Source organism: Procambarus clarkii, chromosome 65 (assembly GCF_040958095.1).
Source record: "Procambarus clarkii isolate CNS0578487 chromosome 65, FALCON_Pclarkii_2.0, whole genome shotgun sequence".
Lineage (NCBI taxonomy): Eukaryota > Metazoa > Arthropoda > Malacostraca > Decapoda > Cambaridae > Procambarus > Procambarus clarkii.
Genome location: NC_091214.1, coordinates 8,692,799 through 8,764,887, shown reverse-complemented (window position 1 = coordinate 8,764,887; position 72,089 = coordinate 8,692,799). Strand labels below are relative to the sequence as shown.

General features: G+C 44.8%; 1 protein-coding gene across 1 annotated transcript; it reads left to right on the top strand.

Annotated features, from left to right (window-relative positions):
• The first annotated feature begins 33,405 nt into the window (after positions 1-33,405).
• On the top strand, positions 33,406-40,575 carry LOC138354922 (uncharacterized). Its single transcript, XM_069309413.1, has 2 exons — positions 33,406-33,709; positions 39,881-40,575. Exons 1-2 carry the CDS (start codon positions 33,632-33,634, stop codon positions 40,115-40,117), a joined length of 315 nt encoding a protein of 104 aa, XP_069165514.1. The 5' UTR covers positions 33,406-33,631; the 3' UTR covers positions 40,118-40,575.
• The last annotated feature ends 31,514 nt before the right edge of the window (positions 40,576-72,089 follow it).

Below are 72,089 nucleotides of genomic sequence, written 5' to 3'. Positions count from 1 at the left end.
CATCTGATAAAGGGAGGAAAATAGCGGCAACTGGCCACCAGGGAAGACGTTAGTGGTAAGTAGAAGGCCAGCTGCAAGACAATTTAGGCTAAAGACTGGAATATAACTGTCATAGAAAATAACGGGAACAATTCATGAAGCTGGGAAAGCGAGAATTACAAAAACTGAAAAGAGTGATAAATTGATGGACGCAACGTCGGGTGGAACGCTTCAGCTGGAGCTTCATGACTGAAGCATCGGCTGCCGGGAAGCCTAACATGGAACTGGGGCGTTAGCAGCTGTAACATCGTCTGCTGAAACTAGCTGAGTCTGTGAGGGCGCCCGCTGCAACAGCTTCGGTCGAGCCACCAGCTGGCCCATCCTCTGCAGGAACAACACCGGCTGGGACAACGACGGCTGGGACGACGTCGTTGGAAAAAAGCCTAACAATGTAATAAATTATATTAATATGAATAATCGTAAATAAATGGTGTAAATAATAAAATTATAAACCAATTATAACTATATTTAATTATAACTAATTATAAATTGCAAAACAAAGTATGCTCAAAATAAAGCTGGACTATAACTCGTTAGAGAAACGGGATTAACACTTTGAGCTGAGGTAAATACAACCAAATACAATAACGAAAAGGAGTGAAAATAGGCACAACGTCAGCTGGAACGCTTCAGCTGGAACTTCGTGACCAGCGACCTAGGAGGCCGCTTAATTTTGACTCCCGGGCTACACCGGGCAGACAACACGTCTGGGTAAACCTGCGGCCTGTGAGGCCGCAGTGACATCCGGGCTACACCGGGCAGACAACACGTCTGGATAAACCATCGGTCTGGGAGGCCGCATATTTATATGACCAAATAAATATAAAACTGAAAACATCGCCGGCTTAACTCGTCACAGGAAGGACGTCGGCTGGGAAGCCGTGGTACCTTCCGGCTAAATTGAGGAATAAACTGAAAGTCTTTAATACACGTTGTGACTGAAAGACACCATAGTATAACCTAACTAGCACATCCTAGCTGACTTAACTTAAACTCAGTGACAAAAGCGACAGTTACACAAACATAATTGCGGCACAAAAAGTTAAATAAAACGTGGAGCAAACGCAATGCATAAATTGCAGTAACAAATTGCTGAGGGTAATTGACTCATAAAATCAAGTGCAGGAATAATCTAAAGCCAGAGGCTTGCTCAATGCTAAATTGAGGAATAACTTTAGTCTTAATACACGTCATGACTGAAAGACTGTACCAGTTATAACCAGCGCAATAACTTGAGGAATAAATGAGGCAAGTCTTAATAATACGCGTCATGACTGAAAGACTAAGAATATAACAAGGTATTTAAGTAAGGGTATAGTTAATGATGGAGGAACATAAATCACCAAAACAGGAGCGGGCTCCCGTTCACTAAATTGACATGAAAATACGAATTCTTTTACGAAAATATAATTTTTTTAAGGCAAGAGGTGTAAGCAATGCTATAAATTTCCTAAATTTGCCGCGTAATGAAACTAATCAAGCTGAAAGTCTAAATAAAGGAATGTATTAAAATTGAACAGAATTAAATAATAAATGACCGCAATAATTAGAATTAAATCCATCACTCTTTGAAAAATCTCTTGTATGTATGTACCTTACCTAAATAAACATTTGACTTGATTTGAAGTCGCTCAAGCGGCAGACCGCACGACCAGGCATTGGGTTGGACGCTGAAAACTTGTGATGGGGAAGGGATCGCATAACCGGGCACTCCAGGCAGACCAACATCTGGTACACGCAACCGAGGAAAACCACGGGAGTACTGTGGTACAGCGTTCGAACGAAACGTGGTGGAATTGACGTACCGGGCTACACCGGCCAGACGAAAACGTCTGGGTACGAACGTGCCGGCTATACCAGCCGGACGAAACGTCTGGGAACAAATGTACCGGGCTACACCGGATAGACGACAACGTCTGGGTACAAACGTGCCGGCTAAACCGGCCAGGCGAAAACATCTGGGTACGAACGTGCCGGGCTAAACCGGCCAGACGAGACGTCTGGAGACAAACATACCTGCAGGTATATTACCATTCCTACCATACAAACATACCTGCATACCTGAGGAACGCAAAACACGCCTGAGCGCGCCCTGGCTCACCAAGACACCCCCAAACAGAACAGGGGACCATAGAACGGTGGATAGCCTGGGCCAAAACAGCAGGGGACGGGGAGGCACGCGGCTAAGCCCAACCTGACGTCGAGGCAGCCCCTAGGCAAAGAAGCCTCAGGGCCTGCCGACCGGGACACCGCCGCCAGGCGTGGGCGTGAGGCAGGCCCCCCACAAGCGGACACGCCCGGGTACGACATGAATGCAGACAGACCCCCGCCCCGGGGAAGGCCACGCGCTAATCCGTGTGGCTTAGCACCCAAGAGGAACAGGAAGGAAGCGAGACACAACCAAGGGCAAGCGCTCCTCTGAGCGCCATGGCACGAGGGCGACACCGACTGGGCATGGGCCCCAAAGGTCGGGCCCAAGGGGCATAGGACCACTGCAACCTGGCCTCGTGGCGCCCCCGCCAAGGGCCTACCTTGAGGTGCATCCGGGGCTTAGCGTCCCCACGGCCCGGTCGTCGACCATGCCTCCTGGTAGCCGGACTGATCAACCAGGCTGTTGGACGCGGCTGCTCGCAGCCTGACGTATGAGTCACAGCCTGGTTGATCAGGTATCCTTTGGAGGTCGCCAGGCCGCTCACAGGGAGCCCGCCGTGCACGGCACGCACCATGGCCCTTGGCATAGGACCACAGCAACCTGTCACCGTGGGGGCGACTCTGTTATAATAAAATGGTGGGCTCGCTATGGGGAAACTAGTGCTATCAGGGGTAAGGTCAGTGTTACGACCCTGGGTTCTCCAGTGGAAACCAGAGGTCAAAATTGAGCTATTAGACTTCCTAGTAGTACAGTTGGCGCATTTGGAATGGCAATTGTTTGTATCTTCCCTGCCAGACGTAAGACTATTATTGTTTCTCAAAGAGCATTTAAAGACTGAGCTGGGGGTTGATTATTAAATAATAACATAGGCACCAACTTTGCTTACTAATACTTTCTAATCATTCATAAAGTAACAATACATTGCATAGGGGAAGATCTTTAATGTGCTTAGCTGCACGATCAATTAGGCTCCTTCCGGCACCACGACATGAGGGAGGCAGCTGGTGACTAGCTCGTTCTTCTCTGTGGCTGGTGTCGTGTGGTTAAGACCTACTCTGTGGCTGTATCCCTACTCTCCTTCCTTCTCCTCTTACTTATTTCCCTTACCTGAAGTTCCTGTATCCTTAAGCTAAGTACGGGACATTCGTAAGTGTGCCTACTCTGGTAGTAACTATTGGTGAGACCTGGGGTTAGTATTTGCCAGTGTTTTGTTTACCCTAAGTGTTGTGTTTTGTATTAGGGTACCACATGGTCTCACTACCCTAAGCTGCATCCAGCTTCAGTGCTTATCCAGTAGTACTTTACCCTAGCTTGTTATTAGTGTAAACCTTGTATCCTGTCTATGTGGACCAAGGCTTTTAACGTAAGATAGTGTGGTAAAGTTATTATTATTATTGTTATTGGTGTGAGTGTATATGGGGGGTTGTTAAGGGGTTAATAAATAAGTACATGAATTACAGAGTATCTCTTCTTCCAAGGTGGGAGCGCAGTGATCAACCCTTAGACTAACATATATGGTCTTGTAGCAAGTTATTACTACTGTGGATAGTTTATTTTGGGGGCCGGGCCTTTTAGCTCTCCCATATTTAATACTCTTGTCTTCTAACTACCTATACCCCTTAATAGTACCAGTACCCCATAGAAGCCCCACTCATATCAGTTGTAACAAGTGGTTGGCCAGTCCGGGATGAACATTATAAGTGTAAAAAATTAGATTCTTGAGTGCCAAAATTAAAATTTTTTATTTCCGCAGAACGGTTGTGTGCTAGCCTAGGGTCCAGCTCATCTAGCAAAGGACATTCTTGCACTGACTGGACACCCAGCTGGATCCCTTCACGATTAAGGTTAGTGTGGCCTTGTGTTAGGGGCCGTGCAAATTTTTGTTTTTTTCCAATTTTTATTTTTTAATTTTTTCTTTGGCTGGGAGCTAAAATTATTAGTGATGTCTTCTGAAATGCAGAACCTGGCAAGGGAGCCTTCAGTGGTAGAGATAAAGAAACTTAAAAAGTCTAATTTAGTATTGTTAGGCCAGGAATTTGGCCTAGAATTAAATGTTGCAGATAAAAAGTGGACTTTGGTGAATGAAATATTACAACATTGTATTGATGAACAACTATTGGCAAGTGATACACCTTTATGCCAGCCTAGCCAAGCAGAAAGTGCAACTCATAGGGAAAGTGAATTAGCTTTAGAGTTAGCAAAAATAAAATTAGAGGAGCAAAGACTCAAAACCGAGGAGGCTAAAATTAGAGCGAATGCCACTGGAACTCCACCTGCCGGGGATTCAAACCCCAGGCATTATGAGAAAAAGCATAATTTGCCTGAATTTTCCGAGTCTGACCCTGAAAGGTTTTTCAACCATTTTCAGAGAGTGGCCACGTCCATGAACTGGCCAAAGGAAGAGTGGGTGAAAATCCTACAGGGAAGACTTAGGGGTAAAGCACAAGATATTTTTATAAACATGCCTGACGACGAGTGTTTCGAATATGATAAAGTCAGGGAATGTATTTTGCGGGCATATGAAATTACTCCTGAAGCTCACCGCCAAGTTTATCGTAACCTTAGGCCTACTCACAACCAACCGCTCACTGAATTTGTGAATGATCAAATTCGATTATTTGATAGATGGATTCGCTCGGCGAAAGCCGAAACATACGAGGCTCTCAGGAACTTAATTTTAATGGAGCATTTCATAGATATTATGCCAGAGAACGTATCAAATTACATTAGAGGAAGGGTAGAGGTAAATTCTAAAATAGGGGATTTGGCCAAGTTGGCAGAAAACTACCAATTGGCGGGCAAAAGGCCCAATAAAAATAATTATACCCCACAGAGTAGCAAAACTTATACCCACAGCCAGTCCAGACCAGCTCATTCTAACCCTTTACCTAATGCACCTTCTGTTTCAGACATAACTAACCCTGTTAAAGTGTCTAGCCCAACGGCACCTAAAGGTAAACCGAAGGGTAATTCTGTTAGTAATGTCTCTTCTCCCCGACGTTTTTGTGGTCACTGTAATCGTCCAAACCACACTATTAGCCGTTGTTGGCAACTGCACCCTGAAAAAAGACCCAATGCTCTAGTTGTGACACAGGGCTTGAGGCTTTCAGAAGGGTTAGGGAGTAAGACCTCCAACCCACAGTGGTTGGACTTGCTTACCCCATTCTTATCGAAAGGGAGACTACTTTTGTCTGAGGGTTCTTCCTGGAAGGACGTGGTGATCTTCCGAGACACCGGTGCCATCCAGACTTTAATTTTAGAGAGTGCGTTGCAAGGTGCCAACACTCTCGACACTGGAGAGGTGGTACTGGTCGAGGGTGTCACTAGTGATACTCGGGCAGTACCCCTCCATAAGGTTACCCTGGAATCTGATTTCCACAAGGGTGTTTGTACAGTCGGAGTCACTCCATACCTACCTTTCCCTAATGTTGATGTAATAGTTGGTAATGATTTAGCAGGGGATAAGGTAGGGGACTCCAGACTGCCTATTATGTTGCCTACCCCTAAGGTTTGCCTGGATCCACCCGCCGCAGAGGATAATGTTGTGTACCCTGCGTGCGCGGTGACCAGGTCTATGGGACTTAAATGTAAGGGCAGCCCTGTGCTTGCCAAGGTGGTAAATCCCGAGGTCACGAGGAGCTTTCCGAGTGGTGAAAACCAAGTGGACCTCGCGGACACATTCATGGCCCGACTCGATGACGTGGCCGAGGACATTGTGGAGAGCCTGCCACCGCCATCTACCGAGAGTAGTGGGGAGGTGGAGAACACTGTTGAGCCTCGGCCAATGGCATCTGACCAAGGCCTAGATGCCTCCTTGAGTGAGTTACAGAAAGCTGACCCCACTCTTGCAGATTGTCATGAAACAGCCGTCTCTATGGAGGAAATTGTAGACGCAGCAACTGGGTACTACTACAATGATCGGATTTTGATGAGAAAATGGAGACCACAGAGTGCTCCCTTGTCAAATGAGTGGGAGGTAGTCCACCAGGTTATGTTGCCGACCTGCTATAGAGAAAGAGTTTTGGCAGCTGCTCATGATGATCCTATGGGGGGACATCAAGGTATTAATATTACGTATCACAAAATTTTAAAGTATTTTTTCTGGCCCAAGCTGAAAAGCGATGTGGCAAAATTTTGTAATGCGTGTATTGTTTGTCAACTGGTTGGGAAACCAAACCAGACTCCACCTAAAGCTCCTCTAAGGCCTATTGTCGTGCCAGAGGAACCATTTTCTCATGTGGTAATGGACTGTGTTGGACCATTACCTAGAACTAAGTCTGGTAATATTTACCTAATCACGATGATGTGTATCACTACTCGTTACCCAGAGGCTTTTGCTGTAAGGAACATCCGAGCAAAAACTGTTGTTGCTCGTATGTTGCAATTTTTTTCCACTTTTGGACTGCCTCGGGTCGTGCAAACTGACAATGGTACTAATTTTAAGTCTGATGTTTTCGAGCAATTTTGTAAGGAACATGGAATAACTCATAAGGTTTCCAGCCCATACCATCCACAGAGTCAGGGGGTAATTGAACGTTTCCATCTAACTCTGAAGCAGATGTTGAAGACATCGTGCGAGAGTTCCCACACCTTCTGGGATGAGAATTTACCGTATGTTTTGTTTGCGGCTAGAGAGGGATTACAAAGTTCACTGGGCTGTTCTCCTTGTGAGTTAGTCTTTGGCCATAAAGTTCGTGGACCCTTGCAAATGTTACAGGAGAATCTGTTAGGGAACGTAACGTTATCCGAAGGTTCGGCTTTCTTTGCGCAACACCACCAGAGACTCAAGGACTGCAAGGCGGCTGCATTAAAGTATCTTGGCAAGGCCCAAGAAAAGATGAAAGAACGTAACGATGCTAAATCTAAGTTACGGGTATTTCAGCCTGGCGACCCTGTCCTGGTATTAAAGCCTCGACTAGGGAACACTATGTCCCACAAGTACGAAGGCCCCTTCATAGTGACAGAAAAGACTGGGGACCTCACGTACAAAGTGAGGCACTCTGACAAACGTAACCAGGTAATGCTCATACATGTAAATTGACTGAAGAAGTTCCAGGGCCCCAGGCCCATTGCACTAACCAATGTTTCCATTTCCAGTGAGAGAGGGGATGATTGTTCTGGGGACCCAACTAATCTCATTTTCAATAATTCTAGTTCTGTGAATGCTGTGGAGGAACTGTCCCATTTGCAGATGGCCCAACGTGAAGAGGTGCAGTCGTTGGTTGATGAATTCTCCAGTCTGTTCGGGGAGGTCCCGACCCAGACTGATGCCATTTGCCATGATGTCGAGTTGACGGACTACACTCCCATTCGCCTTCAACCCTATCGGATGAGTCCAGAAAAGAAGGCCATCGTATGGAAGGAGGTCGACTTCTTGCTCCAGCACGGCCTCATCCGACCGAGCCAGGGCTCTTGGTGCTCGCCCTGCCTTTTGGTCCCCAAACCAGACGGCTCCTGGCGATTATGCACCGACTATCGGCAGCTCAACAAGGTGACCATTGTGGATGCCTATCCGCTGCCCCTCCTCGAGGACTGCATCGACGAGTTGGGAAATGCCAAGTACGTTTCGAAATTCGACCTCTCGAGGGGGTATTATCAAATCCCACTCACTGAACGTGCTAAACAGCTCACCGCGTTCGTGACACCCGAGGGTGTTTTTGAGTATCAAGTGTTACCGTTCGGCTTGCGTAATGCCCCTGCCACGTTCCAGAGACTCATGAACTCTCTACTCGCTAAGGTGCCAAATTGTCGGGCGTATTTAGATGATATCGTGCTGTTTGACAGTAATTGGGCTGACCACATAGCTAGGTTACGCCAGTTGTTTGCCATCTTGAAAAAGGCAAATCTTACCTTAAATGCTAAAAAGTGTCATTTTGGCCAAGGTACAGTGACGTACCTCGGTTATGAAGTGGGCCAAGGAAAAGTGTTACCTCGGCAAGATAAAATCAATGCCATTCTGGAGTATCCAGTACTAAAGTCTAAAAAGGACGTTCAAAGATTTATCGGTATGTGTGCGTACTATCGACGTTTTTGTCAGAACTTTTCCAGTGTTGCCACTCCTCTCACAGACTTGTTGCGGAAAGCCGTTAAATTTAAGTGGTCATCAGACTGTGCAGAGGCATTTAAAAATTTGAAATTGATCTTAGCTTCCGCCCCAGTGCTTGCTAGTCCAAGGTTCGACCGACCGTTTAAAATTCATGTTGACGCGTCTGACTCGGGTGCTGGTGCAGTGTTGTTGCAAACTGGGGATGATCAGGTGGAACACCCAGTATATTATTACTCTGTGAAATTCGACAAGGCGCAACGCAATTATTCAGTGGTAGAAAAAGAGGCGTTGGCGCTAGTGTTAACATGTAAAAAGTTTGAAGTTTATCTCACAGGTAATATAGTGGAAGTGTACACGGACCATAACCCACTAGTCTTCCTGACTCAGATGAAGGGTAAGAATAAACGCATCCTCAGGTGGGCGTTGTACCTACAGGACTTCAATCTTTCCATTACCCACCTACCGGGCAGACTCAACGTGATAGCCGACGCTCTGTCCCGGTTGCCTGAATAACATTCATCTGAGCCACAGAAAGCCATTTACCAACCTTCATGCTTTAGTTAATTTTTTTTAGGTTCTCCTGCGACATTAAATATTCCGTGTCCAATTTATTTACTTCCCTGTTCTTTTATTTTTGTTGTGTATGTTTTTTTTTTCTTTCAGAGAACTCCTTTGTATTTTTTTTTTTTTTTGCAGAGAAATTGCTTTTGATTGATTTTTTGTTTTTGTCATATGTTTTTCTTTTTGTTCTCTGTATACTCTTACAAAAAAATATGACTACTATTCTAGTAGTCACATTTTTTTTTTCTCTGAAGGGGGGAGGAGTGTTACGACCCTGGGTTCTCCAGTGGAAACCAGAGGTCAAAATTGAGCTATTAGACTTCCTAGTAGTACAGTTGGCGCATTTGGAATGGCAATTGTTTGTATCTTCCCTGCCAGACGTAAGACTATTATTGTTTCTCAAAGAGCATTTAAAGACTGAGCTGGGGGTTGATTATTAAATAATAACATAGGCACCAACTTTGCTTACTAATACTTTCTAATCATTCATAAAGTAACAATACATTGCATAGGGGAAGATCTTTAATGTGCTTAGCTGCACGATCAATTAGGCTCCTTCCGGCACCACGACATGAGGGAGGCAGCTGGTGACTAGCTCGTTCTTCTCTGTGGCTGGTGTCGTGTGGTTAAGACCTACTCTGTGGCTGTATCCCTACTCTCCTTCCTTCTCCTCTTACTTATTTCCCTTACCTGAAGTTCCTGTATCCTTAAGCTAAGTACGGGACATTCGTAAGTGTGCCTACTCTGGTAGTAACTATTGGTGAGACCTGGGGTTAGTATTTGCCAGTGTTTTGTTTACCCTAAGTGTTGTGTTTTGTATTAGGGTACCACATGGTCTCACTACCCTAAGCTGCATCCAGCTTCAGTGCTTATCCAGTAGTACTTTACCCTAGCTTGTTATTAGTGTAAACCTTGTATCCTGTCTATGTGGACCAAGGCTTTTAACGTAAGATAGTGTGGTAAAGTTATTATTATTATTGTTATTGGTGTGAGTGTATATGGGGGGTTGTTAAGGGGTTAATAAATAAGTACATGAATTACAGAGTATCTCTTCTTCCAAGGTGGGAGCGCAGTGATCAACCCTTAGACTAACATATATGGTCTTGTAGCAAGTTATTACTACTGTGGATAGTTTATTTTGGGGGCCGGGCCTTTTAGCTCTCCCATATTTGATACTCTTGTCTTCTAACTACCTATACCCCTTAATAGTACCAGTACCCCATAGAAGCCCCACTCATATCAGTTGTAACAGTCAGTCAGAATAAAGATGTATCTATTTGGGGAGATCAGTAAGGCCCGGCCCCCATGGAAACTAGAAGTAGTGCTGACTACTTGGCTACACAACAAGGTCAGTCTAGGGAATGATCAAGATCTCCTACACAGGAAGAACGATACTCTTATAATTCATGTACTTATTTATTAACCCCTTAACAGCCCCCCATATACATTCACACCAATAACAATAATAATAATAACTTTACCACACTACCTTACGTTAAAAGCCTTGGTCCACATGAGCAGGATACAAGGTTTTACACTGAACACAAGCTAGGGTAAAGCTCTACTATTGAATAACTTGAAGTTAGAGTCAGCTTACGGTAGGGGACCACGTGGTTTCAATAGAACCCCCTTTAGAATAACTAGTAATATAAACTCTAAAAACCCCTACTACACACAAAATATACTACTCTACACCTAGAACATGAGTATGCCAGAGATTGAATAATAACTCAGTTGGTACTTATCTTGAACAAGACACAGAAATAAGGAAACGAAGAGGAAGGGTAGGAGGATCCTGTCCACACCACGCCAGCTCAGAAAAAGATGGAGTCTCAGTCTCCTTCCCCCCAGCTGCCGGCAGACTGCTCAACTAATCGTACCGCAGCCCTATACCAAGTTTACTCAGGTTTACTTTACAAATGATTAGAAAGTATTAGTAAGCATAGCTGGTGCCTATGTTATTATTTAATAATCAACCCCCAGCTCAGTCTTTAAATGCTCTTAGCTCTAAATGCTTAAATGCTCTAAACGCTAAGCCCCGGAAGCACCTCAAGGTAACCTCAAGGTAACCTCTTTGAGAAACAAGAATAGTCTTACGTCTGGCAGGGAAGATACAAACAAAGACACATCGAGTTGCGATTTACTACTCTAACGTAGCTTATTTAGTTAAATTTTGACCTCTGGTTTCCACTGAAGAACCCAGGGTCGTAGCACTCTCCAAGGGCGACGCCGGGCCGCTCGCAGGGGGCTCGGCCAGGCACGCACGTCCGACGGGGCACGAACTGGGGCCCCTAGGCGCACGCCTAGGAAACACAGCTGACCAGTGCCCATAGTGCACGCCTGGGAGATAACACTACCAGGGCGGTTCACTCGGGACACGGCGTAAACACACGCTGACCCGGGGCATTGTGGCAGCAGCAAAAAGCAGTCGCTGCAGCACCTGGCACAGACTGAAAGGCGCGCCTGCATACGTCAAGACAGGCGAAGGTGAAGAAGGCACTAGGGAACTAAGGCAGCCCACACGGACCGCGGAGGGAAGGCGCCAACACACACCAGACACTGGACAGTCCTGACTAAACTTTAACAGAAAATTTTTACACTACCTTAGAGTAGGATGAGTAGGGCAGGGGGCCCCTGCCGTATTGACAGACTGATGAATGCAGGACTGAGTACTGGTCCACGTGTCGTTGAGGCGCGGCGCAGTTTCGAGTACTGCGACGGTCGGGTGGAGTGAGAGAGAGCCCCTCTCTGCCCCTGAATTTATATGGCCCCAGACTTCCCGCGCACCTGCGTGGGGCGCACTGCGCAACTGTTTGTTTGTCCCCCTCTTCAGAAACATCTCCGATTTGTATTTCAAATCAGAGGCCATTTCCTTCCCCATCAGAAACTCCACCGCCTTTCGTTTCCAATAGGCAGTGGTCATTTTCTGATCAGGAGAAGGAAGACACCAACAGTATGGGGGCGTAAATTTTTTTAGTACAGGATAAATAATTCTGCAGAGTAAAACAGGCTTCTAAGTAGGTCTTAACAAATGTATAACATAGCCGTGGCTAACTCAAAGTACACGAAACAACTTAAATTGTACACCCGTAGTAAAATAAAAGTAATCTTGTAGCCTAGTAACAAACTCTGCAGAAACCTAATGGCCTATTGTCTAGAATTAGCAGTGAGGCGAATGTAACAAATCTAACTCTAAGTATAACAGTCAGGACACCATAAGTGAACAACATAACATAATGGAAACCCTATCTGGAAATAATCAGGGAGCAGAAAATTACATAGAGACTGGGAAAGCCTGATATGAATTTGGAGAAGAAAATAACCCCAGGCCAGAGGCCGAGCCGCCAAGGAATAAGGAGAAAAATTTCCTGACTTGAGTTAGGGCTTACTAGTAGAATGGCTGTAAAGTCAAAGTAGTAGCTGCGGACAGCGGAACACTTGGGGACGGGCGCTGCACCCCCACCCCGCAGGCCAGCAGGCCGGACCAGCGCCCCCGAAGGGCGAGTGCCCGCTGGCCGCGAGGGAAAACCTCAAGGTGGCAGAGCAACTACGATACTGAACTGGGAAGGAAGGAGGACAGACTGGAGGAGCTCGCACGTCGCCTCGACTTATGCCCCCTGGCCTTGGCCCGTGGGCGACGGTCGGTGAAAGTGGGGGGCAGGGCGGCTGTAGCAGCCGCGGCAGGGTCGGCCTCGGTGGTCCCCATGCCCAGAAGGCTTGTGACATGAGAGGGCCCCCGAGCCTGCGTGATGGGAGCCTGCAGCGTCGTCCAGTCGTCAGCCGAAAGAGGTGGAGGCTGCGACGCTGTGCCACCCGCAACTTTGCCAGCAGGGGGCCTCTGGGAAGTGTGGTCGCTGTCCGTATCCGAGCCGCCTGAGAAGGCCCCCGAGGAGGGGGAGGCGAAACGGGCGGGTTTCGTCCTGGCCCAGGCCGGCTGCGTCCTCACACCACTGCGCTGTTGTCCTCGCACGACGCCGCACGAGCCCTCTTCCGTGTTGCAGTTGCTGCGTGATCCGGCTTCTCGCCACTGCGGAAAATGAAAAAGTAAGCATCAGTAGGACTAACGGGAAAAAAGCAGGCAGGGAGACCAAGCTGCTGCACCAGCGACCGTCACATACACAAGTAGACAAAAGCAAAGGTAAAGTTAAGTGTCCATAGTGATTGAGAATACCGGACATAGCCAATGCTATCGTAATAAAAACCAATGTAATAAAAGCTGAGCAGTTAAAATAGATTAAGAGAGTAATATTCATGTATAGATTGAACAATATTATTCATATGGTATAGTTTGTTTATATTAAGACCGTATTATTCATTGTATAGTTTGTTTATATTAAGACAGTATTATTCGTGGTATAGTTTGGAAGAATTCAAACAATATTAATCTCAAAAGTGAAAAGCAAAATTATTTGAGTATCCCACTAGAAATGGACACTGCTTTAACACTGCAACAGTGTTATTAAGTAAATACTGGGCATAACTGAAGCTGGACTATGTAACAAATTAATTAAAGAAAACTTAAATAAATAATATAAATAACATAGCGAGGCCAAAAACAGCAAGAAAGGCATGAGGCTTAAGCAGTGCTAGAAAACAGAGAATAAATAGCGGAGTAAATACAAGACAAACTGAAACTGAACAAGTAAATAGCTTAAGACCTTATTATAATATACTTGTATTTAAGCTGAACAAATAAAAGAGTAAACAGTGATAATCATGGATAATTTGGGTAGATTAAAGCAGGACTATACAAGGTAAAGGATGGATAGGTTAAACAGTAATATATGCATGGTATAGTTTGGATAGATTAAAACTGTAATGTTCATGGGATAGATTGGCTAATTAAACAGTACTTATTCATGGAATAGTTGGTCTAGATTAAAACAATAATAGTCTCAAAAGTGAAAACAAAATTATTTGCGTATCCCACAGCAATGGACACTGCTTTAACGCTACAACAGGATTAGTAAGTAAATACAAGGCATAAATGAAAGCTGAACAAAGTAATAAATTAATTTAGGAAAACTTAAATAAATGAAAACATGGCGTAGCCCACCCAAGCCAACAGACCGCTCTACGGCATGCGCCTACCCTGGAGGAGTAGAACAGAACAGTGAGAACGGGAGGGGAATATTATGTTCTAATAATAGAATAAGACCGTAATATAATGTACTTGTATATAAGCTGAACAAAAAAAAGAAACAGTGATAATCATGGGAAGATTTGGTAGCTTAAAGCGGGATTAATCAAGGGATAGGATGGTAGGTTAAACAGTTTTCCTAGACAAGAGACTCAACTTCAGCACCCACATTCAACACATAACTAAGAAAGTCTCTAAGACAGTTGGTATACTCTCCAAAATCAGATATTACGTTCCTAACTCTGCTCTCCTCTCACTATATTATGCACTAATCTACCCCCTATCTTAATTATGGTATCTGTGCATGGGGGTCTACCACTGCAAACCACCTTAAGCCCATCATCACACAGCAAAAATCTGCTATCAGAATAATAACTAACTCTGCTTTCAGACAACACTCAGCTCCCTTGTTTAAATCCCTAAACTTGCTAAATATTAACTCCCTCCACACATTCTCTTGTGTCAACTACATTTACAAAACCCTGTTCTTAAATGCAAACCATGCTCTGAAACTCTCCCTGGACAGATGTATTGTGCCTACCAATTTGTTGTCAACTACCATTTTAAGCTGTCATTGCAATCAATCATAGCTACCTATGTGCTTTAATATACTGTACCTATAATTTTCTCTCATCTTTTTTTTTTTTCATTCCATGTAATCTGTTATCATTTTTTTGTCTATAAATTTTGCAAGTATTTACTTCCTTAAAATTTTCTTAGATTAAGGACCTGCCCGAAACGCTGCGCGTGCTAGTGGCTTTACAAGACTGTAATTACCATAATTGTATCCTCACATTCCTTATGTACATTCTTGTATATGCATAAATAAATAAATAAATAAATGTAATAGGACCCATTATCACCACACCAGAAATAAATATCTCTTTGATATCCCCAGGGTCAAACTTAATCTGTGTAAACACTCTATGCAAATTAAGGGACCTAGTCTATGGAACTCACTCCCTAGTGAATTGAAAAACTGTAAAACTTTTGCCTTATTTAAAAGCAAAACCAAAAAGTACCTAACTTCATCTTCTTAGTTTCCTACACTGAGCTTTAAATTTGCTCTGTACCTAGTGTTACCCAATCTCCTTATTTTTATGTAATATCAAACAACCTTATCATTGTGTTCATTGCTGTCTTCTTTTATGTGCTACCCATATGCTGTATTGTGACTACCAATTTTTGTCAACTACCATTCAAGCTGTCATTGCAATCAATCTTATATTGTTTCTGCTGTATTGTGCCTACCAATTTGTTGTCAACTACCATTTTAAGCTGTCATTGCAATCAATCTTAGCTACCTATGTGCTTTAATATACTGTACCTACAATTTTCTCTCATCTTCTTTTTTTTTCATTTCATGTAATCTGTTATCATTTTTTTTCTATAAATTTTGCAAGTATTTACTTCCTTAAAATTTTCTTAGATTAAGGACCTGCCCGAAACGCTGCGCGTGCTAGTGGCTTTACAAGACTGTAATTACCATATTTGTATCCTCACATTCCTTATGTACATTCTTGTATATGCATAAATAAATATATAAATAAATAATAAATAAATAAATAAAGTAATATATGCACGGTATGGTTTGGATAGAGTAAAACTGTAATGTTCAAGGGATGGAATGGTTATTAAAACAGTACTAATCAAGGGAGATTGGCTAGCCTAAAGCAATAATATTCTCAAAAGAGAAACAAAATTAATTGAATATCCCACAGCAATGGACACTGCTTTAACGCTGCAAGAGGAATAGTAAGTAAATACAAGGCATAACTGAAAGCTGAACAATGCAATAAATTGATTTAGAAACTTTATCTCTCGAACGGCCAGGAGGCCGAGCGTTCGTTCTCACTGGCATCAGTTGTTTGTCCGTCCGGTGTTGCTCGGTTTTGTCCGTAACTAGGCGTTTGTCTGGCTGGTGTAGCTCAGAAGTAGTATCATCCCCTGGGAGGGGGAGCTCCCCCTCCCAGGGGATGATAGGAAAAATACTTGATCAAGGAACTTAGCTGGTCGGTGAATTGTACGCCCTGCTTGCGTTACATAACCATCAAAGTTAACTTCCTCCTCTTCGCTGATGTCATCTAACTGGGGTCGTAGGGTGGGAGGTCGCACAGGATCGTCCGTCGTCGTAGGATCAGGTTGTGGTGCGGCTGGTAACTGTGGTCGAAAAGTGAACTGCGTAGTCGGCGGATGTGTCTCTGGATTTAGCAGTGTCGCAGACGTTGAGACGAAGCCTGGAGCAGAGCAGAGAGCTGAGTGAGGCCGGAGTCGTGGAGCTCTATGCAGGAGAGCGTGGCGGCTCGATTAGGAATTGCGAGTGTCTGAACTCGGGGAGCGAGAGCGTTATAGCTGGATGCGGTCGTAGTCTGCTGTCTGCTCTGTGTCGAAGCTGTAGCGTCTTAGGTCGATTAGAACTGCCCAGGCCGAGTACTACATTGTTGACTGTGGAAATTGTAGTCTGGTACCAAAAGATGTAGGCAGTGTGTGGACAAGCTCGGTGTAGCAGGAGAGAAGAATGTGCATAATTGTTGCGTCATTGGGTCGCTGGTGGAGCATTTAGATCTGGGGCGGATGGGCTCGGGCACCAGGACATTAGGAGGTAATGTAGGCACGTAGTTAGGACAACGAGGTAAGCACATCTAGAGCTGAATTGTCCTGAAGGCGACGAAGTGTCGGAAACGCAAGCTGTAAGTCCTGTACTGCGCAAAGGGCTTGAGTCGGCCGAGTATCAAAATGCAGTGAACGTGTAGATGAATCTGATGACAGAGCAGCTGTCGTGGGCGTAGGACAAGCAGTGCCCTAGTGGCAGCGACGGAGAGTCGGCAGGACAAGCTGTAGATACAACATGATGTAATCATTGATGAGGCTGTCAGATGAGTGAATAACGATCGTGGAGCAGCAAGCCGTAGTAGATGAAAATGCAGAGATGGACGCGATGAAAATCATAGCTGTGGCGAGGGTGTTGGCAGTGTTCCATCACAGCAAACAGTAGCAGTAGAGGTCCAGTGAGAGTCCATGTTGTAGTCCATCGTGGCTGGGTATCGTCGAAACTCTCTGGGGTCACCAATGTAACGGTTCTATTGTTACGTAAAGTATGGTGACAAATAAACACAGACACTAAGATACTATATATATATTTGGTCGAATATACAGAAGTACACAGGTGATACTTTGGTGTGAGTTGAGCGCACTGAGCGTCGGTACAGTATCTCGCAAGTGTCTGCTCTAGACCACACTTGAAAGTAGACTAGTTAATGTTTGCTATTCTGCTGCTTATATGCTCGAGCAACACCTCACCATGTTGCCCGGGCAACGCCTCACCTCATTCATCTCCAAAGGTTGACAGGAATATTAACAATGCATTTGGAGCGAGTATATTATTGGGATAATCTACTCGCTACAGATATTGTCCTAATAGCAGCTTTGTGTTGAGTAATTAGAGGACTTAAATGATTTTTGGTAGTAGAGCCCCATGCACAAATACCATAGTTAAGATATGGATAGATGAGGGAGTAATAGAGCGTCACCAGGGCATGGCAGGGTACATAATATCAGATCTTAGAAAGAATGCCAACAGTTTTTGAAACTTTTTTTGATATATTTAGAATGTGTCCCTGGAAATTCAGCTTGTGGTCAATGAGAACGCCAAGGAATTTGCCATCTAATTTGTTACAAATTTGGGTATTGTTTATTCTGAGATTTATTTGATTAGAGGATTTATTGCCAAACAGAATATAGAAAGTTTTGTCAATGTTAAGGGTGAGTTTGTTGGCTGTTACGACCCTGGGTTCTTCAGTGGAAACCAGAGGTCAAAATTTAACTAATAAGCTACGTTAGAGTAGTAAATCGCAACTCGATGTGTCTTTGTTTGTATCTTCCCTGCCAGACGTAAGACTATTCTTGTTTCTCAAAGAGCATTTAAAGACTGAGCTGGGGGTTGATTATTAAATAATAACATAGGCACCAACTATGTTTACTAATACTCTAATCATTTGTAAAGTAAAACTGAGTAAACTTGGTATAGGGCTGCGGTACGATTAGTTGAGCAGTCTGCCGGCAGCAGCCAGCTGGGGGGAAGGAGAGAGAGACTGCATTTAAATTTTTTAAATTTTGCCCCGAGGGGCGAGTTTATTGGGCAGCACCACTCATCTTGTGAGTGAACATACCGCCATAGCAGAATGTACAACACTCCCCAATAGGAAGAAAACCCGCTGGGTTGTTCATCCTGTCACTTGTACCCAGACATAGCTGGGACTTGCTTAACTGTCTCAAGTGAACAGCTCCTCAAACAAGAAGATTAACACTCTAGAATCACTGATAGTACTGCTACGACTCTAGATCACATCTGGACCAACATAACCTCTCCGCTTACTTCAGGTATAATCACCGATAGCACTACAGACCATTACCCCACATTTCTCTTAACTAACATTAGCAAACCACCTCTAGAGACAAGGGAGTTAAGCTTTAGGCTGCACAATGAAACTGCTATAAACAATTTTATAACTGCTGCTGATAATGTCAACTGGGAGTCCGAGTTAGGTAACATAGGGGACATCAACCTAGCAGTGAAATCTTTTCTACAAACAACTCTTAGCCTTTATAACACCCACTGTCCTATGCTTACAAAACAAGTCACAAGCAAAAGACTTAACAATCCTTGGCTTACAAAGGGAATACTTAAATCCATTAACAAAAAACACGACCTTGAGAAGAAGTATAGGATAGGAACAGTCTCCAAAGAATTCTCAAAGAATTACTCGTTATTGCTATCTAAAATAATTAGACGAGCCAAAACTAAATACTATGAAGATAAATTTACCCAAATAAAGAGCAACATTAAAAAAACTTGGAGCACAATTTCACAAATATTGGGATCAAAGAAGATTTTAAATAACAAACCAACACTCCTTTCCAATAACGTTGGTCAGCTTTCAGCCTCTGATTCTGCTATTGAGTTCAATAGGTTCTTCTCTTCCATTGGGTCATCCCTTGCAAATGATATTCCATCTTCCTGTACTGATGTTAAGGACTATCTTACAGGTAACTATCCACAGTCTCTGTACCTAAAGCCTACTAGTTCCACTGATGTCAATGAAATAATCCTTTCCCTTAAAACCAAGTCTAGTGCCCTCGAGGAGATACCAACTTTAATTTACAAAAAAGCCTCCAGATCTCTAGCCCCTGCTATTGCATTGCTCTTCAACAAGTCACTTGAACTCCAAACCTTTCCTGACATTCTAAAAAAAGCAAGAGTAACCCCTGTCTACAAATGTGGTGATCTCACTGATGTTAACAACTACAGACCTATATCAATCCTGCCTAACTTGTCAAAAATATTCGAAAAGCTAATCTACAAGCAGCTTTACTCTTTTCTAGCCAAACACAATATACTTAGCTCTTGTCAATATGGCTTCAGACCCAAAAAAAGCACTAACGATGCACTTATTAGTATGATTAACTTAATTCACGCAGCTCTTGATAAAAAGGAGTTTCCTGTTGGGTTATTTGTGGACCTGCGTAAGGCTTTTGACACTGTCAACCATCAAAACCTTCTTCTTAAATTACATCATTATGGAGTCAGAGGACACTCCCTGCAATACCTCAAATCTTATCTTACTGACAGGCTCCAGTATGTTTCTGTGAATAATACAATTTCTCCCACCCTACCCATCAACATTGGTGTTCCACAGGGCAGCATACTTGGCCCTCTCCTCTTTCTCATCTACATTAATGACCTTCCAAATGCCTCCCAACACCTCAAACCAATTCTATTTGCTGACGACACAACCTTCATTTACTCCAGTCCCGACCCCCTTGCTCTAAATGCCACAGTAAATACTGAGCTAGAGAAAGTCCATCTTTGGCTAACTGCCAACAAACTCACCCTTAACATTGACAAAACGTTTTATATTCTGTTTGGCAATAAATCCTCTAATCAGATAAATCTCAAAATAAACAATACCCAAATTTGTAACAAATTAGATGGCAAATTCCTTGGCGTTCTCATCGACCACAAGCTGAATTTCCAGGGTCACATTCTAAATATATCAAAAAAAGTTTCAAAAACTGTTGGCATTCTTTCCAAGATCAGATATTATGTACCCCGCCCTGCCCTGGTTACTCTCTATTACTCCCTCATCTATCCATACCTCAACTATGGTATTTGTGCTTGGGGTTCTACTACCCAAAATCATTTACGTCCTCTTATTACCCAACACAAAGCTGCTATTAGGACAATATCCAACTCTGGCCCCAGACATCACTCGGTACCCTTACTCAAATCTCTGAATATGTTAGATATTAAGTCACTGCACATTCTCTCTTGTGTATTATACATATATAAAACGCTGAACTGTAATGCCAATCCTGACCTCAAAAGCTTCATTGAAGGTTGTAACAGAACCCATGAGCACCACACCAGGAATAAATACAGTTTTGATATTCCTAGAGTACGACTTAATCAAACTAGAAATGCTCTACAAATCAAGGGACCCAGAATGTGGACTGACCTTCCCAACCATGTTAAAGACTGTACCTCTCTCAACCAGTTTAAGATAAAAACTAAACACTACCTAATAAATTCCCTGTAACCCACCTCACTCCTTTATTGTCAACCCATGTCTGTTATTTTATTTTTAATATTTTTTTTTTAATCAACACTGTCAACCTATTGTATTTGTGCTGCTTTTTCAGTCATGTTCCCCCTTTTTTTTTTATCTTTATTTGTATTTGTTTTCAACACTTTTTATTCTTTATGCTCAATTAGTATTAAGTTCTAGATATTAATGTTTTTCTTGCCCGAAACGCATTGCGTAATAGTGGCTTTAGGCATTGTATGTACTAGCTCTATCTATATATCAATCCATTAATGTAACATCACTTGTATGTATGTACCTTACCTGAATAAACATATTTATTTATTTAACATTTATCAACCCTTAAAAGCTTACGTTATCTTGCGGGTGCAAAATGGGGAAATCTTTTAAGAACAGTATCAATATTTGACAAATAGTGTTTTCCTAACTCAAACAATGTGGGGTTTATTATTCTACAGTTATTCCTAATGTCTCTCAGGTGTTCACATTCACGTAGATAGTGGTCAAGGCGGTGTCCATCACTCTCACCACAGATTCTGCAACTTCGCTGATCAACTGTTGTTTCCATTCCAAATCTCCATGGATATTTGTATCCAAGACGGATTCTCGCTATTACAGATTCTCTCCCTCGTCGTCCTCCTCTTCGGCCATACTGATTGGGATTGCCAGCTGCAACCATGTTGTACCATCGTACAGATTCACTGGTTTGTGCTTCTATCCTCCTTTCCTCAGTTACCTTGTCACGGTGATGTTGCCTGATAATACCTCTAATTTGTAGTTGAGTCTTGGGTATGAAGTATTCAATATGGTCTCCTTCAGCGCCTTCAGCAGCCAGCACATCTGCTCGTTCATTCCCACATATTCCAACATGGGAGGGGATCCACAGAAACTTGATGACTCTTCCCTGATTGGTAAGTACTCTCACAGCTCTCTTGATTTCAGCGACTATTGCAAGATTTTCTGCCTGATTTTTACTTAGGCTTTGCAGTGCTGCTTTTGAATCGGTGCAAATCACTGCACCATTAGTGTTCCGTTCAAGAAACCTTAACGCCATAACAATGGCAGTTAGCTCTGCTTGCGTTGAAGAGGCATAGTTCTCAATACGTGCTTTTTCTTCATTTCTGCGTAGGAAGGTATTATCCTTGATTACCGTGTATGCTGCACCAGCCCTGCCATTGATAGGATTAGATGACCCGTCAGTGTAGATTTGATCTAGTTCATCTCCGGCTTCTTTATAAATGTCCTTGAGATACTTGTGCCTCATTTCTTGTGGTATCATGTTGGATTTTTTCATTGCCATTTCATTGATAATGATCTTGCATGAGTCATCCTTCCAGGGAGGTAACCTCTCTACAGGCAGGAGCTCACGGGCTTGCTCAAACAGGTGAAGCTCTTCAAGGTAGCAGACTGCTCTGTGATGCCATTTTTTGCTTCTCCTGTTTCCCCCTGAAAGTAGCACAGAGCTCAGTTTTTTCTTGGCAATATCATTGTAATGGGGATCTCTGGCTATCCTAATTGCAAGCTTAGCATTCAGCTCCTGAATTCTGCTTTTAATACTGGGAAGGGACAACTCCTCTCGTAGATTAGACGTTTTGGCAGTTCTTGGGACTCCAAGAATGATTGTCATGGCTTCATTTTGAATGCTTTCAAGCCTTTTCATATCGCTTTGGGAGTAGGTGCACAGTACTGGTGCGGCATAGTCTATGACGGAGCGCACATAGGCTGTGTACATCATTTTGAGCACGGCAATAGAGGCTCCATGTCCATTCCAGGTCTTAGCTTTCAGTGCCCTGAGTCGACTTTTGCATGTTCCTATGAGTTGATTGAGCTCCTCTTTCTTTCCCTTGTTAGAGCCGACAGTGACGCCAAGGTACCGGTAGTGGTCAACCCATTCAAGTGTTACACCATTAATTTGCAGTTCTTTATTTGCTCTCCGCTTGTGATGGGAGTATGCCTTCGTCTTGTTTGTGGAGAGAGTGAAACCGAGCTCAATACATTTCCTTCCGAGGAGTTCAATGGACTGTTCAATTTTTCCCAAGGTGGGAGCTTGTATTAGGACATCATCTGCATATCCCACTTGTTGTGTTCCTTCCGGAAAATCAATATTTGCAATGGCGTTCATAAGTACATTGAATAGTGTAGGGCTTAAGACTCCGCCTTGGGGGGTCCCGAGTTCCATATTCATTGTTCTGGAGACTGCTCCATTGAAGCAAACCTTGGCTTTCCTTCCTGTGAGGTAGTCTTCAACCCATTTCATGAGTCTCCCCTTGACACCCATGCATGCAAGCTCGTCCAGGATCGCAATCCCCTGTGCTTTGTCGAAGGCTCCTTTGATGTCAACAAATACAGAGTACCTAGCCGTGTCATTAGCCAAGTAATTAACTATACAATTTGCTGTGCTCCGTCCTTTAACCCATTGACCCCCTCCCCTAACCTGCCTATTTTGTGCAACAGTCGGTTTAGGATGATCCTTTCAAGCATCTTGCAAGTGCATGACACGAGGCTGATAGGTCTGTAATTACCAGGGTCATTAGGCTTCGGTATGGGAATAATTATTGCGTGTTTCCATTGTGTGGGCAACACTCCACTTAGGAATGACTTGTTAAACAGGTGGAGTAAGTAAGTAAGTAATTATCAAAAGAAGGCACCAAACCGGGAAGGCTATGTAGCACCATCAAATACGCAAAATAATCAGAGGGCGCTAAATATCACCAAGGATGCCAATACGAGAACAAAAACACATAAGGCGAACGATATCAAAAGTATCCGAGTCACCAAGAATTCTATCGAGGGACAGGTAACCGCGAGGGGCGGTCGGAAAGCAAGACACACGCTCGTCCTGGAAGTCAGGACATTCAAGAAGGACATGCACGACCGTAAGAGGGACAATGCAACTAGGACAATAAGGAGCAGGGCGGCGCTCCATCAAGTGACCATGGGTTAAGCGAGTATGGCCAATACGCAACCTCGCCAGAGCTGTTTCCCACTGCCGGTTACGGTGGAAGGAGGACTGCCACGAGGAAACACAACATTTAAGAGTACGTAGCTTGTTACCAGTAATAGACAACCAAGAAGCCTGCCAACGGGTAAGGACTGAGGAATGGATAACCGGGTAAAAGTCGGAATACGGAATGCCCTTACGAGAGATGGGACAAGAGCGGACAGCTTCCTTGGCGGCAGCATCCGCACGCTCATTTAAAGACACACCAATATGGCTGGGAACCCAACAAACTCAACCGACTTAAATTTACTGTGAACGAGAAACAGCCAATGCTGGATCTCGACAACCACTGGATGAACCGGATTAAAGGACCCGAGAGCCATGAGGGCACTACGAGAGTCAACAACAACTACAAAGGAAGACTGACAACGAGAAAGCAGGAGATGAAGAGCATAGAGAATAGCATAAAGTTCCGCTGTAAAGATGCTAGTCTCCGGAGGCAAGCGACACATATAAGTGCGATCAGGAAAAACAACAGAGTAGCCAACACCGTCCGCTGACTTAGACCCATCAGTGAAGACAGAAACGGAGCGAGAGTGAGAAGAAAAGTGCTCGAGGAAAAGGCGTTTTAGAACCGTAGGAGGGGTAAAAGCTTTAGTGATACGGGTCAAGGATGTACAAAACCGCGGAAGAGGGACCCTCCACGGGGGCAAAGAAGGAACAACACGAGGAGAAACATCAGAAATACGAACGGAAAGAGAATCCTGTAGGCGAGATAACCGGACAGAAAGAGGGAGGTGGTGAAGAGGAACAGGAACCGCAGGAGGGGTAAAAGTTAAAGCACGACAGAGGCGAGAGGAAGGATGTTGCAAGGACCGCGCAAGATAGCGAAGACAGTAGCGATCACGGCGGTCCTGGAGAGACAGGAAGCCAGTGTCAACATACAAGCTAAGGACGGGAGTCGAACGAAAGGCACCAGAACTGAGGCGCAACCCAGTATGGTGCAAAGCATCAAGACGGCGAAGAGTAGAAGGAGAAGCAGACGAGTAAGCAGGGCAACCATAATCGAGCTTAGACAGGACGAGAGAGGATTGTAAAGCAAGGAGAGTGCGCCTATCTGCCCCCCAAGAAGTATGGGACAAGACCCGAAGGAGGGTAAGGGCCTTAGAGCACTCAACACGGAGGTAAGAGATATGGGGAGACCAAGACAAACGAGTGTCAAGGGATAACCCCAAAAGCTTCTCGGAATCTTTGTATTCAAGGGGATGACCATAAAGTGACAAAGAGGGACGAAGAACAACCCGTTTCTGCGTAAAAGCCATGGCACAAGTCTTAGAAGTAGAGAACTTGAAGCCATGATCAGTGGCCCAAGACGACATGGCATCAATTGCAAGTTGAAGCCGGCGTTGAAGGAGAGGCGAATCATCACCCTGACAACAAAGGGTAAGATCATCGACATAGAGAGCGGAGAAGACACCAGAAGGAAGAGAGGAAAGAAGACCATTGAGGGCAACCAGAAAAAGAGTAGTGCTCAGAACACTACCCTGGGGCACACCTTCGTATTGCTGAAAAGAGGGAGAGAGAGCGGTACCAAGGCGCACCCGAAAGGAACGACGAGAGAGGAAGCTGCGGAGAAAGAGAGGGAGATGACCACGAAGGCCAAAAGAATGAAGTTGAGATAGGATATGATAACGCCAAGTGGTGTCATAAGCCTTTTCCAGGTCAAAAAGGACGGCAACAACGGAGGTCTTCGCAGCAAAAGCAGTACGAATATAGACCTCCAAGTTCACCAGGACATCTGTCGTGCTGCGGCACTTGCGGAAACCAAATTGAGAAGGGGAGAGGAGGTGATGGTGTTCCAGGAACCACATCAGACGAACGTTAACCATACGTTCAAAGAGTTTGCAGACACAACTTGTGAGAGCAATAGGGCGAAAGTCCTTAGGGGAAGTACCCAGAGACCCCGGTTTGCGAACAGGGAGGACAACGGCATCGAGCCAGTCCTCAGGGACTGACGACGACTCCCAGATCCGATTATACAGACTCAGTAAATACTGAGACGTGCTCGGAGGGAGATGGCGAAGCATCTCATAATGAATACCATCAGAGCCCGCTGCCGTAGAACAGCAGAGGGCCAGGGCAGAACGAAGTTCAGAGAGAGAGAAGGGATCATTATAGGGAAGCTGAAGATGAGTGCAGAAATCTAAAGGACGAGACTCAAGGACAGGTTTACGAAGAAGGAAAGATTGGGGAAGATGAAGACCAGAGCTAACAGAAGAAAAGTGGGAACCTAGTTCGGAAGCGACCTGCAACGGGTCCGCCACAAGAGTATCATGGAGGTGAAGGACCGGTGAAACATCGGGAACGAACTTACCCGCTATCTTGCGGATACGCTTCCAGATCTGGGCCAGAGGGGTTTCGGACGTAATTGTTGAGACATAAGATGCCCAACATTCACGTTTAGCCGTACGGATGGCCCTACGGGCCACCGCACTCGCTTTCCGAAAGAAAAGAAAAGAATCGGTCGTCTGCCTACGGCGGTGCCTCTTCCAGGCTGCACGCTTACAGCGGACAGCCCGAGCACAGTCCGCATTCCACCAGGGAACGCACTTCCGTGGACCCCGAGAGGAAGAGCGAGGAATAGAGCGGAGGGCAGCGTTGAAGACAGTGTCATGAAAAAGGAGGAGAGCGCGAGAGAGAGGCAGAAGGGAGAGCAGCACTGAGGGTAAATAGGGTCCAGTCTGCCTTAGCAAACTGCCACCTAGGGAAAGAGAGGGAAGGGCGAAAAGAGAAAAAGGAAACAAGGATGGGGAAATGATCACTTCCATGGAGGTCATCAAGAACCTGCCACGTGAAATCTAAGTAAAGAGAAGAAGAGCAGAGAGAAAGATCAAGACAAGAAAGGGTGCGAGTCCGAGAGTCCAAATGAGTGGGCTCACCAGAATTCAGAAGAGACAGGGAAGAAGAGAGGAGAAACGGCTCAAGGAGGCGACCCCGAGTATTCGTCAGAACGTCACCCCAAAGAGAATGACGACAATTGAAGTCACCCAGCAGGAGCACAGGCTCCGGCAAGGAGTCTAGGAGGTGTTTCAAATCAGGAAGAGAGAGCGGGACACTCGGGGGGAGATAAATGGAACAAACTGTGTACCATTTCCCCACAAAGATACGAGCAGCAGAACAATGGAGAGGCGAAGGAAAAAGCAAAGGAACAAAGGGAACATCAGCCCGAATCAAGAGAGCAGAAGAATTAGAAGCCCCAGCAATGGCTGGGGGGGGGGGGGGGGAGAGAAAGGAATAGCCACGAAAACGACCAGGACGAGCACCAAGCATTGGCTCCTGGAGACAGACACAAAGGGGCGAAAACCGCGAAATCAGAAGTTGGAGTTCGAGGAAATTGGCGTAATAACCTCAAACGTTCCATTGAAGAATGGACAACGACGAGAAGAGAAAGGACAAAAACAGAGAACAAGGAAGAAACAAAGGCGAAAGAGCAACAGAGCACGTTAAAGAATATCAGGGTCGGGATCAGGGTCAGCAAAGTCAGGGTTCGGGGGCATGGGTAAACTGAGCAAAGACGGAGGGAAGGAAACGGGAGAACAGATCAGAGGTGGGCGGGCGGGGTCCGGAGGAAGAGGAAGAGGAGGAGACAACGGAGAGGAGCAGTCAAGGACAGCAGCAGGAAGAGGGGGAGTAGAAAGAGGGGAGCGCACCTCAGCAAGAGCAGCAACCGAAAGGGAAGCAGGGGCCAAAGAAACCTCCATAGCAGGAACAGGAGGCGCAATCACTGAAACGGGAGGGGAAGGAGCAACAGAGCCAGAAGTAGGAGCTGAGGAAGAAAGCGAAGCCTTCTTACCCGCCGAGGAAGAGGAAGGAGAGGAGCCAGGCTTTCGCTTCTGACTTAAAGAGACCGGTGTCCCAGCAACTACGTACCGGGCAACGGATTCCAGTGTCTCAACAGGAGAAGCCGAACGAGAGCACACACGACGGCCGTTAGGAGAGCGATGGACATCTGCCTGCACCGACAGGCGGTGGGGAGAGCCGATAGATGGAGGAAGAGGATGGGAAGGAGTATCGGAGGGGGACGAGGAAGAAGACACAGGAGACACGACAGACCGGGTAGAAGGAAGGGGAACCCCAGACAGAGGACCAGGAGGAGGACCCTTCGGGAGAGAACCCAAAGGAACAAAGGAGGGGGCAGTGGGCGCATCAGGGTCCAAGGCCCGGAAACGGTTGTGAGTCTGAGGAAGGCGGGAAGGACGAGGAGAGGAAGAGCGCAACACACGAGCATAAGAGATATTAGCAAAAGGCGGGAGCCGGCGAACCTGGCGTCTCGCCTCAGGAAAAGATAAACGCTCCCGGTGCTTCAAGTTGAGGACGGCTGCCTCAAGCTTGTAATGGACACACGCACGGGAGAAGGTAGGATGGGCCTCACCGCAGTTGAGGCAACGAGCCTGGGGAGAAGTGCACTCCGACTTAGAGTGACCTTCACCCTCACACAAAGGACAGAGAGAGACAGTCCCAGAGCAGCGGAGGGCACCATGCCCAAACCTCCAGCACTTGTTACAAAGTCGAGGAGAAGGAATATACTCCTGGACAGAGCACCTAGCACCAGCAAGAATGACAGAGGATGGAAGGGTCCTACCATCAAAGGTGATCTTCACAACGCGAAGGGGTTGACGGCGACGACCACGAGGGGGACGAGTAAACGAGTCAACCTGGAGGACAGAATGGCCTTGGGCATCAAGGATATGACGAATATCATCGTGGCAATCCTGCAGATTCCGAACACCGGTTGCAACATGGGGTGGGAGGAGAATAGTGCCAACACTGGCATTCATCTGAACGTTCTTGGAGACCCGAACAGGGATCTCGCCAAGGCAAGATAAGGCAGCCAAGCGGGAAGCCGCATCCTGAGAAGGAGCAGTAACGACACGTGTACTGAGACGAGTGGGGTTGAAAGTAACAGACGCATCCACGGAATCTACAAGATGCCGATGGAGGGAGAAATCGTCAGGAGGCGCAGAATCAAGAGGGAGGAGATCAAAGTATTTGGCCCTTGAAGCAGGACCAAACAAGGCCTGATACGCATCAGCACGGGAAGGAATCGAGCGAGTGCGGTTGGGGCGCTAACGGCGTTGGGAACCCCTAGAGAGAGAGGGGTCAAAAGGCGCAGTAATCACAACGAAAGACTTAGCCACACCAGGGGACGAAGTGGTCACCACCGGCGGCTGGAGGCTCGACCCAACCACAGAGGAGGGAGGGGAGCTGGGGGAAGAAGTCAGGACGGTCAAAGGAGGAGCAAGGTTGGGGCCTAACGCAGCGGGAGCTACAGAGCCTGGTCTTCCAATACAGGCCGACTCGGGGGCTTGGTCGCCCACCCCACGAGCCTGAGAGGGTACAACGGAAACATTCAACGACATAGAGACGAAAAGTGACAAATTCATCCACGAATGTGCCCCCATACCCACCATGGAGCCACAATTAGAGGCAGGACACCCAACAGGAAGCTATCGCCGATCATGCCGGGGCCCCCTAGGGGTGCATCGTGAGTATACGCCCCACAAACGCCACCTTAAGAACCGTCAGTCCGTCGAGATCGGGTTCAGCGACGAAAGGGGGATTGACAATAAAAGGTTCCCCTCGCTCGAGACGTTGGGTACTACAGTTCTACGGGTGCAAGAGTATGCCTCCTCAAGCACCCGGGCGTCAAAATAGAAGTCCAAAGAAATAATCCAAAACAAGCAAAAGGTCGGCAGGAAACGACAAGCAGATAGGAGAAGAGGGGGGAGAAAAACGAAACATAAGGAAAAGGAAAAGCGATCCGGCACAATTGGAGAAGACAGCAGCAGGAGTGCAAGGCCAGAAAAGGACAGAGGACTGCCCAACGGAGCATCACACTCCGGCAGCCGTCCACCAAGCCCCCTCACGACGCCAACGGGCCGGATGGGGAGGGGGAAACAGGTGGAGTAGTGGATTCCCAGACACTTCACACAGTGCATTGAGTATGTCGTAGGTGACGCCATCTTCACCAGGTGCTGTACTTTTACCCTTTTTCATAGCGCCCCTTACTTCTTGGGCTGTAATTGGTTCCCCATACTCGTCATCACTAGACAGTGCTCTTGTTATCCTAATTCTTCTGTCATCATGTCGCAGGAGCTGTTCCCTGCTGATTTCTGCAGGGAGGGAGGAGGAGGATGCTGCATCACTCCACTTGTGAATTAGTTCCTCACCCTTACCCTGGGGGTCTTTGTGAGCCGCAGGCCGGGCTCTGCCACCCTTAGCTATCTGAATTTTTGACCACACTTGTCTTGCAGATGTTTCCCGTCCAATAGAGCTAGTGAACTCAAGCCATTGTCTTTCCCGCTCTTTAATCTTCTCTTCCCTGGCTACTTGACACACAGTTTTAAACAACTCTTGGTTACTTTCAGTGGGATGTCTCCGGTACTCGCTACTCATGTCTCGTACATTTGCGTTAAGCATCTTTATGTAGTCATTCTCATACCATTTTATTTTCTTCCTCTGAGGGTTACTTCGCCCAGGTGTACGGCGCGGAACTCTTAGACAGCTCTCAATTTGGTGATTAAGGTCATCAACAAATGTGTCAATGTCTTCTGGGATTTGGTATTCCGTGAACCAGTCACTCATCCTGTTTATGAAGTACGGCCTCATATCTGGTCCGAGTGATAACCTTTTTCTTTTATGTGTCTCTTTCTTTCTCTTGCTCATGTCGACGGTGGTAATTAGTGCCCAGTGGTCACTACATAAACTGTGCACAATGTGTGTACTGGCATCCGTGTCCTGTGCATTCAGCAGGAGTGGTCTAGTCTTCCTCCTCTGAGGTGAGTTGGCTGTTCATCACCCAGGACTCTAAGGTTTTCACTTCCCCTGACAAAGAGTGACAGTTTCCGTCCATTGACATTGGGCTGTTGACAGTTGGCACCAAAGTGTGGGTGTCTGGCATTCAGGTCACCGACCAGCAGGGTAGGTTCTTCATTAACAAATTCAGGCAGTGTGTCAAGGTCAAGTTTACTCTGTGGCACATATAGGTTGATTATATGTAGAGCATTATTGTTTAAGTAAAGGGTTACTCCCAGTGATTCAAACTCATCCCCCATGTGCAGGTCATCAATAATCTGTGCGGGAATGTTGTTATTTACAAAAGTGATGAGACCCCGTTTTCTTTCCCCATGGGGCAGGGTAGAACTTGCGATAACCGCTGAACCTTGGGTTGAAGTCATCACCTACCATCGTCTCCTGTAGCACTATGACATCAGTTTGGTGTTCACGAGTGTATTGTATGATGTCATTAATATTTATTGTGAATGTCATTGCAGTTCCATTGTAGGATAGTGAGACTTTCTTCACCGTGGTTATCCATCGTGGAGGTGTTGGTCATCAGATGTACTGTGTGCGGTGTTGTTGCTGGTGAGAGTGTGTTCACTGGTGTTGTTGTATGTGGTGTTGCACCACCGTCATGTGCTGGTGGTACTGTTTGTATGGGTGCCAGTGGTGTTGTGTACACTAGTGTCGTTGTGTTCACTGGTGGTGCTGTTGTGTTCACTGGTGGTGGTGTGTTCACTGGTGGTGTTGTGTTCACTGGTGGTGGTGTTGTGTTCACTGGTGGTGTTGTGTTCACTGGTGGTGTTGTGTTCACTGGTGGTGTTGTGTTCACTGGTGGTGCTGTTGTGTTCACTGGTGGTGTTGTGTTCACTGGTGGTGTTGTTGGTGGTGTTGTGTTCACTGGTGGTGCTGTTGTGTTCACTGGTGGTGTTGTGTTCACTGGTGGTGCTGTTGGTGGTGTTGTGTTCACTGGTGGTGCTGTTGGTGGTGTTGTGTTCACTGGTGGTGCTGTTGGTGGTGTTGTGTTCACTGGTGGTGCTGTTGGTGGTGTTGTGTTCACTGGTGGTGCTGTTGGTGGTGTTGTGTTCACTGGTGGTGCTGTTGGTGGTGTTGTGTTCACTGGTGGTGCTGTTGGTGGTGTTGTGTTCACTGGTGGTGCTGTTGGTGGTGTTGTGTTCACTGGTGGTGCTGTTGGTGGTGTTGTGTTCACTGGTGGTGCTGTTGGTGGTGTTGTGTTCACTGGTGGTGGTGTGTTCACTGGGGCAACGATAGCACCGAGTCTGCTGTTATGTGCCGTGGCTCGTGTTGCATCCTCATGCACCAAGTTGCAACCTGCTGAACTCGCCTGAAACAAGTTCAGGCCCTGCAGAATGTGAAGTATGTCCTCCTGGGTCTTCTGGATTGTACATAGGGTATTCTCAAGTTTATTTTGCTTGCTTATTAGTTCTTGCATGAGTGGGTGATTTTTTATCACGTGAGTAATCATTGCTTCCATATCGGGCGGCATTGTTTTATCTGGACCCAGTGAGGTGTTGGCTGGTGAGTGGGGAGGGGGAGTGGTAGGGTGGGGGGAAGGGAGGGTCGCCTGAGAGGCGGAAGGGCTGGTTGACTGGGAGGCGTTAGGGGGTATGGGTGATGAGGCAGGAATGGGGTTGTTGGGTGGGGTAGGGTTGGAGTTAGTGAGGGAGATAAGGTTGGGGTTAGTGAGTGGAGTTGAGGTAAGTGGGTTTGTGAGAGAAATGGGGTCTGGTTGGGCCTGTGCAGGGTGGTGGTGGGTCACTCCACCACTACCCCAGGCTGTTGTCTGCCTACTGGAGGCTGGACCCTGGCTTGCTTTAGTACTGTTCACAGAGCCATTCCCGCCCCTGTTCACTGGTCCACCTGCTGTCTGCGTCGGCGTCCTTCTCAAGCCCTGCCAGTCAGGCCTCTTGCTGCAACATCTGTTCCAGGCATGATGGGGCTGCTTGCAGTTGACACATCTAGGTATTACCCCGCCACCCCTATCCGGTTTAAGCTTGGCCAGACACTGCTTGGTGTCGTGAGAGCCACTGCAACATCCACACCTAATTGGGCGATCACATTGCCACGTTCTGTGATCCCACCGTTGACAGTTGCCACACAAGGACGGGCTGCCAATATACCTCTCCACTTTGCATGCCCTCATGCCTGGTATTTTAATGACTTGGGGCAGGTCTCCCTTCCACATAGCAATTGCTTGATTTTTGGCCAGTCTCCCTGGTCCAGTGTTGCGCTCGACCCAAACAATCTCTTCAGAGTCCTTGAGAAATTCCACGTTAACATAAATACTATAGTTCTTAATTATAATTTTAGTTTGTCTTGTCTGTGGGTTTGCTTCTGTTACGACCCTGGGTTCTTCAGTGGAAACCAGAGGTCAAAATTTAACTAATTAAGCTACATTAGAGTAGGGAATCGCAACCCGATGCGTCATTGTTTGTATCTTCCCTGCCAGACGTAAGACTATTCTTGTTTCTCAAAGAGCATTTACAGACTGAGCTGGGGGTTGATTATTAAATAATAACATAGGCTCCAACTATGTTTAATAATACTCTAATCATTTGTAAAGTAAACCTGAGTAAACTTGGTATAGGGCCGCGGTACTATTAGTTGAGCAGTCTGCCGGCAACGAGCCAGCTGGCGGGAAGCTGATCTGGACTGAAGCGGTCTTCTCTGGTTGCTGGCTGTGGTGAAAGGAACCTCCTATCCTTCCTCTTCGTTTCCTTATTTCTGTGTCTTGTTCAAGATAAGTATATTGAGCACATCATTATTCAATATCTGGCATACGCATGTTCTATGTGTAGGGTATTATATTTTGTGTGTAGAAGGTAAAATAAAATAAAATAAAATAAAATAAAATGTTTATTTAGGTAAGGTACATACATACAATAAATTTTTACAAAGATTGGTTGACTTATAGGTAGAGCTAGTACATACAATGCCTAAAGCCACTATTACGCAAAGCGTTTCGGGCATGATAAAATTAAATGACAAGCTTAATACTAATTGAGCATAATGAGTAGAATGAAAACAAGAAATGAAAACACAGATGAAAAAGCAGCACAAATATGGTCACTGCTTGATCGCAAGCGGGGATTTTTCTGGCGGGGGAGAAAGAAACAATTGCGCAGCGCGTCCCGCGGCGTTGCGCGGGCAGTTTGGGGCCTGTATAAATACGGGCGCACACTGGGGCTCTGCCTCACTCCGCCTGCCCTCGCCGCTGCCCTCGCAAAACTCACTGCTGCTCAGCGAGTCGTAAACACAGAAGTTTAGCCCGCTCAACTGTTCTCACAGCATGGACCCTACAACAGTTCCTCGCGACAACGACTCGGAGCGACCCGTTAGGGGCGTCCTGCCCTTCTCAACATTTAAGGTAGTTTTGTGTTTTGTTGGCGCGCGGGACCAGTGTTTGTGTTGGCGCGTCAGACCAGTGTTTGTCTCTTTGTTGGCGCGCGCGCCCTGAAGCACGCCTGTTGGTTCAGCGTTGGTGACCAAATGCAGGTGCAGTGGTCCTAGAGGGGAAGGTGACCCTCGGTGTTATGGGGCACTGGGTTTTTCTCCAGTAGGTGGCTGTTATTTGAACCACACTCGGGAGGAGGCCTGTCCACCCCTACCCTCTCCTTCCCCATCTGCTCAGCCCTGTCCTTAAGCTCCCCACCCAGTCGACGGGAGGTATGCTGTTGGGCGACTTCTGTTATGCCGTTATTTATTATTTACGTTCTTTATATGTCCTTCCTTACAGTCTGACTGTTAGTCAGGGTGTGTTTCCTCACGCTACAATATTTACTGTAATTTTACCTTTGCTTTCGCCCCTAGCTTTAATTTTCATGGATTTGTATTTTCATAAGTTCCTTAATTTATTAATGAATTTAATGGTGGCAAGCTGCATGTTTCTTTTGCAGGCTTTTCATTCAGGTCTGTTTTAACTTTTGCTTATTGCCTATAAGTTATTAGGTAAAGTCAGCTAGGTTAGGCTAGCTGCCGAGTCACAGGCCTCTGGCCACCAGCTTTAAGTTTAATGGACTAGTTTTTCCATAAGTTTCCTTAACTTATTAACGAATTTATTGCAGTGTCAAGCTCCCTGTTTCTTTTGCAGGTTGTACATTTAGTTTTATTTAACTTTAGCTTGTTGCCTTTAAGTTATTAGGGAAAGTCAGCTAGGTTAGGCTAGCTGCTGTGTCACAGGCCTCTGGCCCCTAGCTTTGTTTTCGTGGACTTGTTTTCCCACAAGTTTCCTTATTTACTACTGAAATTTATGCAGTGTTTAGCTGCATGTTTCCTTAGCTGGATTTAAATTTAGGTTTGTTTTAACTTCTGGTCCTTGCCTTTAAGTTAGTAGGTAAAGTTAGCTAGGTTAGGCTAGCTGCAGTGTCACAGGCCTCTGGCCCCTAGCTTCGTTTTCTGGATTTGTTTCCATAAGTTTCCTCATTTTATTATTGAATTTTATGCAGTGTCAAGCTGCGTGTTTCTTTAGCTGGTTTTACATTTAGGTTGTTTTAACTTTTGGTCATTGCCTATAAGTTATTAGGTAAAATCAGCTAGGTTGCTAGCTGCTGTGTCCCAGGCCTCCGGCCTCTAGCTTTAAATATTCTTGGACTTGTGTTTTCCATAAGTTTCCTTAATTTATTATTGAATTTAATGCAGTGTCAAGCTGCATGTTTTCTTTTGCAGGTTTTACACTTAGGTTTGTGTAACTTTGCTTGCCTATAAGTTATTAGGTAAAGTCGGCTAGGTTAGGCTAGCTGCAGTGTCTCAGGCCTCTGGCTCCTAGCTTTGTTTCATGGACTTGTTTTTCCATAACTTTCCTTTATTAATGAATTTTATGCAGTGTCAAGCTGCATGTTTTCTTTAGCTGGTTTTACATTTGTTTGTTTAACTTTTGCTATTGCCTTTAAGTTATTATGTAAAGTCAGCTAGGTTATGCTAGCTGCTGTGTTCACAGGCCTCCGGCCTCTAGCTTTAAGTTTTTATGGACTTGTTTTCCATAAGTTTCCTTAATTTATTAATGAATTTTATGCAGTGTCAAACTGCTAGTTTCTTTGCTGGTTTTACATTCGTTTGTTTAACCTCTGCTTTGCCTTTAAGTTATTATGTAAAGTCAGCTAGGATGTGATAGTTGTCGGGATCGGGCCCCTTGCCTCTTGCTTTAAGTTTCTTCTGGCCCTGCATTTATGTTTAGTTCCCTCAGCAAATGTCCTGCATTTTACATTGCCCTTGCTGCATGTTTTTACTTTACTGGTTTACAATTGTTTAACTTATGCTTCACCTTTAAGTAAAGTCAGCTAGGATGTCCTAGATGCTGTCTTCGGGCCTCATGCCTCTCCCTTTAAGTTTATCTCGGACCCGTATTGATTAGTTCCATCAGCAATTTATTACTAATTATGCATTGCCTAAGTGCATGTCATTTTACTGTTTTACCTTTATACTTGTTTCCTTGACTTTGTCAAAGTTATTAAGTACTGACGCTAGACAGTACCAGTTTCGTTTACCAGTACCAGTAAACGTTTTTACAGTCGTTTTGTCTGCCCGGTGTAGCCCAGAAGATTCTGCAGCCTCCCGGCTGCTGGCTTATCCAGACATGTGTGGCCTCCCAGGACGCTGGTTATCAGACGTATTGTCTGCTCGGTGTAGCCAGGAATATACTGCGGCCTCCCAGGCCGCTGGTTATCAGACGTATTGTCTGCTCAGTGTAGCCCGGAAGATACTGCTGCTTCCCAGGCCGCTGGTTTATTCAGACGTTTAGTCTGCCCAACGTAGCCAGGAAGGTTGACAGCCGCTGCCGTCTTAGCTGACTGCGTTCAGGGGCTGCTCCCCAGCCGACGTCCTTCCTGCGATGAGTTAAGCCGACGTCCTTCCTGCGATGAGTTAAGCCGACGTCCTTCCTGCGATGAGTTAAGCCGACGTCCTTCCTGCGATGAGTTAAGCCGACGTCCTTCCTGCGATGAGTTAAGCCGACGTCCTTCCTGCGATGAGTTAAGCCGACGTCCTTCCTGCGATGAGTTAAGCCGACGTCCTTCCTGCGATGAGTTAAGCCGACGTCCTTCCTGCGATGAGTTAAGCCGACGTCCTTCCTGCGATGAGTTAAGCCGACGTCCATCCTGCGATGAGTTAAGCCGACGTCCTTCCTGCGATGAGTTAAGCCGACGTCCTTCCTGCGATGAGTTAAGCCGACGTCCTTCCTGCGATGAGTTAAGCCGACGTCCTTCCTGCGATGAGTTAAGCCGACGTCCTTCCTGCGATGAGTTAAGCCGACGTCCTTCCTGCGATGAGTTAAGCCGACGTCCTTCCTGCGACGAGTTAAGCCGACGATGTTCTACAGGTATTATATTTATATTGGTCATATAAATACACGGCCTTCCTGGCCGCGGGTTTATCCAGACGTTTTGTCTGCCCAATGTAGCCACGAAGGTTGGCATAGCCGCTGCCGTCTTCGCTGTCTGCGCTCGGGGGTTCATGTCCAGCCGACGTTCTTCCTGTGGTGAGTTAAGCTGGCGATGTTATCCAGGTATCTTATTTACATTGGCCATATAAATATGTGGTCTTTCAGGCCGCTGGTTTATCCAGACGTGTTGTCTGCCTGGTAGCCCGGAAGCCACAGTGGGGCCCCCCCCCCAGGCCGCTGGTTTATCCAGACGTTTCATCTGCCGGTGTAGCCCGGAACGTTTCCACAGCCACCGACTGTGGAAACTTACAAGTGTTAATCCCGTTTCTCTAACGAATTATAGTCCAGCTTTATTTTGAGCATACTTTGTTTTGCAATTTATAATTATTTATGTTATAATTGTATTAATTGTAATTATGTTATAATAGCACAGTTTGCCTAGTTTCCTCAGTAGTTACAGTACTTTCGATTGGCTCTTGCAGTTATTCACGTCGCTTATTTGGTTATATTTGTTATGCATCTCCTCCGTTCCCTTAATGTAATATGGCTATATATCCACACCGATTGTATACCCTTTTTGTACTTGCAGATACCACGTGCCATGCCTTGCCCTATTCATAATTATGTTCTACATCTCGGCGCTAACATGCCTCCTGTTTCAGGTTACCTCGGACTTTCTTTCCCAATCAGCCTCCTTAATTTACTCCGACAGTTGATGCGTTGCTCATGTCGCATGTTTATTTTTGCGTTGCTGTGTCCAGTATGCTTGCCCACTTTTACCCTGCCTTACGTCAAGTAAAGACAGCCAGGATGTGCTATTTGCAGAGTTACCAAGTAATTTATTAAGTAAAGTCAGACAGGCAGTGCTAGTTGCAGAGTTACTAAGTAAATTATTAAGTAAAGTCAGCCAGGATGTGCTATTTGCAGAGTTCCTAAGAATTATTAAGTAAAGTCAGACAGGATGTGCTATTTGCAGTATTCGCGGGCCCTTATTTTAGCTTCACGTCTCCTGGCCCTGCATTTTTGCCTAGTTTCATCGGTAGTTACAGTAGTTTATGCTTAGCTTTGCAGTTTAGTTTCCTCAGTGGTTACAGTATTTACGCTTGGCTCTTGCAGTTTATTCACGTTACTTATCAGGTTATATTTGTTATGCTTTCCCTCCGTTCTCTTAATGTAAAAATGGTTATATATGCACGCCGATTGTATACCCTTATTTTGTACCTGCAGACTTCACGTGCCATGACTTGCCCTATTCAGGTGACCTGGACAGGGGGGTGGCCCCCACGTTGCCTGGGGCACGGTACACTCCAGCAGATGGCGGCGTCGAAGCGTCGTCGGGAACGTCGTATATTTAATGATATCCCGTTCTTTGCCTTCCTAAGACAATGTAAATTAAGATTTTATACGCTTATATGGAAGGTTTCTTATTTTGTACTGGCAGACATCTCGCGACATGCCTTGCCCTTCCTCTTAATTACGTTCTACATTTCAGCACTAACATGCCTCCTGCTTTCAGATTACCACGGATTCCTTTTCCCAAACAGCCTACCTTAATTTACTCCGACAGTTGTTGCTTTGCTCATGTCGCATGTTTAATTTTGCGTTGCTGTGTTCAGTATGTTTGTTCATTTTCCTTGCCTTACGTCATTATGTAAAGTCAGCCAGGATGTGCTATTTGCAGAGTTACTAATTAAATTATTAAGTAAAGTCAGCCAGGATGGGCTATTTGCAGAGTTACTAAGTAAATTATTAAGTAAAGTCAGCCAGGATGTGCTATTTGCAGAGTTACTAAGTAAATTATTAAGTAAAGTCAGCCAGGATGTGCTATTTGCAGAGTTACTAAGTAAATTATTAAGAAGTCAGCCAGGATGTGCTATTTGCAGCGTTACTAAGTAAATTATTAAGTCAGCCAGGATGTGCTATTTGCAGAGTTACTAATTACTAATTACTAGTCTTTGGCTGGGCTACCTTTATGCTTCTCCCCTTCCTGTCTAGGTATGTTTAGGTATGGCTAGTGGTGCGCGAGCCGCGGCTTATCGGTTCCTCCTACGTCTGCGTGTCTGTTAATTTTGTTATTGTTGGACTCGCAATTTGATTTGTATTTATTACGGAAAAATTTTTCTCCCGCAATTTACTCTTTGTTTAAGTTTCACGTTCAATTTGTTATTAAGGGACTATCAATTAGGATTTGTATTAATCTATTGCTTTGCCTCTGTGCCTTTAAGTTATTTTCAGCTAAGGTACGCTAGTTGCAGTGCATTCGGGTGGCCCCCCCCCCCCCCCCCACAATTTTTTTTTTCTCCTCCGGTTATTTCGTCCTATTACACTCGTTTCCCTCATTATATATTCTATTCTGAACTTGTGCATTATATCTGACCACCCATTCTTCATCGTATCGACAGTACATTAAGTTACATATTTGGACGCTACCGAGAAGTTTAGCTGGCCTCGCGCACGGTGTCATGCAAAAAACTGGCCATTCGGCCTTCCTTTCGGCAAGCTCAAGCCAGTCAGTTAGCATGACGTCGGCCAGCTTGTGGTTGGCCAGCGCAGCCAGCATGCTGTTGGCCATAGGTCGCTAACGTTCTTTGGCCATCCGGCCTTCTGGGCTATTTTACTCTTCTTGTTCCTTCGCCTTTGTTGTTTCCTACTACGTAATAGTATTCTATTTAATTTTACCTCATCTATCATTAGGTTAGGGGCCCCTTACCTCCAACCGCTATTCCTTCCACTGCGCTCTGCCCGCTTGGCGCTCAATGCCGGTTTCTTCTGTTCCCTTTATTCGCAGCCACGACAAGCCGGAACCCCCCCCCCCCCTTCACACCCTACTGCGGCGAGGAAGAGAACGCGAGCCGGATATTCCTCTGATCACCATCAACGCACGCAGCGGTGCCGGGATGCAGCCGCCCAGGGCCTACGTTAATACTATTATCTTCTCTTTATTTGCTGGGCTATATGGCAGTATTAATATTACTCCGTACCGTTACTGTCATTCCAGTATTATTTTATTAAAATATAAATTGTTATTATGGTTTGGCGTTGCTTTCTTAATTTCTTCCATTCTGCGGCACTTGCCGCCATCTGTTATTTACGATATTACATTGTATTCTTCATTGTACGATTATTTACGACATTGTATTCTTATTATTATCCTTATTACAGTTACTGAATGGCGGCTCCCTGCCGTCGATTTCACTTTGCTCCTGTTCTAAAGATGTTGCCGAAGTTCACGGCGTACTAGCTGCGGCTCGCAGACGCTCATTGACAACACAAGACTACACTCAGCGGCCACTCAAGGCAGACTCCTTGGCTTCTATCCAGCCCAATCACCCGTCTGGAGGCAGAGATGGGATAGAGACCAAGGGTAATGTTCCCCGCTCACATTCTACATCCGATTAGGACACAAGCATGTTATAGATTTGGCTTTAAGAATTGGTTCTTATTCCATTTTATTGTTTATGTATATGTTGCTTAGTTGTTATACCCTTTCTTGGTATATGTATTGTTTATATTCAAGATTTATAGTGTTTCGTCTTACCCTGTTATAGTTGCTTTGTGCCTCCTTGCTGTTCTACCGGTTTTCTCCCACCTTTGCTCTTAGCAAAGGTACTTCCCCCTTCCGTTTGCTGGAAGATTCTTAGATTTGTTAGCCCCCTTCATTGCTACAGTATAATTATTCGGATGCTCTTTATTCATCCAGGATTGTTAATTAAGGTTTCTCTTAATTCCTGCTGCCGGGCTCCCTCCCCCGTTTTTCGTCCCCGTATTGATTCAGCTAGGGTTTCCCTCTCGTCTGTGCTCTTGCCTGTCACGATAACACTGCACGCCGCTTCTGCCCACCCTTACTGCCTTATATCTTTCAGCCCGGGGGAGGTGAGCTACGCGACAAAAAATCAACGCACGCTCCGACTGGACCAGGTATCGCTTACATGGTCAGGAATCAACACTCTTCGGATCCTACAAGCACAGATCCTACAAGCGCTCCTGTCACCAGGCGAGATTTCTCCAGGATCCTACGCGCTGCCCTCTCGGCGCTAGGCTTGACTTCAGATGACTACGCCCCGCACCCAGCTGTCTCGGGACGGGCTCGCCACATCAGAAATAATGGCAAACGGCAGGCGGAAGAGTAGTGCCCACATCCTACGTCAGACGGGACGTTGTTGCTCTGCTACATTGAGTGCCTCACGCGGCCAGCTGGCACTCGCCCTTCGGGGGGGGGTCCGGCCGCTGGCCTGCGGTGGGGGTGCAGCGCCGGTCCCCAAGTGTCCCGCTGTCCGCAGCTAATACTTTGCCCAGTCTAGGTGCTAGTAAGCCCTACTTGTAGTCACACCCCCTTCTCCTTATCCATTAGGTCTTTTACGGCCTCTTGGCCGGGTACATTACGTGTTATGTGGTCTCTCACTTATTAGTTATTCTTTGTGTCCTGCCTGTTATATCCTAGTGTTATATAATTACTACACATTTGCACTCGGCCTTAATTCTAGTACCAGTTAACCTTTAGGTTTCTGCAGAATTAGTTTCCATGTCACTATAGGCTAAGGTCTCATACTTACTACGGGTGTACCTTTTAAGTTAAATCTAGTCCTCGGACTTGGAATTGTTACTGTTAATTCTTACTTTATATATTTACTTTATATATTTTAATATAAACGTTATATAGTCCTTAAATTATATATTTTGAAACTTTATATATTTACATGTTCAATATTAAGTTTAATAACATCAACTTTGTTATAAGCCTATAATATAAACCGTGTTTAATATAAACTTTATATAATTACTTACTTTATATTTGAACTTTATACATTTACATGTTCTGCAGAATTTAATCTTCAATAAACTTTAACGCCCCATACTGCCAGTATCTTTCTCCCCCTGGTCAGAAAATGGTCACTGCTTGATCGCAAGCGGGGATTTTTCTGGCGGGGGAGAAAGAAACAATTGCGCAGCGCGTCCCGCGGCGTTGCGCGGGCAGTTTGGGGCCTGTATAAATACGGGCGCACACTGGGGCTCTGCCTCACTCCGCCTGCCCTCGCCGCTGCCCTCGCAAAACCCCACCCTCCCCCCCTTTGCAAGCGGCTGCTTTTGTACCCCCGTCATGCTTTGCACAGTTGTCCCGATTGTCTCCCCACTGCATGTGGGAAGGGGGGTGCAGCGCCGGTCCCCAAGTGTCCCGCTGTCCGCAGCTAATACTTTGCCCAGTCTAGGTGCTAGTAAGCCCTACTTGTAGTCACACCCCCTTCTCCTTATCCATTAGGTCTTTTACGGCCTCTTGGCCGGGTACATTACGTGTTATGTGGTCTCTCACTTATTAGTTATTCTTTGTGTCCTGCCTGTTATATCCTAGTGTTATATAATTACTACACATTTGCACTCGGCCTTAATTCTAGTACCAGTTAACCTTTAGGTTTCTGCAGAATTAGTTTCCATGTCACTATAGGCTAAGGTCTCATACTTACTACGGGTGTACCTTTTAAGTTAAATCTAGTCCTCGGACTTGGAATTGTTACTGTTAATTCTTACTTTATATATTTACTTTATATATTTTAATATAAACGTTATATAGTCCTTAAATTATATATTTTGAAACTTTATATATTTACATGTTCAATATTAAGTTTAATAACATCAACTTTGTTATAAGCCTATAATATAAACCGTGTTTAATATAAACTTTATATAATTACTTACTTTATATTTGAACTTTATACATTTACATGTTCTGCAGAATTTAATCTTCAATAAACTTTAACGCCCCATACTGCCAGTATCTTTCTCCCCCTGGTCAGAAAACAATAATGTCGACAAACAGCGCTTTAAAAAAAAAAAAAAAACAGACATTGGTTGACAATAGAAGGGTAAGGTAGGTTACAGGGAATTTATTAGGTATAGCTTCGTTTTTAACTTAAACTGGTTGAGAGAGGTACAGTCTTTAACATGGTTGGGAAGGTCATTCCACATTCTGTGCCCCCTTGATTTGTAGAGCATTTCTAGTTTGATTAAGTCGTACTCTAGGAATATCAAAACTGTATTTATTTCTGGTGTGGTGCTCATGGGTTCTGTTACATCCTTCTATGAAGCTTTTGAGATCAGGATTGGCATTATAGTTTAGCGTTTTATATATGTATAATACACATGAGAAAATGTGCAGTGACTTAATGTCTAACATATTCAGAGATTTGAGTAGGGGTACCGAGTGATGACTGGGGCCAGAGTTGGATATTGTCCTAATAGCAGCTTTGTGTTGAGTAATTAGAGGACGTAAGTGATTTTGGGTAGTAGAGCCCCAAGCACAAATACCATAGTTGAGATATGGATAGATAAGGGAGTAATAGAGAGTCACCAGGGCAGGGCGTGGTACATAATATCTGATCTTAGAAAGAATGCCCACAGTTTTTGAAACTTTTTTTGATATATTTAGAATGTGTCCCTGGAAATTCAGCTTGTGGTCAATGAGAATGCCAAGGAATTTGCCATCTAATTTGTTACAAATTTGGGTATTGTTTATTTTGAGATTTATTTGATTAGAGGATTTATTGCCAAACAGAATAAAGAAAGTTTTGTCAATGTTAAGGGTGAGTTTGTTGGCAGTTAGCCAAAGATGGACTTTATTTAGCTCAGTATTTACTGTGGCATTTAGAGCAAGGGGGTCAGGACTGGAGTAAATGAAGGTTGTGTCATCAGCAAATAGAATTGGTTTGAGGTGTTGGGAGGCATTTGGAAGGTCATTAATGTAGATGAGAAAGAGGAGAGGGCCAAGTATGCTGCTCTGAGGAACACCAATGTTAATGGGTAGGGTGGGAGAAATTGTATTATTCACAGAAATATATTGGAGCCTGTCAGTAAGGTAGGATTTGAGGTATTGTAGGGAGTGTCCTCTGACTCCATAATGATGTAATTTAAGAAGAAGGTTTTGGTGGTTGACAGTATCAAAAGCTTTACACAGGTCCACAAATAACCCAACAGGGAACTCATTTTTATCAAGAGCTGTATGAATCGAGTTAAGCATACTAATAAGTGCATCGTTAGTGCTTTTTTTGGGTCTGTTTATATTACTAGTTATTCTAAAAGGGGTCCCATTGGAACCACGTGGTCCCCTACCCTAAGCTGACTCTAACTTCAAGTTATTCAATAGTAGAGCTTTACCCTAGCTTGTGCTCAGCGTAAAACCTTGTATCCTGTTTATGTGGACCAAGGCTTTTAACGTAAGGTAGTGTAGTAAAGTAATTATTATTATTGTTATAGGTGTGAGTGTGTATGGGGGTTGTTAAGGGGTTAATAAATAAGTACCTTAGAACAGAGTATCCCTTCTTCCTGTGTGGGAGTGCATTGATCAACCCTTAGACTGACATTTATGGTCTAGTAGCAAGTTATTATTACTGTGGATAGTTTATTTTGGGGGCCGGGCCTTTTAGCTCTCCCATATTTGATAACTCTGTCTTCTAACTACCCTTACCCCTTAATAGTACCAATTCCCCATAGCAAGCCACCACATATTATATTATAACAAGTGGGGGCCTGTCCGGGATGAACATTATAAGTGTAAAAAATTAGATTCTTGAGTGCCAAAACTAAAATTTTTTGTTTTCTGCAGAACGGTTGTGTGCTAGCCTAGGGTCCAGCTCATCTAGCAAAGGACATTCTTGCACTGACTGGACACCCAGCTGGATCCCTTCACAATTAAGGTTAGTGTGGCCTTGTGTTTGGGGCCGTGCAAATTTTTGTTTTTTTTCCAATTTTTATTTTTTAATTTTTTCTTTGGCTGGGAACTAAAATTATTAGTGATGTCATCTGAAATGCAGAGACTGGCAAGGGAGCCTTCAGCAGTAGAGATAAAGAAACTTACCAAGTCTAATTTAGTATTGTTAGGCAAGGAATTTGGCCTAGAATTAAATGACGCGGATAAAAAGTGGACTTTGGTGAATGAAATATTACAACATTGTATTGATAAAGAACTATTGGCAAGTGATACACCTTTATGCCAGCCTAGCCAAGCAGAAAGTGCAACCCCTAGGGATAGAGAATTAGCTCTAGAGTTAGCAAAAATAAAATTAGAGGAGCAAAGACTGAAAACCGAGGAGGCAACAATTAGAGCGAATGCCACTGGACCTCCACCTGCTGGGGATTCAAACCCCAGGCATTATGAGAAAAAGCATAATTTGCCTGAATTTTCCGAGTCGGACCCTGAAAGGTTTTTCAACCATTTTCAGAGATTGGCCATGTCCATGAACTGGCCAAAGGAAGAGTGGGTGAAAATCCTTCAGGGAAGACTTAGGGGTAAAGCACAAGATATTTTTATAAACATGCCTGACGACGAGTGTTTTGAATATGATAAAGTCAGGGAACGTATTTTGCGGGCATATGAAATTACTCCTGAAGCTCACCTCCAAGTTTATCGCAACCTTAGGCCTTCTCACAACCAACCGCTCACTGAATTTGCTAATGATCAAATTAGATTGTTTGATAAATGGATTCGCTCGGCTAAAGCCAAAACATACGAGGCACTCAAGAATACTTTGTTAATCGAACAGTTTATAGATAGTATGCCAGACATTGTAGCTCAGTATATTAGAGGAAGGGTAGAGGTAAATTCTAAAAAAGGGGATTTGGCCAAGTTGGCAGAAAACTACCAATTGGCGGGCAAAAGGCCTAATAAAAATAATTGTACCCCCACAGAGTAACAAAACTTATACCCACAGCCAGTCCAGACCAGCTCATTCTAACCCTTTAACTAATGCACCTTCTGTTTCAGACATAACTAACCCTGTTAAAGTGTCTAGCCCCACGGCACCTAAGGGTGAACCAAAGGGTAATTCTGTTAGTAATGTCTCTTCTCCGCGATGTTTTTGTGGTCACTGTAAACGTCCAAACCACACTATTAGCCGTTGTTGGTAACTGTACCCGGAAAAAAGACCCAATGCTATAGTTGTGACACAGGGCTTGAGGCCGTCGGAAGGGTTAGGGAGTAAGACCTCCCACCCACAGTGGTTGGACTTGCTTACCCCATTCTTATCGAAAGGGAGGCTACTTTTGTCTGAGGGTTCTTCCTGGAAGGACGTGGTGATCTTCCGAGACACCGGTGCCATCCAGACTTTAATTTTAGAGAGTACGTTGCAAGATGCCAACACTCTCGACACTGGAGAGGTGGTACTGGTCGAGGGTGTCACTAGTGATACTCGAGCAGTACCCCTCCATAAGGTTACCCTGGAATCTGATTTCCACAAGGGTGTTTGTACAGTTGGAGTCACTTCATACCTACCTTTCCCTAATGTTGATGTAATAGTTGGTAATGATTTAGCAGGGAATAAGGTAGGGGACTCCAGACTGCCTATTATGTTGCCTACCCCTAAGGTTTGCCTGGATCCACCTGTCACAGAGGATAAGTTGTGTACCCTGCGTGCGCGGTGACCAGGTCTATGGGACTTAAATGTAAGGGCAGCCCGGCCTGTGCTTGCCAAGGTGGTAAATCCCGAGGACACGAGGAACTTTCCAAGTGGTGAAAGCCAAGTGGACCTCGCGGACACATTCATGGCCCGACTCGATGACGTGGCCGAGGACATTGTGGAGAACCTGCCACCGCCATCTACCGAGAGTAGTGGGGAGGTGGAGGAGAACACTGTTGAGCCTCGGCCAATGGCATCTGACCAAGGCCTAGATGCCTCCTTGAGTGAGTTACAGAAAGCTGACCCCACTCTTGCAGATTGTCATGAGACAGCTGGCTCTATGGAGGAAATTGTAGACGCAGCAACTGGGTACTACTACAATGATCGGATTTTGATGAGAAAATGGAGACCACAGAGTGCTCCCTTGTCAAATGAGTGGGAAGTAGTCCACCAGGTTATGTTGCCAACCTGCTATAGAGAAAGAGTTTTGGCAGCTGCTCATGATGATCCTATGGGGGGACATCAAGGTATTAATATTACGTATCACAAAATTTTAAAGTATTTTTTCTGGCCCAAGCTGAAAAGCGATGTGGCAAAATTTTGTAATGCGTGTATTGTTTGTCAACTGGTTGGGAAACCAAACCAGACTCCACCTAAAGCTCCTCTAAGGCCTATTGTCGTGCCAGAGGAACCATTTTCTCATGTGGTAATGGACTGTGTTGGACCATTACCTAGAACTAAGTCATGTAATATTTACCTAATCACGATGATGTGTATCACTACTCGTTACCCAGAGGCTTTTGCTGTAAGGAACATCCGAGCAAAAACTGTTGTTGCTCGTATGTGTGGTGTTTGTGTGTTACTGAGGAAGTCTTGGCTGTAGGGTTGATGTAAAGTCATGACTTGGTTACTGACTTTAATACCTAATATGATTACATGACTAGTAGCTACCAAGCTTGGCAGGCGTCCTGTACGCTCTTGTTTACCTTCTGTCTCTCTGGCGTCTCAGCCGCCGCACATAGAAAACGGATGGTACCATTTTCTGTGAACATGACATCCCTCCTTTTCTTTAAAAAGAATGAATACAGGATGTCTACCATGCTTGTAGCACAAAGCAAAGTTATTGACACAAAGTAAGTTATTACCATATCAAGAGATACTGCATACATTTAACATTAATTAAGCACACAAAGAATTTAAACAACTTAATCTTTTCCACAAAGGATTTCAATGTTAAAAATACATATGCAATGTTAAACAAACATGAAAGAAACTGTACTACAAAGTTACAAAATATTGAATGAGATATCTGCATTATTCAAACAATATTAAATTTAGTTTAGCACAATAAGTAAATACTTTTCATTACATAGGAACACAATTAATCATCAAATCGTGTAGGGCGTTTAACATGACGTTTAGGACGAGAGTCCTTAAATGCAATAACATCCCTTGATGAATTGTTTGTCGGGTTATAACTATTTTTTTCTTTTTCTTTTGCACGACTTTGCACTTCATCATTTTCTACACTAGTTGGAATCACTTTGAAATAAGCCATATTACGTGTTATACTATGATCTCTATTACTAGCTGTTACCATAGTTCCTTTTACACTAATCACTTTATATGGTTTTGTATCATACGGCATATCTAACTTTCCCTCTTTTTTCTTTTTAACGAGAACAGTGTCACCAACCTTTATGAACTGTTCCTTTGCACGTTGATCATGAGCAATTTTCATTTTGCCCTTGGCTAGTGCATCCTTCTGAGCGAGACGTTTATCCGTTACCTCGGCTGGCATGACGGGTAGTGCGATTCTCATAGGACGTCCAAATAAAAGTTCGCCAGGCGACTTGCCCAGTGTTCCATGTGGTGTTGCACGGTAGTTCCTGAGAAAAGCATACATAGCTTGTTTCCAGGATCGTCCTTCGGCATGAGCACAGCGTACCGCTTTCATGAGAGGTTGCATGAATCTCTCAACTTCTCCATTTGCTTGAGGATGTAGTGGCATCACACGGCGGTGTTTGAATCCAATATGCTCAGAAAAGTTGACGAAGTCTTGTCCATTGAATGGCGGTCCATTGTCTGTCTTGACAACTTCAGGAATGCCAAAGTTTGAAAAGATCTTGTCGAGTTTCGGGATGACAGCCTTTGCAGATGTGGAAGTGATGATTTCTACTTCTGGATAACGTGAGTGATCATCAATGACTACCATCAAGTACTCTCCAGTTGGTAGTGGTCCGCAGAAGTCCATCGATACTTCCGTCCATGGTGCAGCAGGTAGTGGTGAAGGTTGTAGAGGTGTTGGTCTTGAAGTATCCACTGCAGCTTGGCAAGGGACACAGGCATCATGCATATCCTTTGCTTGACGATCAATGCCAGGAAACCACACCTTTTCTCATAGCAGCTGTTTGGTCCTAACAAGACCTTGGTGTCCTTGATGTGCAAGCTTCAGAGCACGTTGCTGGAGAACAGCTGGAATCACGATACGAGTACCTCGCAGCACAGTGTCGCGTTGTTGCGTAACACTTAATTCTGTCTGGATGCGTTCAAGTGCTTTGAATGCATCTTGGTCAACTCCTGAGGGTGGGATGCGTGGAAACTTTTTCTTAGTCAATGCATCCACTGTTGCTTGCAGAGTTGGGTCCTCCAGGGTTGCAGTACGGATTTCATCAAGAGTGAGAGCCTTAGGGACTGCATCACAGGTTACAGAGTGTACATATTCCTCGGCAACTTGCTGATGCTTGGTGATGGTGAAACTGTTTGCAGGATGTCGACTGATGTAATCAGCGGAATTGCCTGCACCCGGCTTGTATTTCACCGTAAAGTTGTATGGTTGCAGACGAAGAGCCCATCTCTCAATGCGAGCTGGTGGTTTGGACTTTGGATTATTGAAGATGGTCTCCAACGGTTTGTGGTCAGTGACCATCGTGGTGAAGGGCGCACCAAGCAGATACACATTGAAGTGTTCACAGCCCCATACAAGAGCAAGAGCTTCCTTCTCTGTCTGACTGTATCGTTGCTCAACATCTGAGAGAACGGCTGGCGTAGGCAATTACTACTCGGGAATCTGGTTGACCAGGTTTGTGTTGGGCTAAAACAGCACCTAAACCAACAGGACTAGCATCCACCGTTAATTCAGTGTCCATTGATGGATCAAAGTATGCAGCAGTCGCATTCTCTACTAGTGCATCTTTCACAGCATCAAATGCATTTTGCTCGATATCGCTCCAGTACCATGATGCATTTTTCTTCAGGAGCTCACGTAGAGGCTTCGTAATGATAGCAAAATCTGGAATGAAGCGAGAACAGTAGTTTGCCATTCCCAGAAAACTATGTACTTCAGTGGACGTTGAAGGAGGTGCAGCATTCTTGATATCTGCAACTTTCTTAGGATCTGGAGACAGACCTTTGTCACTAAGTACATGTCCAAAGAATTCAATTTTATGTTGATTGAACTCACACTTTGCTCGGCTTAGCGTCAAATTCTTTTCTCGTAAGCGTTGCAATGTTGCACGAAGAGCTTTGTCGTGTTCAGCTTGGGTACGGCCATAAACAATGATGTCATCAGACATGTTGTCAGCATTAGGTATGTCTTGCAATACCTGGCTGATGATGTGCTGGAATACCTCGGCAGCACTGTTGATACCAAAACTCAGGCGCTTGTACCTATACAGACCTCGATGTGTCGTAAACGTTGTGATGAAGCGACTCTCATCATCAAGTTCAAGCTGATGATAGCCCTCGTTTAAATCTAACTTGCTGAATACGGTTGCACCATTCAAGCGGTAGATCATATAATCTACAGTGGGTGTAGGATGGCGTTCACGCATTATTGCCTTGTTGGGAACACGCATGTCCACACAAATGCGTATCTCATCTGGATTCTTCGGCTTTGGTGGAGTGACAATTGGGCTTACCCATGGTGTTGGGCCTGTTACTGGTTCAATGATATCTAGTTCTATCAGCCTATCCAGTTCGGCATCGACTTTCTTGCGAGTATGGAATGGTTGTCGGCGATGTGGTTGGGCAACTGGAATTACATCTGGGTTGATATGCAGATGTACTTTGCTATCAGTATAACAACCTATGGATTTAAATCGATCAGAAAATTCAGCAACAATACCATCAACATTGTTTGCAGATTCCACTGCTACAGCATTAGAAAGCTGAAGTAGCCCCAATTTGGTTGAAGTCTTGTAACTGAGTAAAGACTCCTTTGCATTCCTAACAACATAGAATGTAGTAATGAGCATTGCATTCTTTGACTTAATCTCTGCAGTGAAAGTTCCAATCACTGGCAAGGCTAACTTCGAAGCATAGGCAGTGGCTTTACCATTGTATTTTTCTAGCTTTGGGAACTGTTTTCTAAATTTTTCATAGTGGCACTCAGCCATGGTGTCAATGTTTGATCCAGTGTCAATAAGAACTTTGAGACAAATACCAGCAATATATACACGTGTCTCTGGGTTGTTTGGAAGATCATTCCATTCTGTGATTGCTTGTACTCCATAAGTATAATCACATTCACTGTCATCTGAGACTGGTTGTAATGAAATGTTGTCTTGTACATTATTAACATTCTGGATATGAGGTGCAATATTGTGTTTACCACCTCGACCCCTATGACCTGATCCTCGTACAGTGCTTTTATTCACTAACTGTAGTTTCTTTAGTGCGGAACGACACATAGCACCAAAATGACCTCGTTTTCCACACTCATAGCACTTCTTACCTTGAGCAGGACAAACATTATCTTGGTGTGGGTAGTCTCCTCCACAATTGTAACATTTATTGTTGACACCCTCTGATGTGGGTCGTCGTGACTGTTTGAGTCTTGTTCCTTGACTCCAGTTGTGATGTGGTTCTCGGCTCAATTTACTGTTAGGTTTGCCATGATATCTTCTTTGATCACGGTGTCCTCCCTGAACCTTACGTACCTCATCACTGTTAGTAACAGTGGCAGAACCGTTATTAGCACTGCACTCCATGACACGAGCATCACGTGCAGCATCTTCCATTCGACGAGCCATATCCAGTATCTTGGTAAGAGAACTGTCATCATCAACAAGTTCTAGAGCTCTTCGACGAAGACGTGTAGATGTGCATGATTCAATTATTTGCTGTTTGATTTCTTTGTCAACATCAGCAAACTCACAATGGGCTGCTAAACCCTGCAGACGTGTGTGGTATTGATCCACAGTTTCATTAGAGAGTTGTTTTGCTCTCCTGAAATGCATAATTTCCATAGCAGTATTTTGCCTTGGTTTGAAATGCTCTGTTAGTTTGGCTTTGGCAGTGTCATAATCTTTGGCACCACCAGTGTCTTTCAGTGTGTCAAAGATGTCACAAACTCTATCACCTGCATAATGAAGTAGAAAGGCACGCTTTCTTTCAGCACTTTTGATGTCAGAAACTATCAACAAATTTTCAAACTTTTTAAGCCATTTGACCCACCTCTGTGACAGGTTTGTCTGGTCACAGTCAGGATCAAATGCAGGAAACTGAGGTATATTTGCCATTTTTACTGAATAAATGTAACTTATCACTTAAATGTTCCTCAGAATATTAAACACTTACTGCACTGTATATGTTAGTCAAGAATTCACTGTAATTACTTTAATTTTGCAAAGCACACAAGCATTTTAATGCAAAAGTTCACAACAGTGCACAATATAGCAGCAACTGACTTCTTACCTAGCCCTTGTGTACATGTGTTGTTCCTACTCACAGCAGCAGCACAGCAGTTGGCACAGCAGTTGGTACAGCAGTTGGTACAGCAGTTGGTTCAGTGTGATGAATTTTGTAGCACGAAGCGTCGTTTCGTAACCAAAACATCAGGTTTTGTACACATCAAAGCGTCGTTTCGTACACAACGTCGGCAGATTCCTCAGTACACAGTTTCTTCAGCACAGCTTTGGTAGCACACAGCTTGGGTAGCACACAGCATTGGTTAGCACACAGCATCGTTTAGCACACAGCATTGGAGAATCGGTTAGCATACAGCATCGGGTATGGCGCTCACAGCTTCTCTTCCTCCTCCAGGCAGCATGCTTCTCCCTTGTGTTTGAAACTGAACAAATACCTGCGTTCACAGTTCATCCTCGTCGCCAATGTGGTGTTTGTGTGTTACTGAGGAAGTCTTGGCTGTAGGGTTGATGTAAAGTCATGACTTGGTTACTGACTTTAATACTTAATATGATTACATGACTAGTAGCTACCAAGCTTGGCAGGCGTCCTGTACGCTCTTGTTTACCTTCTGTCTCTCTGGCATCTCAGCCGCCGCACATAGAAAACGGATGGTACCATTTTCTGTGAACATGACAGTATGTTGCAATTTTTTTCCACTTTTGGACTGCCTCGGGTCGTGCAAACTGACAATGGTACTAACTTTAAGTCTGATATTTTTGAGCAATTTTGTATGGAACATGGAATAACTCATAAGGTTTCCAGCCCATACCATCCACAAAGTCAGGGGGTAATTGAACGTTTCCATCTAACTCTGAAGCAGATGTTGAAGACATCTTGCGAGAGTTCCCACACCTTCTGGGATGAGAATTTACCGTATGTTTTGTTTGCGGCTAGAGAGGGATTACAAAGTTCACTGGGTTGTTCTCCTTTTGAGTTAGTCTTTGGCCATAAAGTTCGTGGACCCTTGCAAATGTTACAGGAGAATCTGTTAGGGAACGTAACGTTAACCGAAGGTTCGGATTTCTTTGCGCAACACCACCAGAGACTCAAGGACTGCAAGGTGGCGGCACTAAAGTATCTTGGGAAGGCCCAAGAAAAGATGAAAGAACGTAACGATGCTAAATCTAAGTTGCGGGTATTTCCGCCTGGCGACCCTGTCCTGGTATTAAAGCCTCGACTAGGGAACACTATGTCCCACAAGTACGAAGGCCCCTACATTGTGACAGAAAACACTGGGGACCTCACGTACAAAGTGAGGCACTCTGACAAACGTTACCAGGTAATGCTCGTACATGTAAATCGGCTGAAGAAGTTCCAGGGCCCCAGGCCCATTGCACTAACCAATGTTTCCATTTCCAGTGAGAGAGGGGATGATTGTTCTGGGGACCCAACTAATCTCATTTCCAATAATTCTAGTTCTGTGAATGCTGTGGAGGAGGGACTGTCCCATTTGCAGATGGCCCAACGTGAAGAGGTGCAGTCGTTGCTTGATGAATTCTCCAGTCTGTTCGGGGAGGTCCCGACCCAGACTGATGCCATTTGCCATGATGTCAAGTTGACGGACTACACCCCCATTCGCCTTCAACCCTATTGGATGAGTCCAGAAAAGAAGGCCATCGTACGGAAGGAGGTCGACTTCTTGCTCCAGCACGGCCTCATCCGGCCGAGCCAGGGCTCTTGGTGCTCGCCCTGCCTTTTGGTCCCCAAACCAGACGGCTCATGGCGATTATGCACCGACTATCGGCAGCTCAACAAGGTGACCATTGTGGATGCCTATCCACTGCCTCTCCTCGAGGACTGCATCGACAAGCTGGGAAACGCCAAGTACGTCTCGAAATTCGACCTCTCGAGGGGGTATTATCAAATCCCACTCACTGAACGTGCTAAACAACTAACTGCGATCGTGACACCAGAGGGTGTTTTTGAGTATCAAGTGTTACCATTCGGCTTGCGTAATGCCCCTGCCACGTTCCAGAGGCTAATGAACTCTCTGCTCGCTAATGTGCCAAATTGTCGGGCGTATTTAGATGATATCGTGCTCTTTGACAGTAATTGGGCTGACCACATAGCTAGGTTACGCCAGTTGTTTGCAATCTTGAAAAGGGCAAATTTTACCCTAAATGCTAAAAAGTGTCATTTTGGCCAAGGCACAGTGACGTACCTCGGTTATGAAGTGGGCCAAGGAAAAGTGTTACCTCGGCAAGATAAAATCAGTGCCATTCTGGAATATCCAGTGCTAAAGTCTAAAAAGGACGTTCAAAGATATATCGGTATGTGTGCGTACTATCGACGCTTTTGTCAGAACTTTTCCAGTGTTGCCACTCCTCTCACAGACTTGTTGCGGAAAGCCGTTAAATTTAAGTGGTCATCAGACTGTGCAGAGGCATTTAAAAATTTGAAATTGATCTTAGCTTCCGCCCCAGTGCTTGCTAGTCCAAGGTTCGACCGACCGTTTAAAATTCATGTTGACGCATCTGACTCGGGTGCTGGTGCAGTGTTGTTGCAAACTGGAGATGATCAAGTGGAACACCCAGTATATTATTACTCTGTGAAATTCGACAAGGCGCAACGTAATTATTCAGTGGTAGAAAAAGAGGCGTTGGCGCTAGTGTTAACATGTAAAAAGTTCGAAGTTTATCTCACAGGTAATATAGTGGAAGTGTACACGGACCATAACCCACTAGTCTTCCTGACTCAGATGAAGGGTAAGAATAAACGCATCCTCAGGTGGGCGTTGTACCTACAGGACTTCAATCTTTCCATTACCCACCTACCGGGCTGACTCAACGTGATGGCCGACGCTCTGTCCTGGTTGCCTGAATAACATTCATCTGGGCAACAGGAAGCCATTTACCAGCTGTTATGCTTTAGTTTTTTTTTTCTTTAGGTTCTCCTGTGACATTAAATATTCCGTGTCCAATTTATTTACTTCCCTGTTTTTTTTTTGTTTTATTGTGTATGTTTTTTTTCTTTCAGAGAACTCCTTTGTATTTTTCTTGCAGAGAAATTGTTGTTTTTGATTGATTTTTTGTTTTTGTCATATGTTTTTTCTTTTTATTCTCTGTATACTCTTACAAAAAAATATGACTACTATTCTAGTAGTCACATTTTTTTTTACAATACAATACAATACAATACAATTTTATTTAGGTAAGGTACATACATACAATAAATATTTACAAGGATTGTTTTCTCTGAAGGGGGAGGAGTGTTACGACCCTGGGTTCTTCAGTGGAAACCAGAGGTCAAAATTTAACTTATTAAGCTACGTTAGAGTAGGGAATCGCAACCCGATGCGTCATTGTTTGTATCTTCCCTGCCAGACGTAAGACTATTCTTGTTTCTCAAAGAGCATTTAAAGACTGAGCTGGGGGTTGATTATTAAATAATAACATAGGCTCCAACTATGTTTAATAATACTCTAATCATTTGTAAAGTAAACCTGAGTAAACTTGGTATAGGGCCGCGGTACGATTAGTTGAGCAGTCTGCCGGCAACGAGCCAGCTGGCGGGAGGCTGATCTGGACTGAAGCGGTCTTCTCTGGTTGCTGGCTGTGGTGAAAGGAACCTCCTATCCTTCCTCTTCGTTTCCTTATTTCTGTGTCTTGTTCAAGATAAGTATATTGAGCACATCATTATTCAATATCTGGCATACTCATGTTCTATGTGTAGGGTATTATATTTTGTGTGTAGAAGGTGTGTTTAGAGTTTATATTACTAGTTATTCTAAAGGGGGTCCCATTGGAACCACGTGGTCCCCTACCCTAAGCTGACTCTAACTTCAAGTTATTCAATAGTAGAGCTTTACCCTAGCTTGTGCTCAGTGTAAAACTTTGTATCCTGTTTATGTGGACCAAGGCTTTTAACGTAAGGTAGTGTGGTAAAGTAATTATTATTATTGTTATTGGTGTGAGTGTGTATGGGGGGTTGTTAAGGGGTTAATAAATAAGTACCTTAGAACAGAGCATCTTTTCTTCCTGTGTGGGAGTGCATTGATCAACCCTTAGACTGACATATATGGTCTAGTAGCAAGTTATTATTACTGTGGATAGTTTATTTTGGGGGCCGGGCCTTTTAGCTCTCCCATATTTGATAACTCTGTCTTCTAACTACCCTTACCCCTTAATTGTACCAATTCCCCATAGCAAGCCACCACATATTATATTATAACAGCTTCCAACAATTTAACATCCTTACCTTGATACTTGAGACTGGTCTCTGTGAAGTACTTCAGGGCACTGTGCCCCTGCACCCGTGCACTAACATTGCCACCTACACACCTGGTCTCTATACGATACTCTGCTCTGTGGGCGCAGGCGGCCTCAATAATCCATCTGTACTTCTCTGCTGCTGTCAATCCCATTGCAGGAAAGATTAGAGTGTGCCACTCACTGTCTTCGTCTTGTCGTCGTTGTTGTTGTTGTTGTTGAGGTTGCTGTTGCTGCTCACCCTGTCGCTGTAACCTGTTCCGTTTCATGCTGTTTCTACCTTGGACTAGGCAGTAACCTTCATCGTCTGTTGTAGAGTCACCTGTACCAGTACTGTTGGAGGGCCCCGGGTTGGGATCCTCACCGGAGGGCCCCGGGTGGGGACCAGCACCCAGGGGCCCCTGCCGGGGACAAGGGCTTACGCCGGGGGGGGATGCCGTTATGGTTCCCGGGTACACCAGCCATGGTCACTTGTTGTTTCGAAGTCTTACTCCTTGTGTCAACAGCCATCTATTTGCTGCGGCTCACTTCATGTGTTGTTGGGTGGTATGTCTTCAACACTGCACTCTGCCCTACGTACACACACACATGTACATATAGACACCTACAAGGCACAAGGTTTACACTCACACGTAGTGTAGGGGCACTATATGGGGTGTCCTGGCAGTCTCTCGTGTAAACACACTAGTCGCGCACACAAACCACGACCTTGGGTAGGGAGGGCACAAAGGCTATTTTCACGCGCGTGGTGCCTCAGGCTTCAGGTGGGAGAAATTGAATTATTCACAGAAACATACTGGAGCCTGTCAGTAAGGTAAGAGTTGATGTATTGCAGGGAATGTCCTCTGACCCCATAATGATGTAATTTAAGAAGAAGGTTTTGGTGGTTGACCGTGTAAAAAGCCTTACGCAGGTCCACAAATAACCCAACAGGGAACTAATTTTTATCAAGATTTGATTATCATTATTTTTACCTAATCTGGCGGGAAACGCTGGCGGGTGGCACCGGCACTGCTGCAGAAAATTCATGTTAATTTCGTCTCCACTCAATATTGCATGGTCTAACTGCTGCCCAGCACGAGTTAAGTGCATGGAGACTTAATATGCCATAACTCACAGCGAACCTCAACAGTAATCAACCAAAATTAACCAATTTTCGCCTGCCTATCGACGTCCCTTCTGCCAAGCGTTCACTATACGCCTATCCCCACTATAATTCTCCAAGTATCTACCTCTAGAAATACTACCAAGAATCTATCGCCGTAAACATGCCCAAACATAGCAACAAGCATGGTAGGGGTGCCTCTTGCTCTTCATCCATAACTCCTAGAGATCTGAATGGAACGCTGGCAACACTGCAATCCTCGCCGATGTTGGTAAACACAGCATCCGCTCCCCCTCCTCACTACCCCCCCCCCCCCTTCAACTCAACTTGAATCTCAAGCTTTAGAATTCATTCAATCTATGGCTCCCTGTCTAAACTTCAAACCTCTGAGGAGTAACCCATAGCTGCAGAAACTGCACAGCCTTGAGCTCCTGCAATCTGAAGCTATTTCGGCTCTCCAAGCCACACCACCTGCACAGCCTAGGTGGAATTTAAGAAAGGCCAATTGGAATATATACCAAGAAGAACTTGAAAAATGGTATGCAACGTACACGCCACCTGAGGATTTGAACATACACGAAACCAATCTGCAGGAAGCCATTGCAGCTGCTGCAAACAAAGCTATTCCAATCATTATCACAGGAAACACAAAACGAAAGAACTATTGGTTCTATAGTAATGAAGTTAAAGAACAGAACCACAGAGTCAACATCTTCAGAAAACATCTAAAGAGAAACCCCACACCAGAAGGAAGAACTCTGCTAAGAGCGGTACGTGATATCTGAAGCAAGACGAGTTTCTCGAGAAGTAAAGGAGGCAAGATGATTTGAGTGGTGTCAAACTCTAAATGAACATAGTAGTCTTGGCAAGATATGGGGTCAGATTAAAACTATATCAGGTCGACCAGCCCGGCCACAGGTATGTATTCAACCATTGCAGGAGGCTGAGAGACTTGCTCTCCAATTTGCAGAAAGAACAGCTTCATATCAGCTTCCTGCAATGGTCCGAAGGCAGCAAGAACAATTAAAACAAGAGAGGTTGACAGTCATTCATGAGAGCATAGCTATAAATGACGAATGTGACTGTCCCTTCACCACACAAGAACTAATCAGGGCCAAAAAAGGTGGTAAGGACACTGCACCAGGTGCTCGGATTCGGATTGATGTCCATAGGGAATGGAAAGGATGGGGGAGGTAGAGGGATGGGGAGATGAAATTCAGGAAGAGGATGCGGGTGTAGAGAGAGAGGAGGTTTGAAAGTTCGGTGGCCTGTCCACCATGGGTTGACATTTTTGTATGTGTTGTTTGTTTGCGTATGTGTTATGTTGGGTTGTCAGTACATTGGCTGGGGGGGCTAGTGTTTGTGACCTTGTTGGTGTCCTAAAGCACTAGAGCCGATGGAGTTGGCTGAAGGAGGCTAATCTTAGAAACATCAGGGTAGTTACACTTCTGCCGCCACGACAAATGGTTTTTTGGTTTTATATTTTTTTTGTAGGTGTTTTATTTATTTATATATATTTTTTTTTTTTTTTTTTTTTTTTTTTTTTTTTTTTTTTTTTTTTTTTATTTATTTATTTATTTTTTTTTTTTATTTTTTTTTTTTTTTTTTTTTTTCTTTCTTTCTTTCTTTATTCTTCATTTGGTGTAGATTGGGTCCGGGATGGGCCACTCATCTGGATCGTCTGGCAGACCGCTTAGTATCTGAGGGCTTGGGAAGGCCTCATCATGGATGTGTCTGATCACTTTTTGTTGGAGAGTGATTCTTCTGGTTCTGTGTGGTGGTTCGTGGATCTCGTAGTCGCTGGTGGTGTTTTCTGCTACGAAGGGATCTTCTGGGTCTGGGACATACATGTTCTTCATACGGTACAGCTGTCTTCTGGCCAGGTAGCTGAGCCTAATGTTCATTGGCTTCATGTTGAGCGTCTCATGGATCAGGTCAGTTCTTACCCTGTCCCTCAGAGTCAGGCCCTCTGCAAAGCGAAGTGCTTTGTTTTGTACTCGTTGAATCTTCAACATGTTGGATTTGTTGGTGAGGTTCAGGGGAACGTAGGGGTATTCCAAGCTAGGCCTTATGATCATTCTGTACAGATGGAGCTTGATGTGGGATGGGGCTTGGTTGAAACGGAAGAGCCTCTCCAGTGAGCCCCGGGCCATCGCTGTCTTCTGGGATACGTACTGGGAGGAGTTGAGTAGCCTGTTGAAGTTGTAACCGAGCACTGTGTTGGAGTTTGAGATGGCTATGGGATCACCCCTGATTCTTATTCCCCCCTCATTTTCAATAGAGAAGGCCATACAGCCGACAGTGCTTAATTGGATCTTTTCTGGGTTAGTGGTGATCCTCCATTTCCTTTCCCAGTTAGCAGTCCTTGCTAGTTCTACGTTTGCCTTACGGGTTACAGTTGCATGCTTGGCCGCTTGGATGCTAGGGTTAGATGTTATTACGTGTGTTACGTCGTCCGCAAATTGTACGATAATGGTGTCCCTATACTCTGCTGATAACATTACATACTCAATGGTCGCACATGCAGGTCCTGCTGGAGAACAAGGAATATTGGACGTCATCAATGCATCTTGGCAGCAAGGCAAACTACCGACCTCTTGGAAGCAAGCAGACATCATACTGATTCCTAAGCCGAAAGAACCTGGCAATTACAGACCCATTTCATTAACATCATTCATTAGTAAAACTGCAGAACGGATGGTCTTAAATAGGCTACTGTGGAAGACTGGAGACCTTCATAAACACATATTTGGCTTCACTAGAGGAGTAGGTACTGCAAACTGCATAGCAACATTACTAGGAACAGTTAACTCGAGTCCAGCTATAGTGATGTTCCTTGATCTAGAAAAAGCATTTGAACTTGCAAGCCCGCAAGCAATATTACACACCTTTGTTAAAAAGGTGTAAAGGGAAAAATGCTAGCATGGATTCAAGATTACCTAAGTCACAGGTATGTCAGAGTAAAGTTGCAAGGACAAGTGTCGGACTACCACTTGCACGAGAATGGGACTCCACAAGGAGGAGTCCTCAGTCCTAGTCTTTTTAACATCCTTGTGGAAAACCTTGTTACCATGACATTTACAGAAGGGGTTAAATTGCTAAGCTATGCTGGTGATATAGCATTAGTCATTACAGGTCCTTCACTTCTAAATAAAGCACAAGGTGCATTAGATAAAGTCGCATCTGAATGCAGTGTTTTAGGGCTAAAAATATCTGCACAGAAGTCTAAGGCAATTAGACTAGGCGGCAACACTCCAGACAGGCACCTGCGCATTCAAGACATTAACCTTCAGTGGGTTGCACAATATTAATATCTCGGAGTGTGGATAGATTTTAAAATGACATTCAATAAGCAAATTCAATATCTAAAGGAGAAAGCAAAATCACGACTAAATATAATGAGAGCAATCACAGGGCCCCGTCTAGGAGCGGGACACAAAGTGTTAAGAATGCCCGAAACGCTTTGCGTAATAGTGGCTTTAGGCATTGTATGTACTAGCTCTACCTATAAGTCAACCAATCCTTGTAAAAATTTATTGTATGTATGTACCTTACCTAAATAAAATTGTATTGTATTGTATTGTATTAATGTTTTACATACTCGCCGTTCGTTCCCTAGTTGATTATGCAGCGCCTGCCTTACTCACTCTTTCTCCTGGTCAGTGGGCAAACGTTGAGGTTCTTCAAAATGATGCATTGCGAATCATAACAGGAGCTCCCAGATGGACTAAAATACTGAACCTAAGACTAGAAACAAAGCTAACGTCGATTGAAATAAGGGTAAAAGGGATTGCTGCATGCATGCTGACCAAGATATTGACTAGACCTAGAATCAGTTCACTTAAAGATATAATCACTGGAGCACTAACTCTGGACAGAAGAGCCTCCAATAGCAACAGGTGGACCCAATGTGCCATAAACACCATCAATACATTCGATATAACAAACACAGTCACTGAGAGAAGTGTCGACGAAATACATGAAGACTTTGTTATGCAAGCCCCTTGGGAATCTCCGCCAGCAGACTTTAAGATTATGGCTCTTGAAGGAAAGAAGAACCAGACAAATCCTCATCTGGTACGTAACATTGCACAGATGCATATAGAAGCAAACATGGCATCCGACAGCTTCACTTACTTCACAGATGGATCAGTAGACCAGCAGGGACAAGAAACCGCAGCTGCAGTTAAAGCAGGAAACTCTGTAAATAGTTGGAGGCTCTCAAATTTGTCAAACTTGTCAAAAATTTTTGAAAAACTAATCTATAAGCAGCTTTACTCATATCTAGCCAAACTCAATATACTTAGCCCGTGCCAATATGGCTTCAGACCCAAAAAAAGCACTAACGATGCACTTATTAGTATGCTTAACTCGATTCATACAGCTCTTGATAAAAATGAGTTCCCTGTTGGGTTATTTGTGGACCTGCGTAAAGCTTTTGATACTGTCAACCACCAAAACCTTCTTCTTAAATTACATCATTATGGAGTCAGAGGACACTCCCTACAATACCTCAAATCCTACCTTACTGACAGGCTCCAATATGTTTCTGTGAATAATACAATTTCTCCCACCCTACCCATCAACATTGGTGTTCCTCAGGGCAGCATACTTGGCCCTCTCCTCTTTCTCATCTACATTAATGACCTACCAAATGCCTCCCAACACCTCAAACCAATTCTATTTGCTGACGACACAACCTTCATTTACTCCAGTCCTGACCCCCTTGCTCTAAATGCCACAGTAAATACTGAGCTAAATAAAGTCCATCTTTGGCTAACTGCCAACAAACTCACCCTTAACATTGACAAAACTTTCTATATTCTGTTTGGCAATAAATCCTCTAATCAAATAAATCTCAAAATAAACAATACCCAAATTTGTAACAAATTAGATGGCAAATTCCTTGGCATTCTCATTGACCACAAGCTGAATTTCCAGGGACACATTCTAAATATATCAAAAAAAGTTTCAAAAACTGTGGGCATTCTTTCTAAGATCAGATATTATGTACCACGCCCTGCCCTGGTGACTCTCTATTACTCCCTTATCTATCCATATCTCAACTATGGTATTTGTGCTTGGGGCTCTACTACCCAAAATCACTTACGTCCTCTAATTACTCAACACAAAGCTGCTATTAGGACAATATCCATCTCTGGCCCCAGGCATCACTCGGTACCCCTACTCAAATCTCTGAATATGTTAGACATCAAGTCACTGCACATTCTCTCATGTGTATTATACATATATAAAACGCTAAACTATAATGCCAATCCTGATCTCAAAAGCTTCATAGAAGGATGTAACAGAACCCATGAGCACCACACCAGAAATAAATACAGTTTTGATATTCCTAGAGTACGACTTAATCAAACTAGAAATGCTCTACAAATCAAGGGGCCCAGAATGTGGAATGACCTTCCCAACCATGTTAAAGACTGTACCTCACTCAACCAGTTTAAGTTAAAAACGAAGCTATACCTAATAAATTCCCTGTAACCTACCTTACCCTTCTATTGTCAACCAATGTCTGTTTTTTTTAAAGAGCGCTGTTTGTCGACATAATTGTATTTGTGCTGCTTTTTCATCTATGTTTTCATTTCTTGTTTTCATTCTACTCATTATGCTCAATTAGTATTAAGCTTGTCATTTAAGTTTATCATGCCCGAAACGCTTTGCGTAATAGTGGCTTTAGGCATTGTATGTACTAGCTCTACCTATAAGTCAACCAATCTTTGTAAAAATTTATTGTATGTATGTACCTTACCTAAATAAACATTTTTATTTTATTTTTTTTTTTTTTATTTAAATGGGTGTTCGACTTTACAGAGATGCTAGTCATTCAAAAGGCTTTGGAACATGCTCTTGCTGAACACAGACAACATGTTATCATACATACAGATTCGAGAACCGCCATTGAAACCTTGCAACAAGAACACATATGTGATAACATCCATCTGATCACAAATGTCATATCATTAATGCAAACACTCAAACGACAAGGCCGACGGGTACTTATCAACTGGGTGCCAAGTCATGTGGGAATAATAGGAAATGACATTGCAGACGAAGCTGCAAAACTTGCTACTAAGAGGAGAAATGTAGACATTTACATACCACAGAGTCTATCACAGATTAAGAAAGTAATTAGAAACAGAGCAATGCAAAAGATGTACAGTGACCACAACACAGCAGTTGCAACATCAGGATCTGCGGGTTGGTACAAGAATTCAACCAACTACGAACCACTTAGTTTGATGAAAGGGAACAGTAGAGCAACAGAAGTGCATTTACATCGCATCAGGCTTGGATACCCATGTGCATGGGAAATAGGCTTACAGGTTCTGGAAGATGAGAGGAAATGTCAACACTGTGGAGAAATGCCCGACAGACCACTGGAACATTATCTAACACAGTGCACAGTTACAAACCCATTAAGATTTCAACTTAGATTCAACAGAGCAGAAGAAGTTGTTAAACACATATGGCAAAATCTTACTGAAGCGACCATACGAGTCATAAATACTCATACTCCGCCCAAGTAAAACAGAAACAAGCAACACTTAGTGGGCCAGCCAGAGGCTTAGGGCCCGCGCAGGAATATCCCTGAAAAAAAAAAAAAAAAAAAAAAAAAGTCACCAAACAACAACAAACCATAGACCGCCTCCTTGAATCGTCGACGAACAACAACCAAGAAATTCTCAACTTACAAACTGTTGCAAATGACGCAAGGGATCAAATACAAAAGATTCAGGCCGAGGAAACGCACTCAGCTCAAAGTGACCTCCTTCAAAAGCTGGAAAAACAAATAAACCTACTTCATATTCACCAGGCGGCTTCCGAAGATGACCTAGAGCAGCAACAACTTCATGACTCCCTAATAATTAGCTCTACTGATTTACCTGATGAACAACAAGGTGAGAATTGTTGTAACATAGCCCACACCCAAATAAATTATAATAATAATAATAATAATAATAATAATAATAATAATAATAATCTTTATTTAGGTAAGGTACATACATAAAGAGATTTACAAAGTTTGTTGGCTTTATAGATAAAGCTAGTACATACAATGCCTAAAGCCACTATTACGCAAAGCGTTTCGGGCAGGAAAAACATTAATGACTACAGCTTAAAACTAATGGGTAAAAAGAAAAGATGTGATGAGTACATATAAAAAATAGAGGTAAAAGAGGGGGGAACATTGTTGAAAAAGCAGCACAAATACAATTACAAATTATTACAGAAAATTACATTCAAACAGCGTTGATTTGAAAAACAAAATAACAAAAAATATACATGGGTTGACAACAGGGGGGTAAGGTGGGTTCAAAGATCAGAGTCAATGTTGATATCAAATCAGCTATCAAGATAGATAAAAAACAAACAAACTCCTAAATAGCACCTGCTAATCAGTTTACAACCAAAATGTTAGGTCACTTGGTAAACACTTTGATGATATAAATGCACTACTTACAGCACTAGGTACTAAATTACCATTCATCATTTTAACAGAAACTTGGCTAAGTAAAGACTATACCCAACTCTACAATTTAGCTGGTTATAAAGCCATTCATAACTGCAGGCCTAATAAAAAGGTGGTGGTACAGCAATATATTACAAAGATACCTTCATCTGCAATAGTGTTATTAGCGATAGAGACGACTATTGTGAATATACCTTTGCCAAGTTCTCCAGTAAATCCCTTAAATCCTCCCTGACTATTGGTGCCATCTATAGATTTCCTAATACCAACATAGCTTTATTCTCAGACAATGTAAGGAATCTTATCATAAATAACAATCTCAACAAAAATCACATAATTCTGGGAGGTGATTTCAATATTGACCTGGGTCAACAAAATTGCTCTCAAGTTGACTATTTCCTTAACAGCATGAACTGTATGCTAATCCCCACAATCACCAAGCCCACCCGAGTCACTCAAACATCTGCCACTACCCTGGATCACCTATGGACTAATATAACAGCTCCCCTTACATCTGGGGTAATTTATGACAGAACAACTGACCACTATCCTACCTTCCTCATAGCAAACTTGGACACATCACCACAAGAAACCAAGAAACTCTCATTCAGGCTACATAGTGAATCAGCTTTAGGCACTCTCTCTAATGCACTTCACAATATTAACTGGGAATCTGAATTTAATAATACACAGGATATAAACTCTTCAACTAACCTCTTTCTCTCCAAAACTCTAAGCCTCTACAACACTCACTGTCTCCTCCTTACCAAACAAGTAACTGATAAAAGAAAAAATAACCCGTGGCTCACAAGTGGCATAATCAAATCAATCAACAAAAAACATGAATATGAAAAGAAATTTAGGTTTGGCCTAGTTTCAAAGGAAGTAGTTAAGAGGTACTCATCAGTGCTTACCAGTATCATAAGAAAAGCAAAACTTTCATATTATGAGACTAGATTCAAAGATGCAACATGAAAAGCACATGGAATACCATCTCTAATATCCTAGGAACTAAACAACACTCCCACAATCAGATAACACTCTCTAAGGATGGCCTTACACCGTCACCTGACTTAGAAATGGCGAATGAATTTAATAGCTTCTTTTCATTGATTGCTGCTAACCTTGCACGTAAAATCCCACAGACTCAGCCACATATTAACACATATCTCTCAGGCAGCTATCCAAACTCTCTTCTCCTTTCACCAGTAAGCCCGACAGATGTTGTGTCCATCATACACTCACTAAAAACCAAAGCTGGGAACATCAGTGAAATACCACCCATTGTATACAAGAGCGCCTCCCATGCCCTTGCGCCACCTATAGCTCTGCTGTTCAACAAATCCCTTGAGTGTCATACCTTCCCTGATATCCTTAAAAAAGCAAGAGTAACGCCAGTTCATAAAGGAGGTAATCCGGCAGACATAAACAACTATAGACCAATATCGAACCTACCCATTCTATCAAAAATATTTGAAAAAATTATCTACAAACAGCTTTACTCCTACCTCGTAAAATTTGATATTCTTAGCCCCTGTCAGTTTGGCTTCTGCTCCCAAAAGAGTACCAAGGATGCAATTATTAGTCTCTTTTATATAATTTACTCAGCTCTTGACAAAAATGAGTTTCCGATTGGACTCTTCATTGACCTGAGAAAGGCCTTTGATACTGTTAATCACAATTACCTCTTACGTAAACTTCATCATTATGGAATTCGAGGCCATACACTGGACTATATCCAATCCTATCTTAGTGATAGACACCAATGTGTAGCCATCAATAATATAACCTCTCCCACTCTACCAATAACCATTGGAGTGCCACAGGGCAGCATTTTGGGACCTCTCTTATTTCTTATTTACATCAATGATCTGCCTAACGTCTCTAACATTCTGAAACCTATTTTGTTTGCTGATGATACTACCCTCCTCTACTCTAACCCCAACCCACATACACTAAATAATGTTAATAATGAACTAAAAAAAGTTCACTTATGGATGTCAACCAACAAACTAATACTTAACAAAGAAAAGACCTACTACATCTTATTTGGAAGTAAGTAAGTAATTATCAAAAGAAGGCACCAAACCGGGAAGGCTATGTAGCACCATCAAATACGCAAAATAATCAGAGGGCGCTAAATATCACCAAGGATGCCAATACGAGAACAAAAACGCATAAGGCGAACGATATCAAAAGTATCCGAGTCACCAAGAATTCTATCGAGGGACAGGTGACCGCAAGGGGCGGTCGGAAAGCAAGACACACGCTCGTCCTGGAAGTCAGGACATTCAAGAAGGACATGCACGACCGTAAGAGGGACAATGCAACTAGGACAATAAGGAGCAGGGCGGCGCTCCATCAAGTGACCATGGGTTAAGCGAGTATGGCCAATACGCAACCTCGCCAGAGCTGTTTCCCACCGCCGGTTACGGTGGAAGGAGGACGGCCACGAGGAAACACAACATTTAAGAGTACGTAGCTTGTTACCAGTAACAGACAACCAAGAAGCCTGCCAACGGGTAAGGACTGAGGAATGGATAACCGGGTAAAAGTCGGAATACGGAATGCCTTTGCGAGAGATGGGACAAGAGCGGACAGCTTCCTTGGCAGCAGCATCCGCACGCTCATTTAAAGACACACCAATATGGCTGGGAACCCAACAAAACTCAACCGACTTAAATTTACTGTGAACGAGAAACAGCCAATGCTGGATCTCGACAACTACTGGATGAACCGGATTAAAGGACCCGAGAGCGATGAGAGCACTACGAGAGTCAACAACAACCACAAAGGAAGACTGACAACGAGAAAGCAGGAGACGAAGAGCATAGAGAATAGCATAAAGTTCCGCTGTAAAGATGCTAGTCTCCGGAGGCAAGCGACACATATAATAAGTGCGATCAGGAAAAACAACAGAGTAGCCAACACCGTCCGCTGACTTAGACCCATCGGTGAAGACAGAAACGGAGCGGGAGTGAGAAGAAAAGTGCTCGAGGAAAAGGCGTTTTAGAACCGTAGGAGGGGTAAAATCTTTAGTGATACGGGTCAAGGATGTACAAAACCGCGGAAGAGGGACCCTCCACGGGGGCAAAGAAGGAACAACACGAGGAGAAACATCAGAAATACGAACGGAAAGAGAATCCTGTAGGCGAGATAACCGGACAGAAAGAGGGAGGTGGTGAAGAGGAACAGGAACCGCAGGAGGGGTAAAAGTTAAAGCACGACAGAGGTGAGAGGAAGGATGTTGCAAGGACCACGCAAGATAGCGAAGACAGTAGCGATCACGGCGGTCCTGGAGAGACAGGAAGCCAGTGTCGACATACAAGCTAAGGATGGGAGTCGAACGAAAGGCACCAGAACTGAGGCGCAACCCAGTATGGTGCAAAGCATCAAGACGGCGAAGAGTAGAAGGAGAAGCAGACGAGTAAGCAGGGCAACCATAATCGAGCTTAGACAGGACGAGAGAGGAATGTAAAGCAAGGAGAGTGCGCCTATCTGCCCCCGAAGAAGTATGGGACAAGACCCGAAGGAGGGTAAGGGCCTTAGAGCACTCAACACGGAGGTAAGAGATATGGGGAGACCAAGACAAACGAGTGTCAAGGAATAACCCCAAAAGCTTCGCGGAATCTTTGTATTCAAGGGGATGACCATAAAGTGACAAAGAGGGACGAAGAACAACCCGTTTCCGCGTGAAAGTCATGGCACAAGTCTTAGAAGTAGAGAACTTGAAGCCATGACCTGTGGCCCAAGACGACACGGCATCAATTGCAAGTTGAAGCCGGCGTTGAAGGAGAGGCGAATCATCACCCTGACAACAAAGGGTAAGATCATCGACATAGAGAGTGGAGAAGACACCAGAAGGAAGAGAGGAAATAAGACCATTGAGGGCAACCAGAAAAAGAGTAGTGCTCAGAACACTACCCTGGGGCACACCTTCGTATTGCTGAAAAGAGGGAGAGAGAGCGGTACCAAGGCGCACCCGAAAGGAACGACGAGAGAGGAAGCTGCGGAGAAAGAGAGGGAGATAACCACGAAGGCCAAAAGAATGAAGTTGAGATAGGATATGATAACGCCAAGTGGTGTCGTAAGCCTTTTCTAGGTCAAAAAAGACGGCAACAACGGAGGTCTTCGCAGCAAAAGCAGTACGAATATAGACCTCCAAGTTCACCAGGACATCTGTCGTGCTGCGGCACTTGCGGAAACCAAATTGAGAAGGGGAGAGGAGGTGATGGTGTTCCAGGAACCACATCAGACGAACGTTAACCATACGTTCAAAGAGTTTGCAGACACAACTTGTGAGAGCAATAGGGCGAAAGTCCGTAGGGGAAGTACCCAGAGACCCCGGTTTGCGAACAGGGAGGACAACGGCATCGAGCCAGTCCTCAGGGACTGACGACGACTCCCAGATCCGATTATACAGACTCAGTAAATACTGAGACGTGCTCGGAGGGAGATGGCGAAGTATCTCATAATGAATACCATCGGAGCCCGCCGCCGTAGAACCGCAGAGGGCCAGGGCAGAACGAAGTTCAGAGAGAGAGAAGGGATCATTATAGGGAAGCTGAAGATGAGTGCAGAAATCTAAAGGACGAGACTCAAGGACAGGTTTACGAAGAAGGAAAGATTGGGGAAGATGAAGACCAGAGCTAACAGAAGAAAAGTGGGAACCCAGTTCGGAAGCGACCTGCAACGGGTCCGCCACAAGAGTATCATGGAGGTGAAGGACCGGTGAAACATCGGGAACGAACTTACCCGCTATCTTGCGGATACGCTTCCAGATCTGGGCCAGAGGGGTTTCGGACGTAATTGTTGAGACATAAGATGCCCAACATTCACGTTTAGCCATACGGATGGCCCTATGTGCCACCGCACTCGCTTTCCGAAAGAAAAGAAAAGAATCGGTCGTCTGCCTACGGCGGTGCCTCTTCCAGGCTGCACGCTTACAGCGGACAGCCCGAGCACAGTCCGCATTCCACCAGGGAACGCACTTCCGTGGACCCCGAGAGGAAGAGCGAGGAATAGAGCGGAGGGCAGCGTTGAAGACAGTGTCATGAAAAAGGAGGAGAGCGCGAGAGAGGGGCAGAAGGGAGAGGTCAGAGAGAGTAGCACTGAGGGAAAATAGGGTCCAGTCCGCCTTAGCAAACTGCCACCTAGGGAAAGAGAGGGAAGGGCGAAAAGAGAAAAAGGAAACAAGGATGGGGAAATGATCACTTCCATGGAGGTCATCAAGAACCTGCCACGTGAAATCTAAGTAAAGAGAAGAAGAGCAGAGAGAAAGATCAAGACAAGAAAGGGTGCGAGTCCGAGAGTCCAAATGAGTGGGCTCACCAGAATTCAGAAGAGACAGGGAAGAAGAGAGGAGAAACGGCTCAAGGAGGCGACCCCGGGTATTCGTCAGAACGTCACCCCAAAGACAATGACGACAATTGAAGTCACCCAGCAGGAGCACAGGCTCCGGCAAGGAGTCTAGAAGGTGTTTCAAATCAGGAAGAGAGAGCGGGACACTCGGGGGGAGATAAATGGAACAAACTGTGTACCATTTCCCCACAAAGATACGAGCAGCAGAACAATGGAGAGGCGAAGGAAAAAGTAAAGGAACAAAGGGAACATCAGCCCGAATCAAGAGAGCAGAAGAATTAGAAGCCCCAGCAATGGCTGGGGGGGGGGGAGAGAAAGGAATAGCCACGAAAACGACCAGGACGAGCACCATGCATTGGCTCCTGGAGACAGACACAAAGGGGCGAAAACCGCGAAATCAGAAGTTGGAGTTGGAGGAAATTGGCGTAATAACCTCGAACGTTCCATTGAAGAATGGACAACGACGAGAAGAGAAAGGACAAAAACAGAGAACAAGGAAGAAACAAAGGCGAAAGAGCAACAGAGCACGTTAAAGAATATCAGGGTCGGGATCAGGGTCAGCAAAGTCAGGGTTAGGGGGCATGGGTAAACTGAGCAAAGACGGAGGGAAGGAAACGGGAGAACCGATCAGAGGTGGGCGGGCAGGGTCCGGAGGAGGAGGAGGAGGAGGAGGAGGAGGAGGAGGAGGAGGAGGAGGAGGAGGAGGAGGAGGAGGAGGAGGAGGAGGAGGAGGAAGAGGAGGAGGAAGAGGAGGAGACAACGGAGAGGAGCAGTCAAGGACAGCAGCAGGAAGAGGGGGAGTAGAAAGAGGGGAGCGCACCCCAGCAAGAGCAGCAACCGAAAGGGAAGCAGGGGCCAAAGAAACCTCCATAGCAGGAACAGGGGGCGCAAGCACTGAAACGGGAGGGGAAGGAGCAACAGAGCCAGAAGGAGGAGCTGAGGAAGAAAGCGAAGCCTTCTTACCCGCCGGGGAAGAGGAAGGAGAGGAGCCAGGCTTACGCTTCTGACTTAAAGAGACCGGTGTCCCAGCAACTACGTATCGGGCAACGGATTCCAGTGTCTCAACAGGAGAAGCCGAACGAGAGCACACACGACGGCCGTTAGGAGAGCGATGGACATCCGCCCGCACCGACAGGCGGTGGGGAGAGCCGATAGATGGAGGAAGAGGAGGGGAAGGAGGATCGGAGGGGGACGAGGAAGAAGACACAGAAGACACGACAGACCGGGTAGAAGGAAGGGGAACCCCAGACAGAGGACCAGGAGGAGGATCCTTCGGGAGAGAACCCAAAGGGACAGAGGAGGGGGCAGTGGGCGCATCAGGGTCCAAGGCCCGGAAACGGTTGTGAGTCTGAGGAAGGCGGGAAGGACGAGGAGAGGAAGAGCGCAACACGCGAGCATAAGAGATATTAGCATAAGGCGGGAGCCGGCGAACCTGGCGCCTCGCCTCAGGAAAAGATAAATGCTCCCGGTGCTTCAAGTTGAGGACGGCTGCCTCAAGCTTGTAATGGACACACGCACGGGAGAAGGTAGGATGGGCCTCACCGCAGTTGAGGCAACGAGCCTGGGGAGAAGCGCACTCTGACTTAGAGTGACCTTCGCCACCACACAAAGGACTGAGAGAGACAGTCCCGGAGCAGCGGAGGGCACCATGCCCAAACCTCCAGCACTTGTTGCAGAGCCGAGGAGAAGGAATGTACTCCTGGACAGAGCACCTGGCACCAGCAAGAATGACAGAGGGTGGAAGGGTCCTACCATCAAAGGTAATCTTCACAACCCGGAGGGGTTGACGGCGACTACCACGAGGGGGACGAGTAAACGTGTCCACCTGGAGAATAGAATGGCCCTGGGCAGCGAGGATATGTCGAATATCGTCGTGCAGTCGTGGCAGTCGCGCAGGTCCCGAACACCGGTCGCAACATGGGGCGGGAGCAAAATAGTGCCAACACTGGCATTCAACTGAGCGTTCTTCGAGACCCGAACGGGGGTCTCGCCAAGGCAGGATAAGGCAGCCAAGCGGGAAGCAGCATCCTGAGAAGGAGCAGCAACGACACGTGTACCAAGACGAGTGGGGTTGAAAGTAATGGAGGCATCCACGGAATCAATGAGATGTCGATGGAGGGAGAAATCGTCA

Excerpts from the sequence above, each read along its gene's own strand:
- LOC138354922 (XM_069309413.1), top strand. The coding sequence starts at position 33,632 with ATGGACCCTACAACAGTTCCTCGCGACAACGACTCGGAGCGACCCGTT. Across the intron at positions 33,710-39,880 it reads TGCCCTTCTCAACATTTAAG|TTACTGAATGGCGGCTCCCT; the intron begins GTAGTTTTGTGT and ends TCCTTATTACAG.